Source organism: Globicephala melas, chromosome 10 (genome assembly GCF_963455315.2).
Source record: "Globicephala melas chromosome 10, mGloMel1.2, whole genome shotgun sequence".
In the NCBI taxonomy this organism is placed as follows: domain Eukaryota; kingdom Metazoa; phylum Chordata; class Mammalia; order Artiodactyla; family Delphinidae; genus Globicephala; species Globicephala melas.
The window spans coordinates 29,735,241-29,807,329 of record NC_083323.1 but is presented as its reverse complement, the minus strand read 5'-3'; positions in this window follow the sequence as shown (position 1 = coordinate 29,807,329).

Sequence of the window (72,089 nt, the reverse complement as noted above, 5' to 3'; positions counted from 1 at the left end):
CATGTGACTAGATCTGATCGATGAGATAATGAATCATTGCATGGAACCTCTGATAAGTATCCTTAAAAGAGAGGTAGCATTTCTTTCTTATTCTCTTCATTTACCTATTTGCTTGGGATGTTAGTGTGATGTTTGGAGATATAATAATCGTGTTGAGCCCTAGAAGCCTGGGGCCACATCCTAGGCAGCCACATCTTAGGTGTTATAGGGAGCTTGAAGAGGTCCTGCATCTTTTCCCTATTTTCTCCATCCTGAGTGAAGGAGTTTGCTGTGGATAGAAGAGACGGTGGAATCTTTGAGATGTGGGTAATGGTGAAATACTGTGGAAGATAATGACAACCGTTCCTCCATTTTTCTGACCAACTAATGATGACACTTTCTGTTTTCCTTGATTTCAGGAAAGATAATAGAGGTCATAAAAAAATACCTTTAGTCTTGCTCTGCAGCTTACTATTAAGTTTTTGAAAGTAAGTTTTCCCCTTTTCTCATCTCTTTATTTCTCCATGGTGTCTAGCAGAGGTCATATCAGATGGTATAAACTCATGTCTATTCCACATGACCATGACTCCTGGGGCTGAACAGACCATGTTGCGGTGTGGGGGGACACCTGACCTAAGTTGGTGCAATCTTACTGGCTCTTTCAGAACCTTGGAATTGGGATTCAGAGATGCCTGTTACTTGAATGAGTGTACTTGGGAGGTATAGGGCATCAACTGCCCTGTACACATGTAGACAAACAAAGACAGCAGATCTTGAGAGAGAGAATGATAAAGCAGCCATGCAGAAGAAAGACCATGTGTTCCTTGAGGTAGAGAGGGGGACAGAGATAGAGATAGATTGAGAAAGAGGGCGGGAGTGAGGGAGAGGGAGAGAGAAGGACAGAGAATGAGAATGGAAAACTGGCAAAGTAGCTGCTTTGCTTTCTGACAGCTTTTGCAATCTGGTTCCTCCAGGCCCTGAGAGCTTCCTGCACTTGCAGACACACTTACTCAAGATATTCTGAAGAGTGTCTGTAACTTGCACAACAAAAAATATCTTTATCCAGGATAATTATCCCCTGCCATTCCACAGAGATCTTCTAAGGGAAATCAATAAGCCCACTTAACCCAATCTCAGAATAGTCTGATTTTTGTTTTGTGACCGTTGATAATGGTCCAAAGGAGTGTTTTGAAGGTTCTAGGGGAGACATGGAGATGCAGAACTATGCACATAGATGGAAACAGAAGTCTGGCACTTGAGCATGTGCCTGGTGCTGGAGTTGCATGTGATGATGAAAGTGGTGAGAGTGGATAAGATGATCAATTCCTAATTTTTCCAAGTGCAAACACTCAAACAATCAAAGCATTGTGAAAAGAAAAAATAGGTGCATTTCTAACTTTCAAATAATTATAATCCAGGCAGAAAGAAGTAAAACACACACATGTACACCTAGGTTAAAATACAAGGCAGTAGTAACAGAAGAGCTAAGTGAGTGTTATAGATTATAAGCATTATAAGATCCAAGGGAGATAGCTATTAGTGCTGGGCTATGGTTTTCAGGTATTAAGGAGGGCAGGTTTGATTTAGGCTGGGGAGGACAAGTTGGCATTCATAATGGAAAGTGGAGCCGACTCAAGGTCAGCTTTTCCACTGAGTAGTTATGTGATCATGGGCAGTCACTTTACATTTCCACCTCCACTGCAGTTTCTTCCTCTATAAAATGAGGGCTTTGTATTGAATTTGTTAATTCATTCAGAACATCCTTTTGAAGTGTCTGCTATAATGCACAGAGCTAGGAATAGTAAATAAAAGACCTAGTCTTTATTCTCAAGGAATTTATAGCTTAGGAAGGGAGATTTAAGTGCAAATAAATAACAGTCTTCTAAAAAGATAATTGCTATAATGTAGCTATGAACGAAGAACTGTGGGAGGCACCTAAGTGGCCTACACGTAAGGAAACACTCCAGTGAGACCATGTTTGGATGAACAAGAGTTGATAGATGATTCAGGTAATGACGGAACCTTCCAGAGAGGAAGAATTGCCCCTATCTTTGCATCTCTGGTAGCAATAATATTTTATATTTTTTGTCTCTGCCTTGTTTGGAAGAGTAGGAAGGGAATGAAAAAGTGTAGGGTGGGAGTATGGGTATGAATTAATGAAGAGGAGATGGAAGGATGTAATTTCCTGGACTTCTTCAATCTCCTAATATGTATTCAAAGTTAATTCCATGAAGGAGAACACATGAGAACACAAGAGAAAGCAGGTAATTAAAACATTTGCCTCCTCTAAATTTCTGTCACGTAAGGTCTTAGAGATGATGTAAAAATGGTATATTCATGTCCTTTGTAGACATTTAGGAATCCCATTCAGAGGCAGTACGTGCAGTGTTTAAGAATTTGAGCTTTGAAGACAGATCACTCAAGTTTACGTCTCAACATTCCCACTTAGTAGTTGTATCATTCTAAAAAATTTCCACTGTTTGGGGACTTAGATTTTTTTAATCTACAAAATGGAAATAATAAAAACAGGTACTTCCTATTGTGATAATTAAATGGGTGAAACATATAAAGTGCTTCGAACCAGCTCAGCACATAAAAGCATCAAAGTATTCGCTATTATGACCTGGTATTACATAGGGTCCACTGAGGATGAAGTAAGGCACTGGTGATATGCCTTCTTGGTGAGTAACCTGATGATAATGATCAGTTTCCCTGCCTGTGGCCTTCAATGAGGACAGCTTAGAATCCATTTATTTAGTCATGAGACAAAGTGTGTTAAATGAGACCCTAATCTAGGCACTGTGGATCATATAAAAGGAAGAATAAGCAATACAGTTCAATATTTCTAAAACCGGGCAGTACATGTTAAATATCAAATGATGCTTAGGAGTTCAGAGGAGGCAGATGTTACTTCTGCCTGGGACATCCAGGGACTATTTCCTGGGTGGCATCGGAAGTGTATGATGACAGACATCACTACAGGGATGAAAGTTAGGATGTGCCTCAGCCTTTTTGTGTACTCCCTTTGCATTCACAAGCCTTTCCTCCTCCTCCTCTGTGCTTTTAGAGCAAAATCTGAGCCAACTGACCCAGGATGTTGGAGGAGAGTCAAGGCTGGGAAAGTACCGTGGACTGTGTTAGCAATCAACAGAAAAGATATTTTTAAACAAAAGTGGTTTTCCAAGCTTCCATGAAAAGAAACAAAAGACTTTTCTAAAATGAATCCCAGTTAGAAACTGTTCTTATTCTGTTACTTTTATGTCACTGAGACTAGTCAGCACTTAGAAATGGTTATTTTCCTGTCTAAATCCCCGCATAGATACTTCTCCTTAGAATGACATAACAGCATTAGTGTTCAATCCCATGCACTGCTCCCCCTCCAATGGCAGTGACTTGCAAAAACAATAAAGATATCTCCACTCTGTCTCCCTCTCTCTTGATTATACTGCAGGCACAACCTGTGTGGGGAAACAATCTCCTGGATCATACTGAAGGTTTGCACAGATGGAAGATTAGTGGGAGGAGTTGCCAGCTACTTCCCTGCCAACTTGTTAGTGCTGGAGACATTATCCTCTTGTTTTGCCAGTTTAATAGAGGATCAGTCGTAAAGATTCTCTGTAGGCTCAGCAACATAATTATTATCTATGGTCTCTGCATTAATTGTGAGAAAACATCATGGTCTGAATCTGCCCAATTTCAAATGCCAAACTGTGCCCACATTCAGCCCACAACTGAACCTGGAAACTCAATATGCCCTTAGCATTGCTACTGCTGTCATCATGGCGGGTGTTAAGTATACCTTTGCCTAAGCCACGATGTTTAACCCTTGCTGTACTGCTTCTGTGCGTTAGGCGTTACTTCCTCTGTTTCCTGGACCCTTTACAACACCAGTGTCCTTGCAGTTCAAAATTATTAAAAAGGTAAAAATTTATGTCACACTTAGTTCTAATACTTGGTCCAGAAGTGCCAAGCCCCTGCAAATTTGGAAAACAAACTACTTAACAGATGGGCCACATACAGTTTACAACATGTGCAGTGTGGGAGGCAGTACGGCTCCGGGGGAGAAACAGAAGACTGGAAATTTGGGAGCTCAGGGTTTTTGAATTTGCTCTTGCTTTTTTCTCGTAGGCATATCACATAAGCTTATAGTTTTCGTTTCTCTCACATTACCTGATATCTTAACCTTTTAAGTGAGTAATAAAAAAATCAGGAAAATTTTCTCCTAATATGACACAGCATCAAAATGTTTATTGCTACTACTAGGATTATGTGCAACTAGTATCAAATTGTTAATAAAATATGGCTGCAGGATCTAGAAAAATCCACCATGTTATTTTAGATCTGAGATACAATTTTCTGTCACTGAGGACAGGCATATAACTGGTGAGCTATTGTCACTGAAGAAAAGGATGTTGCCAGCCTTGGACAAATCACTGGCAAATGACTGGATTATGACTTCAAAAGCTGAATTTCCAACATGCCCCTTAAGTGGCCTCTGGAAACTTAAGAGATGGTAGAAGATTTCTATAACAAAGTTATTAAGATATGAATTTGATAACAGTCTAATAACAAAGTTTCTCAAACATGGATGATCATCAGTTTTGTTCAGGGGAACCATTAAAAATATAAAGGTCTAAGACCACCATATGCCTGCTGATTGGGAGTTTCTGGAGGTAAAGCTAAGAAATCTATATTTTGAAAAAGTTTCCTAAATAATTCCAGTGACCAGTCATACTTCAAATCTGTCACAATTCACAGAAGTATATGAATCAACAAAAAAGTTTTGACTACATTGAGGCTGACTGAAATTCCAAGACAGGAGAGAAGTACAGGTGTTGTTAAGGACAGAGGATTGGCTTGGGAGAAGATGGAAGAGACACAGGAATGTCAAGAAGAGGAATCCATGGCTCAGCCACAGAGGAGGTAGAAAGGAAGTCATTGAGAGTAATAGTCCTGAAGGTGAAGGCAGAAAGAGAAATTCAGCAGTATAAGTAGAGAAAGATGTCTTCAGAGAGTTTAAATATATGTGCCACTTCTCTTATAGAACTTATTACATTTTGCTTCCATTTTTACAATGTCTCCTCTTTCTAATCCATTTTCCAACCTGAATTTAGAGTGCTTTTTTAAGAATTCAAATTGGAATCATGATCCTGCCCTGTTTAAAGCACTACAGCAGCACTCCATTTCTTTCAGGATCAAACACTAAGTGTTGTCCTGTCTACAAGCTGATTTTGGCATACCACTTCAGCCAGTTTGCTTCTTCTGTCTGATTGCTGATTACTTTGCAGGCATACTGACCTTCTGTCATTCTTGAGATGCATCAAATTCCTTACCACTTTGGGGCCCTCATACATATTATCCTTTTCCTGGAAAAATTTTCCCCTTTCTCCTACCAGCACTATTCACCTGGTAGATTTCTGGTCATCCCTTATATCACAGATGACAGTTACTTAATCAGAGAGGAATCCTCTGATAATTCAGTTTAAATTAGGTCCCTTAATTATACTGACATGGTACCCTATATTTTCTTGATAGCACTAATCATAATTTACAACTTTATATTTACTTGCTTGACTACTTAATTCTACAATATATAGAGAGAGGTTCATATGGGCAGTCTTTTGTATATGGTGTCAACCACACTGCCTAAAACATAATATGTGCTCAATAAATAATTGTTGAAATAATAAATGAGTACATCACAAATGTTAAGAAGTCAAAAAAAAAATCAAAGGAAGAAAGATGGTTTTCTTTATTCTTTCAGTGTGCCATATATACAATGCCACACAACTGTCTAAGGGGACACAAAGATGAATCACATGGTTGGAAAAGATAGATAAGCAAAAGTGTACAATAAGAATGAATGAAGCGAATTGTATGACAGAGGTACAACATCCAGGAGTGACTAAATTTGGTTCATAGATCCGGGCAAGATTGGCCAGTGGAGGGCATTTAAACTGGGCCTGAAAGCTATATAAGATTTCAGTAGTAGAATGTAGCAAACATTGAAGTTTTTGACTTAGATCATAGTCTCTCTCTGTTAAACTAATTTCCGCTCTTTTCTGTTAGGCGAGACACTTATTAGGGGAGAGCAAAACAAAATAGATCTCTGCTTCAGCCCACCAATCACAATTGATTCGATTTGAATTGATATCCTGATTCAAGATGGTCAATCAGTTTCTCTCTCCCTGAGATTTGTAGTTGAGACTTTAAACTTCCTGGCCGTTAGCAGCAGGTGTTGGACCTGTTAGGACAGGTTAACTTAGAGTTTAAGGTGACTATATTATTATTTTGTCATGTTCATAGAGAGGCAGAAAAGGTTGGCCTAGGTGTAAAGAAAGAGTGAAAATTTTATAAGAGGCAGAGATGAAAGGAAAGGTAAGGAGGGCGGAGGGGAGAGAGAAAGAGAAAGAGAAAGAGAGAGAGAGAGAGAGAGAGAGAGAGCGCGAGCTGCTATTTGCTATGGTTCTTTATGATTTTCCAGATTCCATTTTCAGTGCCTTGCAAGACCCCACTTCATCTCCTTTAATTAAGCTAGAGTTAATATGTCTCTATTATTCCAACAATAGAGAGCCTTAATGAAGACAGATGAAAAGGTGGGGAAGGAAATTACAAAACAGAGAAAAAGTGACGAGCCAGTCTGTAAAAGAGATCACAGCATACGTGGAGACATGATCTACATGTTTTCCTATTTCATTGATCCCATTTTGGGGATCAATGAATAAGTTGAATAAGAAGATAAGTTACTGACAGAAATCTGGTGACTAAACTACCACTTATGGAAAAATAAAAATTTAATGCAAAATAATGCGTGAATTATATTTCCTAGCAGGAATTCGTATGAAAGGGTGGAGAAAGCACTAAAATTGAAGTCATACGCATCAGCTGGGTGGTAGTCTTTGCTTTGCCACTGACAAGCTACATAATGCTTGATGAGTTACTTGATCTCTCCAGGCCTTGGCTGATAAAGAACAAAAGTATGTGGGAACTCTGCGCCCATCTAACTTAAAAGAAGTAATGGATAGCAACCAAAAGCATTTTCACTCTCTGGCAACTTCTAGCTTCTCTACTCTCTTTTGTACTCTGAAGTTGAGGTCTCTTTTGTACTCTAATTTCAGGTCTTATTTTAGGGGCTATGACACCAAGATGCATAAGTCATGGTTCCTACTCTTGAAGTTATCACAGAAATAAATAAGTGGTTTATGAGAGTCATAGAAATAAATGATACAGAAAGATGTTTTTAATAATGATATGGACAACATTCCAAAGAATTAATTTTGCTTGGGATTAGGATGTGATGGTGGGAAAAGGCTTTAGAGAGGAGGCAACATTTGAACTGGCCCATAAGAGAGGGGCTTTCCATGCTGAGGAAAAAGTATGGCATGTGCCAGTTATCAAGTATGCCTTGTGGGTCCAAACTCACCCTTCCTTCATTGGAGATGGGCTCTTTAAAAATTTTTCTTTTCTAAGCTTTAGGATGCTAAGCTTTATCAGCAGTGGGTGCTGGGGAGACACTGCAAGAGGAAAAGGGTTTGGCTTCCTCATTCCAGGGTGCTTGTTCAACAGGTGCTCTTGTGGCTTTTCCAGCTTTCAGCTCCTGCAGTATGGGCAGCTCCTCCAGCACGCAGATCCTGCAGTGAACAGCAGCCAGCAGACCCTAGAAGCCAGCAGCTGCCCCATGAAACCCCCTAGGGTCATTTCATAGTGAAGTGCCTCTGATGAGACACCTCGCCATGAATAGTTTCCATGGTAAGTTCCAGAGAATGAATTTCCAGCAAATTCCTCCACTGATTTATCTACCTTCAGTGAGCCATGGCCATGCCCTCCCCAGTGGGGTCTAGATCTTAGCCTTGGGAGGAGGTGAGTGTTGCTCATATGTGCTATCTCAGCCCTGGAGGGGACAATTACTTTTTATAGCTACTATTCCTATGTAATTTTGAGTTCACTTTACTTCTTTTTAGCCAATCTTTCATCACTGAAACCCCCTGTTATAGTTGATAATTCTTTATATTAAACTTCCCCTGTTCAAATTTCTCTTTCTTGATGGGACCTTTCCTGATGCAAGGAAGAAGCAGAGAGGCATCAGAACATGCATCACATTCAGGAAAGGGTGTATACAGCAGTCCTGGGAAGTGCATTTGGTGAGTAGAAAAGCAGGATCCACTACAGGGTAGGTAGCCTGGAGCTGGAGAATGAAGAGGTGTGATTGCCATGATAAGAATTTCAAGCTGGGAGTGAGAGGTTTGCTTCTGTTTGTCAGAAGAAGTGACTGAAAGCAATGTAGAGGATGAATTATTGCACAGAGCAGAGACGGGAGCAAGGTGATCCTTTTTTGGAGGGTGGGGGTGTTATTACAATCCAGCAAACATGAGAGGGGCCTGAATGAATGCTCTGACAGTGACAGATGGAGAGGGAGTGAAGCACCCAGTGAGGGTGGAATTGACAAATCCTGATGGCCATTCTGATAGGGAGATGGAGAATAATTCTTTTCTTTTTTTTGCTGACTTTCTAGATTTAAGATTTCCAATTTGGATGACAGAAGGGATGTAGATTCTATAACTGAGATAGTAAGTTAATAGGACCAACACGTTTGGGAGAACACAAAAGAAATACCTTTTTGCTTGTTTGTTTGGGGGTATGTTGATTTTAAAGAAACTGCTGTATTTGAGACAAGAACAAAACAATGAGTATTACTCTGTCTTCTTCAAAGACACGGAACAATAAGTTCTCTGTTCAGCTAGGCTGAGTAGTTATTCATCCAATTTCTAGAAGTTTAAAAGATTTAAGTGAGGTGTTTGCCCCTGAAGTATGTTCTCTGAACATATTTCCCGCATACATTCTCTACTTTGTATTGCTTATTGGTTTTGGAATTTCTTTTTGAAACATCTTGTAGATGACACCCGTAAAATACAGAAGGCAGTGAATATTTTTCTATGTTTTAACATTTGTATTTTAGTAGTGCAGATTAAAAATGAGAGGCCCAATGAATAAAGGGTCGGGACTAATACCCCTTTTCAGTTAAATACTCAGGCTTTGGATTTTGTCTCATGTCACTTCAATAAGCAGTTCTCTGGGGTGTGTTAATTCTGCTAGATATCTGCAGTTCCAGAAGGTTGTGTTCATTCCCTGAGTACTTTGTCTGGTAATGATCAGAACCACGGTAGCCTTCAAGGGATCGAAGACCCAGAGCAAAGCACTCAGAAAGAGCAGTGTGGGTGCACAGACTGTGGCACTGGAATGAGACACTTGCTGGAGCTGACAAATTCACCTATGCTGCCAGGGTGCTGGACACAGGCCTTTCCCTGAGGTGGGCAGCTCACAAGCAAGCAAAGAAGCCTTTAAAGACTGGTTTAGGATATTAACATCAGGCAGTTATAGAACTGCAAGGCAGCAGCTGCCTGTGGAACATACCAAAGTGGGGTGCGTGGAGCTTCATTTGAATGCCATTTTCTCTGATGCGTCCGGAACTTATAAGCAAGCATGTGGCTTGTGGTACATTAACTTGAGAAAAGTAACCAGTAATAAGTTTTATGAGAATGGTTTAACTGTGTTCTCTTCCCTTTTTCTCTATTATTTATTTAACCGCTTAACTGCTTAGCTATTTAATTCTTATAAAAGGCATACATGTGCACGCACACACACACACTCCAAATTGGAAAAAAAACCCAAATTTTAAAGTGTTAATTGTTAAAGACAGGAGGATTCACTCTCCTGTAATGAGGTGAGCACAATCCTGATGCGTGCTATCTTCTTTCTGCAAAACAGAATAAAAACAAATGATTTACAACGCGTTTGAGTACACTGTTTATTAAGATGGGAGTGGTATGTGTATTACCAGTCTGATTACTTTTTTGTTCAATGCTGTGTGTGTAATCAATTCTGCCTATTTGTGTGTGTGTGTGTGTGTGTGTATGTGAGAGAGAGAGAGAGAGACTAAAAATAGTGTTCAATAAAATTTGCCACCAGTCAAACAAAAACATTTTAAGATGGTTTTAAAAAAACAGTGCATAGGGTAGTTTGAGTTAAGCTTTGCTTTTGCCATTCCTCTCCCTTTAGTCTTGAATTGATGAATGCCACACCTAGAATTCCAGTGAAAGGAATTTGAGGAAGAATTCAAAGCAGGCCCATCTAATGTGGGTTGTCAGTTCACTGAGAGCTACTTCTTTATTTTGACAGTTTGGATTTTTTCATCTATCATGATACCAACTCATTTTTGTTATGTCTTCAAACACTTTCTTTTAGAAGATATGTATATGTTGCATTGAGGGTCCCTGAAATCTTTGCCCCATGGCAATATACCTCAGTTTCTTTGGAAGTAACTATCCTACCCCCAATTTGATTAGCTTTTACATAATTGTAAAGCCAGATACAATCCACTCAGTCCCCTTAGAAATCCAAAGCCCAACAATTTTTCTCTAATTCCCTGATACAGCCAGTGGTGGGGGCATGATTTAATCTTGCCCACTGGAAGCTTTCTTCTTCCAGGATTGTGAATGCAGAGCAAATGATGCAGGGACACAAAAAGAGTCTGATATAAATTCATCTCGGTGGCAATGTACAGGTCAGACTATTCTTGCTATGAGGTGTTTTATGTGTTTCCTGCTGCCCTGTCTCTCAGAACTGCCCAGATCTCACCAATTCCCAAGTCTAACCTTCTTAAAATGGTCACATATTTATATAGTGTACAGTTATCGTTGTGTACAGTTCATGTGTAACGTGTACAGTTACCGTTGCTGCATAGCAAATTACCCAAAAGCTCAGCAGCTTAAGATAGCAACGCTTTATTATCTCCATATCTGTGGGTCAGAACTCAGAGCAAGTGTATTTGTTTCCCAGGGCTGCTATAACAAAATACCATAAGCTGGGTGGCATAAAACAACAGAAGTGTGTTCCCTCACAATTCTGGAGGCTAGGAGTCCAAGATCAAGGTGTTGGTAGGGGCATGCTTTCTCTAAAACCTAAAGAGGAATCCTTCCTTCCTTCTCCCTGGCTTTTGGTGGTTTGCTGGCAATCTTTGGTGCTCTTTGGCTTACAGCTGCATAACTCCAGCCTCTGACTTCACCACCACATCGTGTTCTCTGTTTCCTCTGTTTTCACATTACCATCCTTTTATAAGAACACCAGTCATATTGGAGTAGGGGCTCACCCTACTCCAGTATGACCTCATCTTAACTAATTACATCTGCAATGACCCTATTTCCGAAAGAGGCCACATTCTAAGATACTGGGGATGAGGACTTCTTCAGTGTTTTTACAGACAAGACAATGCAACCCATAACAGCAAGCAGGTGAGAAAATGTAACAGAGAGCCCAAGACAGAAGCCATAGTTTTTACAAAACTTAGGCTCAGGACTGAAATCCTATCACCTCAGCTACATTCTATTTACTAGACGCATGTCAGTAAATTCAGCCCACACTCACCAGAGGAGATTACAGGACCATGAACACCAGGAGGTGAAGCTCACTGGAGGCTATCTCAGAGCCTGCCTCCACATATTTGATTGTAATTGTTTTCAAGTTTTATAAAAATGGTATTTTAGGGGCTTCCCTGGTGGTGCAGTGGTTGAGAGTCTGCCTGCCAATGCAGGTAACACGGGTTTGTGCCCCGGTCTGGGAAGATCCCACATGCTGCGGAGCTGCCGGGCCCGTGAGCCATGGCTGCTGAGCCTGCGCATCTGGAGGCTGTGCTCCGCAACAGGAGAGGCCACACAGTGAGAGGCCCGCGTACCGCGGGAAAAAAAAAAAAGGCATTTTATTGTCTTCATCTTTTGAGACTTGAGTTTCTATTCATTCAATATTGTGTTTCTAAGAGTCATCCATATTTTATGAATTATAATAAACTAATTAGAAATAAATTGCATTTATTTATATTTATAATAAATAAATTGCATTTATTTATAATATTTATTTATAATTAATAAATTATTATTTATTTATTCAGTCAGTTCTCTATTGATGGACATTTGAATTGTTTTCAATATTCTGAAAATCTTTGTTCTTAACAACATTTCTAACAGTATAATCACTTATTAACTTGATGTTACTACATATAAAACTACAACGAAACTAGTGAAGATTTTTTTTACAGTTCTATTTGTTCATAGAATTGATTCTATCAAGGATCTGCAATCAAAATACTGTGTTCCCAAGTCACAGAAAATAACAATTCTCTCTGTGTGGTTATGACATCAACTTGATAGATGGTTAAGTTCATTTATTTCTATTTTCAGTTTTCAGAGTTTGCTTTTTTCCTTTTTTTTCATATTATTTTTGGAAGATGTCAACATTTTCTAAATTCCAAAACAGAATTATATAGCAAGGTATACTAAAAGAAGTCTTCATTACTATTCTTCGCCTTTATTACCTCTTGTCCTTAGATGTAACCGTTTCAGTTTTGGGTTTTCCTAGTAGGAAATCCCTTTGCAAATATAAGCAACACAAACATATGCACACGGAAAATTGTGTTTCCTCATTTTCTTTCATAAAAGGTAGCATACTATATACACTGTTCTACATTTGGATGTTTGCTTTTTTCACTTAATAATACACCCTGAGGTTCATGTCTTATCAGGGAATAAAGAATGACCTCATTACTTTTTACTGTAGTATAGAATATTATTGCATGGATGCACTGTAGTTTATTCAGCCAGTTCTCCACTGATGGACATTTGGATTGTTTCCAATATTCTGCTATTACAAATAATGCCACAATCAATAATTTTATGTAAAAGTTTTTTCTTTCTTTTTTTGTTCAGGATTGTTGAATGAAGCTGCACAAATACTACCAACTATGAAACCTAAATATTATCAAATTCTCCTTCACAAGGGTTTTAGCATTTTATATTTTTATTAGAAATGGATGCCAACGACTGTTTTCCCATGGCCAACTCAGATATTGTTAAACTTGGATTTCTGCTGATCTGATGGTGACAAATAGGAACTTAGAAACAGTTTAATTTGTATTTTGTTATGAATTAACCACCTTTTCAGATGTTTAAGAATCATTTTCATTTTTTTCTTCTTTGAACTTTTTTGTAGATTATGTAAGCCGTGTGGCATGGCCAAAGAAAATGCATAATAACATTTCAACATAACTACTAAAAGACAGAAATATTATGTACATATTTACACACACATATTTGGAGAGGCAAGTAGGGTTAGATGAGGTCATGAGGGTGGGGTCCTGGTCTGATGAGATTAGTACCCTTATAAGAAAAGGGGTACGTGTGTGTGTGTGTGTGTGTGTGTGTGTGTGTGCGCGCGTGCGCATGTATTCTGACCTCTAAGGGAGAGGAATGATGTAATGACATCAAGAAAATTAATCAACCAGATAGTATTTGGAGGGGGAAAGAAAAATTTCAATCCATATTTCACTCTAAATGCTAAAATTAATTCTAAATGGATTAGAGTTATGAAAGTGGGAGGAAAAGAAAACATACAGGTTCCTTAAGAAAAAGATGAACAATTTCTTCTATAATCCAAGATTGAAGAAAATCTTCCTAACTATAATTCAAACCCAGAAGCAAAAAAGGATTAATTAAAAAAGCCAGCAATTTATTTTTATTGCCCATGAAAGAGAAAAAAAAACATAAACAAAGCAAAAACAAAATAATTAAGGAAAAGTTTTCTGTAACTTGTGCCACAAACAGAACACTAATAACCCATTTTAGTAAGCTCCTAAAAATGAAGAAGAGAGAAATAAATTACCTGATATAAATATGGGGGTTCAGTAGTTGTGGCGCATGGGCTTAGTTGTTCTGCGGCATGTGGGATCTTCCGGGACCAGGGCTCAAACCTGCGTCCCCTGCATTGGCAGGCAGATTCTTAGCCACTGCACCACCAGGGAAGTCCCCCTATGCATTTTTAAAATAACAAATTACATTAGAGTAAAACCCACATACAGAAAATTGCACAAATCAGGGACTTCCCTGGTGGTGCAGTGGTTAAGAATCCGCCTGCCAGTGCAGGAGACACTGGTTCGAGCCCTGGTCTGGGAAGATCCCACATGCCGCAGAGCAACTAAGCCCGTGTGCCACAACTACTGAGCCTGCGCTCTAGAGCCCGCGAGCCACAACTACTGAGCCTACATGCCACAACTACTGAAGCCTGTGCACCTAGAGCCCATGCTCCGCAACAAGAGAAGCCACTACAATGAGAAGCCCATACACCACAATGAAGAGTGGCTCCTGCTTGCCACAACTAGAGAAAGCCCGCACACAGCAATGAAGACCCAAAACAGCAAAAATAAATAAATTTATTAAAAACAAACAAAAAACAGAAAGAAAATTTCACAAATCAAAAGATTGTAGAAGTTTTCTAATTGCTCCAAATCATTGCCAACCATTAGTATTGTCACTCTTTTAAATTTTCACTATTTCTCTGGAGTTTAATATCTCTTTGTGATTTTAACTTATATTTCCTTGATGCCAAATGAGATGGATCAACCTTTCCCATGTTTACCGTTCTTTTGGAAATTGCTATTGTGTCTTTTGGGAAAGTCTTTGTCTTCCTGATTTGTAGGCATTTTTCTCTTTTAAAAGTTTGCAGATGACATGATATTATACACAGAAAATCCTAAAGATGCTACCAGAAGATTACTAGAGCTCATCAATGAATTTGGTAAAGTTGCAGTATACAAAATGAATACACAGAAATCTCTTGCATTCCTATATACTAACAATGAAAGATCAGAAAGAGAAATTAAAGAAATGATATCATTTACCATTGCACCGAAAAGAATAAAATACCTAGGATAAACCTACATAAGGAGGCAAAAGACCTGTGCTCAGAAAACTATAAGATACTGATGAAAGAAATCAAAGATGACACAAACAGATGGAGAGATATACTGTGTTCTTAGATTGGAAGAATCAATATTATCAAAGTGACTATACTACCCAAAGCAACCTACAGATTCAGTGCAATCCCTATCAAATTACCAATGGCATTTTTCACAGAATTAGAACAAAAAATTTTACAATTTGTATGGAAACACAAACAACCCCAAATAGATAAAGAGAAAGAAAAACAGAGCTGGAGGAATCAGGCTCCCTTACTTCAGGCTATACTACAAAGCTACAGTAATCAAAACAGTATGGTACTGGCACCAAAACACAAATATAGATCAATGGAACAAGATAGAAAGTCCAGAGATAAACCCACACATCTAAAAATAAACTTTGGATATTAGTTTACTGTTGGTCACATGTATTGAAAATGTTTTCTCACACATTCTGTTGTCTATGTTTTTATTCAGTGGTGTCTTTTGATAAAGCTTCTGATTATAATCAAATCAACTTTATTAATCTTATCATTTATGGTTAGTGCTTCTTGTGTTCTGTGTAAGGAATGTTTGTCTGCCCCAAAGTAGTGCAGGTATTACACCTTCAGGTGAATAAAAATGGAAAGGCTTCACTACCAACTCCTTGTCTTAAAATTTTTTTTAAAGAATATAAATTCAGAAAGAAGAGACAAAAGCCCAGAGTGACAGCCAGAAATGAAAGAATCATGACCAAATAAAACGGCCAATACGTAACTAAGCTTAACATACAATGCTAATGCTAATATAAAACATGAATAATCTCTAGTATGTAGGGTAAAAAGGAAAACTAAAATAATAAAAACAATATTATATAAATATACAGGGAGTTGATCAGCTTTAAAATATTCTAAGATCTTTATATTGTGTGGCATAGGGATTAAAATAGCATTTAACTTTTTACTTTGTTGAACTAAACATCCATGGTTAAAAAACAAAAGGCTGAGCAATAAAATGTAAGTCTCAACAATTTTTGAAGTCCTAAAATTAAACAAAGTATATGTTCTGACCACAGTGGAAGATTTAAAAATCAGGCAATATACTTTTAAAGAACCCATTGGGCAAAGAGGGAATCAGTGGAATACTTTGAGCTGAATTAAATGAAAATATGACATCGGAACATGAGAGATACAGCTGAGAGGAACTTATAGACCTAAATGCAGTTATAAGAGAAAAAGAAAGGCCCAAAATAAATTATCTAAGCATCCAGCCCAAGAAGTGAGGAAAAGAACAAAAACATAACTACCTTCCCCACAAAAAACAGAAGAAAGAAAATAATGATAAAGGAATAAATTGATGAAATAAAAAGCAATTGTACATTAGAGAGTACAAAAAAGCAAATATTCGTTTCTTTGAAAAGATTAACAAGTTTCTAAAATCCAAGCAAGACTCAAAAAGAAGAAAGAGCAGGCAAAAATAACCATTTTCAGTTATAAAATAGGAACACCAGTAGAGATTCTATAGGCATATAAAATATCTTTTTATATTTTAAAATGTTTTAATATGCACACTGTAGGACAACATATGCCATTCTGTACTGAAAGCCATTTTGGAATTAAATCTATTTAAGAAAATGCTTCAATGAGGAGAAAGTAAGAAAATAAAGATTTCCTTGAAAAGATTCTCTATTTAATAAAGAACAGCTTTACTTACCCAGCAATAAAGGAAAAGGAGTTACTCTACTTATTGAATTTTCAGAGATGTAAAATGTCTGCCTTAAGTGCCAAAATTAATATTTTATTTCTATTTTTATTTGAAATATTTAAAAATGTATTATTCCATTTCCTGTCCTCCTTGTTTCCCAAAAGTTAATATGAAAAATTTGAAATCTACAGCAATGTTGAAAGAATTTTGTATGAATTCAGTACCCATCCATATACACACCACATAGATTCTATTATTAATGTTTTATGATAGGAACTATAGCATGTGTTGATCCATCTATTCCTCCTTCACCCAAGCCACTAAGGCATCTTATATCTGGTTCACTTCAAAGTAAATTGCAGACATCAGTATACTTTCTATCAAATACTTTAGCTTATATAACATTATCTACTGTACAGTTTATTTTTCTTTCATGGTAAAATTTATGTACAATAAAATGCACAAATCTCAAGTGTACATTTGCTGAGTTTTGACTAATGTATGTACCTATGTAACTCAAACACCTATTAAGTTCTAGAATACTACCATTTCCCTGAAAGTTTCCTCATGTCCTTTCCTTTTCATTTTCTACCTTCACCCACCCAAAGGCAAATTTTCTAATTGTTCTCCACCATATATGAGTTACATTTATCATTAAGCATGTTACACTACATTATATTATTTACATTTTTAAGGTTGCTTTGGAAATTTTAGGCCTTCTATATTTGTATCGTACAATCAGTTCATCAATTTCTACAGAAAAATCTGCTGGGGACTTCACCAAATAATGGTCAAGAAACACATGAAAAAGTGCTCTACATTATTCATTGAGGAAAAATAAATTAAAACTACAACATGACCCAAGAGGTCCACTCACAAAAAAATGAAATGAAAACATATGTTCACAAAAAGATGTGTCCAAAGTTTGCATTGACTTTATTCACAATAGCTAGCAATCTAGAAATAGCTAGTGCATCCATTAATAGGATAATGGATAAACAATTGGTAGGTATTCATTTGATGAAACACTTCTCCACAATAAAAAGGAACAAATTATGGATACACACATCAACATATATGAATCTCAAAACATTATGTAAATCACAGAAGCCTTACACCAAGAATACATACCATATGGTTCTATTTCTATGCAAAACTTTATATGGTGCCATTAAATTTTTTTCTAATCTTTATGACTTTATCGCCATATTGCAGTTATTAGGACTTCTCGTATGATGTCAAATATAAGTGATGAGGGCATTACTACCAAATTTGCATTACTACCAAATTTAAGAAGAAAACATTCAATCTTTTACCATTAAGTATGAGGTTAGCAGTAAGGTTTTTTCTTTCTAAAAAAAAATGAGTTTGAGGAATCTCTCTTCCTTGCCTGGAGAGTTTTTATCATGGATGTATGTTCAATTTTGTCATTCTTTTTGCATTATTGAGATAATTATGTCTTTTTTCTCTTCTTAATATATTAACATGGTAAATTAAATTAGTGAATGTTAAAACATTATCTTCCTGGAATAAACTGTGGTCATGATGTATCCTTTCGTATGTTGCTACATTCAATTGCTACTATTTTGCTAAGTGTTTTTGTATCTATTCATGAGGGGGTACTGGTTAAAGAAAGAACTTTCTTTTTTATAATGTCTTTGTTGAGAAGTATAAACTTTTCTACTATTTGATAGTATTTTGTGTAAAATTGGTAATATTTCTTTCTTCAATGTTTGACAGAATTCAACACTTAAAGCACCTAAGACTGGAATTTTCTTTGTAGGAGAATTTTTGATAAAAATTCAATCTCTTTAATAGTTACAGGGATAATCAGATTTTCTGCTTCATGTTTGTCAGCTGTATTTTTCAGGTAATTTGCTTGTTTCATCTAAGTTGTCAAATTTGTTGGCATAAAGGTGTTTATACTATTATTTTTCTTCTAATTTCTGTAGAATTTGCAGTGATAGTCCTTGTTTCATTCTTTATATGGGAATGCATTTTCCGTCTTTTTATTTGGATTCGTTTAGGTAGGAGTGTGTCAATTTTGTACATCTTCTCAAATAATCTAATTTTGGATTTGTGTTTTTTTCTTTCTATTGTTAGTTATAAATTTCACTAATCACTGTTTTAGCTGCATCCCTCGATTTTTGATAGGTTGCATTTTTGTTGTTATCCTTACGTCCAAAATATTTTATAATTTTCTTTGATTACTTCTATGACCAATAGATTATTTGGAAGTGTTTTAATTTTATCTATTTATTTATTTATTTTGTGGCACTGCATCTACTTTCTCACTGCTTCTGTGGATCAGGAATCTGAGCGTAGCTTAACTGGATCCATTTCTTACTGTCTCATGAAGCTGCATTCTTGGTGTTGACTAGAGTTGGTTTCTCACCAGAAGTTCAGGGACCTCTTCCAAACTCCAATGGCTATTTGGAATAATCAATTCTTTGTGGGTATCAGACAGAGAACTTCTGTTTTTTGCCCAATGACTAGAGGCCACCTGCGGTTCTCAGAGGTCATCCACGGTTCCTTGCCATGTGGGTCTCCCCATCATGGCAGCATACTCATTAAGCTACCTAGGGGCATCTCTCTGGTCTCTCTACTGAGTCTATTAGTAAGATGGAGGGGTTTTTAAAAAATATATTTATTTTTTATTTTAGGACATTTCTTTTGCAAATCAAGATATTTTTATACAGACATTTCATTTACATTGAGGAAATGAGAACTAATTTAAATGAAGTTCACATATTTTCTTTAACATAATAGGATAACTGTTATTCTTGTTTTTTTCTTAAATTAAACTTTAGCAAAAATAAAACATAATATTATCAAATAGCAACGAAATAAGAGGTTTTAGAAGAAACATATTTATGAAATATTTGTTTGTGACAAATGACATAATTGTTGGATTTTCCTTTTTTTAAAAATGTAAACTTCTAGGAAGGAGCCATGAAGATCTATGATGATTTTACTTTAAAACATATGTACATAAAGATTGGATGAATAGATCTTTAGGAATAGAGATCACTACATTACTTTTATCACTGTCAACTTCACTCACATGAAGAGTGAAAGCCATCCTTCCTTCTTTCTCTTTGTTCCCTCATCCACTCAATCTCTTATGCCATTATTAGCTCCTTGGCCAGGTCCCAGCCCTACTGCCCATTAGAATCATGTGAAGAAGTTTTAAAAAACTCTGATACCAGGGTCCAACCGCCAAAGTAGATTTTCTTTTAAATTTCAAAATATTTGAGGTAATTCTTGATTTTAATATTAATTTTGCATTTAATTCCATTGTGGTGAAAAAACATACTCTATAAATTAAATGATTTTGTATCTATTGAGACTCGCTTTAATGATTCAACATATTTCTATCTCAATGAATGAACTATGTGTGTTTGAAAAGAAGGTATATTCTGCAATTCTAGTGTATGTACAGTGTTCTATAAATAACAATTAGGTCAAGCTGGTTAATGGCCTCATTCAGATTCCTCTATGTGTTTTCTGATTTTGGTTGTTTTATCAATTGCTGAGAGAGGGTTGTTAAAATCTCCAGCAGTGCTGAATTATTTATTTTGCATTTTCTTTCTGTTCACTTTATAATCTGTACATTTTGAAGCTCTATTTATAGGTACTTACACATTTATAATGGTTATCTCCTTGATGAACCGACCATTTTATTATTATGAGGAGGCCTCTTTTTCTTTTTTTTCCCCCTCAGATAATACTCTTTATCTTGAAGCTTATATTGTCTGGTATCATTTCAGCCAACACAGCCATCTTACGCTTACTGTTTTCAGGGTATATCTTTTTCCAATTATTAAATTTCATTTTATCTGTCTTTATATTTAAAGTGCATCTCTTATTGACAGCAGTTACTTGGCTCTTTCTATTTTGATCTATTCCAACAATTTCTGCTTTTTAATTGATGTGTTTATTCCATAATCATTTAATGCAATTATTGATATGATTTGATTTAGGTCTATATATTTTAAGTCCATCTGTACTTTTGCCTCCTTCTTTGTTATTTGTAATTTTTTTAAACTACATTTTAATATATCTATTGTCTTGTTTAGCTGTAACTTTTCATGTTATTTTTTTTAGTGGTTGCTTTAAGGATTGCAATATACAAAGTTTTTTCAATCTACTGAAAGTTGATATTGTAACACTTCAGGAAGAAGTATAGAAAACTTGCAGTTTTAAGAGTTCATCTTCTCCCATCCTTGTTTATGTTATAGTTGCCCTGCATGCATTATGAACACAAAATAATTTTATGTTTTTGATTTAAATAGTTCTATATATTTTAAAGACGTTAAAAGAAAAATGTTCTTTTACATTTTGCAGACATTTAACACTTCTGCTGTTAATTACTTCTTACTGATGATCCAAATTTCCATCTGGGATCATTTTATTTTAGCTTGAAATCTTTATTTTCTATAGTATAAGTCTGCTGGTGACAAATTTTCTTTGCTTTCTTTCATATGAAAATGTCTTTATTATCATTCTTGAAGAATATTATTACTTGATAAATAATTTTGGATTGCCTTTTCCACCCCATTTATTACTTTAAAGATATTTATTTCACTTTCTTCTGGCCTCTACAGTTTTTCATAAGAAGTCAGAAAATTTTCATAGTTGCTTCTCTGCATGTAGAGTGTTATTTACCTCTGGTTATTTTCAAGATATTCTGTTTATCTTTAGTTATCAGCAAGTTGATAATCTCATGCTTGGTCATGATTTTCTTTGTATTTTTCCTGCTTGTGATTTATTGAATTTCTTAATCTGTAAATTGATGTCTTTCTCTAAATTTGAAAACCTTTACTTATTTTACCTTCAAATATTTGTTTTGTCACATTCTTTTACTTCTACTGCAACTCCAATTACACATATGTTAGATCTTCTGTTATTGTCCCACAAGCCACTGAGTTTCTCTAATTTTCTTTTTTTTTTTAATGTTTCTTATTGTATTCTTCAGGTGAACATTTTCTATGGATCTATCTTCATAGTTACTAACTCTTTTCTCTGTCATCTTTATTCCGCTATTAACTCCCTCCAGTTAATATTTTATTTCAGATGTTGTTTTTCAGTTCTAGAATTTGCACTTTAATGTGATTTCTATTTCTCCTCAGAGATTTCTTCATTACAAGCATATTTTCCTTTACCTCACTGAACATAGTTATAAGAGCTGCTTAATATACCTTGCCTTATAATTCTAAAACCTGAGTCATCTCAGGGTTGGTCTTGATTGTCTTTCCTTTAGAAAACAGATCACATTTTCCTGGATCATCTGATGTCAAATAATTTTGGATTGGAACAAACAGTCATATTACAGGGACTTTGGATTTTGTTATTTATTTTTCCACAGAGTGTTAAGGTTTTTGTCTTAGTGGGCAATTAACTTGTTAGGTCTCAATCTACAAACTTTATTTTGTAGATAACTCAAATTTCAATTCATAAAAAAAAAAAAATCTTTACTTGGACTGCTTTGAAGCTGTTTTGTGCATGCATAGCTCATAGGTCAGTCAGATAATTAAGTAAGTTTAGAAACAAAATTTGAAACTCTGCCTGTCCAGAGCTCTCCTTTCTGGGATTTTCTCCTTATTTTCCAAGATTTTTTTTGCCTCAAACTCTATGGTCTGAAACTTCAGGCCAGAAAGACTGCAGGTTTATCATTGGCATTTAAAAGCTAAATACCATAACAATAGGCAACTCACTTCCTGTGATCCATTCTTCCAAGTTTCAAATTCCCTCTAGAATTCGCCTGTTTGGTAACCGTCTTCAATGCTTCCAGGCTATTTTAAAAAAATATTTCTTGTCTAGAGTTTGAAGTGTTACCTTCAGGAGGGTCAAGTATTATGGGAACTTATTCAGCCATCTCAGGATATCACCTCATGTACTCTTCAACAGGATATATTTAGCACAATTTTTTGACAGTTTTCTGATACCATATTATACAATTCAACCCAAGGTCAATATTCTCATGAACTGAGAATGTCCACAATAATTGGGTCATTAGTTGCTTTTTTTTTTTTTTTTAGTTTGGGATTCATTTTTATAGTTTTTCTCTTTTTTACTACCCTGACAACAGGAAAGCTGCCACTTAGCACCCTTTGAATTCTCCACAGCCTGTATAACATGAAAATCAATATGATTTAACCTGAGTTTGAAAATAGAGTACAGAACATTATGATCAAAGTACTAAAATGATCCCCTTTGAATGCAATATGTGGAATTAAATAAAAGAATTTTGTGACATCTAAGATACTTAATTTTTTCTCTTACAAATTCCAAGTATATTCTGGACTTTTGTGTTATCAGATAAAAGAACTCTGGATAAGTCAAGGATCTTTTAAATTAACAAAGTTTGACTTTATTGACAAGTATATGTTTTTCTTCTAGGTTCTACATCAACCTTCTCTCCCAGAGAGAAGCTTTTTCAATGATTAAGGCCTATTTACTGAATCTAACAACTGCATTAATCTGTTAGTTTTTTTTTTTTTTTCCAGAAAGAAAGACAAAAGAAATACAAAAAGAAAGATAGGAAGGAAATATTTGTCACACACTTCCTTAATTTATTTTTATTGAAATGTGTTCTTAAATAAATTTTGTTCAAAATCTAAGTTGATAAGAGTTTATTGAACTTCATAGTGACACATAAAAATTAGCAAACAAAAACTCTTTGCTACTAGCAGTACTGTTGTCAAAATTGTTCTATAATATCAGCAAGTTTTTAGGGGAAAACTTATTCCCAGTAGTGGGCTAGTATTTTCCACAGGAAACAGTGGTTCAGAACTCATACTAATTTTGTCCATGGGAATTTAAAACAAGACACATTTTCGTGGTTTAGGTTGCACATAGTCATTTTGGGAGCCAAAGACACTATTTTAATATTCCCCAAAGAGCTGTGATTTGAAAGTATCTTTTTCTCAGGGCAGATACAGCTGTGAAAAAAGTATTACTTTTTTTAAAGAAATGAAAATTCTAATGAACACCAATACACTGAATTCCTTTAGAATTGTTCTAAAGAGAAACATTATATTCTAATTAATCTTTCATATAAATTCTTTTACTGTTGCTCTTTGGTTCAGCCTAGCATTTTGTAATTTTGGAATAATAAGTACCCATGATAAATGTGAGTCGTTATATGTTATTTTCTTAAGAAGTTGAATGTCTTTGAATAGTACACTTTTAAAATGTAGGTTTCTAAAACAATTACAAGCTTTTATCTTTTTGGAATCCTGTCCATAATTTTCTTGATAATTGTAATAAAAATATCATTAATATTTCACTTTAATGATATAGTGCTCTGGAACAAAATTACAATAGAACAAAATTCCATGTGAAGAGCTGAACTGCACCCCACAATCATACTAAATGAATTCACTGTGATTAGTTTTATGAGCCTCAGACATGAAATTAGAGTTTGGGTCATTCTAGAAAAGGAAAGCATTTTTTCCTTTAAAAAAAATTTTTTTTGGCCTTACCACATCGCTAGCAGGATCGTAGTTCCCCAACCAGGGATCGAACACAGCCCCATGGAAATGAAAGCACGGGCTCCTAATCACTCAACAGCCAGGGAATTCCCTCCTTTCTACTACTGTTATTACTCTAGGTTTATTTGGAAAATTTTAGATTGTTATCACATTGAGAGTGTTAACATGTTTTCTCATTCTTTCACTGGGAAGGTGTTAGAATAAAAAGCTTTGGGGTTAATCTTGTAAATAATTTCTTAGAGTCTTGTGACACTTGCTATTCTAATGAAACTACAAAATCCAGATAGATCGTATCTCAATTCTATTTCCCATATTATGCTTTACTTCTCTTGATCCCTTCTATTGTAGTGCATATCAGGAGAATAAAATCAGAATAAAAGGATCTACTCCACTGAGAATTTAAGACACAATTAGCCATGAATAAATATTCATGGAAACCTAAATCATGGGCCAGCACATCTGGAACGTTTTGCCTGTATCCAAGGCAATGATTTGACTCAGTGGAGACCAACTACCACCCACTATCCTTACCCAACAGACAGGGAATTTTCTGGATAATTCCAGAAGCTGAGGAGAAGGTAAGATGGTCGTGAAGCAGCAGAAGAGACAGAAGTACAGATACAGAAATTGAAAGAAGACTGGTTGACTTCTTGATAAAACCCAGCCTTGCATAAGCCTCGGGCACTCGTCTAAACTTTCACACCTACCTGCTGGCTCTGGCAGAAGAGAGTATTTATTTATTTATTGGTTTATTTATTTATTCTTTTTATGCCAAATTGGCTTTTTACCCCCTTGGGTCTGAGTTTATTTACAGGGTTGTCTAAAATATAGACAGAGTTTCCACAACCTCTCCAATGACTTAAAAACATTGATCGAGTGCCTAGTGTAGTCAAGCATAGTGCTGGCTGTGAAGAGGAAGGAGTCAAATATATGTATATATATGACAGACACTATTCTAAGTGCCTCCAAAAAATACCTTCCTGTGGCACAGTGTGACTGTCAGCATCCCCTTTTAATAGATGAGAAAACCAAGCCACAACATACCCAAAACATGGCAGTAACTGCTCAGTTATAGCTCACATATGCTCTCTCTCTCTCTAAAGTAGGTGTGCTAAACCACTACCTCTCTTGCAGCATAATCTCTGCTGTTAAGGATCTCAAATAGGAGAGACATTCAAGATGGCGGAGGAGTAAGATGTGGAGATCACCTTCCTCCCCACAAATACATCAAAAATACATCTACATGTGGAACAACTCCTACAGAACACCTACTGAATGCTGGCAGAAGACCTCACACTTCCCCAAAGGCAAGAAAATCCCCACAAACCTGGGCAGGGCAAAAGAAAAAAGAAAAAACAGAGACAAAAGAATAGGGATGGGACCTGCACCTCCACCTGTGAAGGAGGAAAAGTTTCCACACTCTAGGAAGCCCCTTCACTAGTGGAGATGGGGGGTGGCGGGGGTGGGGAAGCTTTGGAGCCACAGAGGAGAGTGCAGCAACAGGGGTGCAGAGGGAAAAACAGAGAGATTCCCGCACAGAGGATCGGTGCCGACCAGCACTCACCAACCTGAAAGGCTTGTCTGCTCACCTGCCAGAGTGGGTGGGGGCTGGGAGCTGAGGCTTGGGCTTTGGAGGTCAGATCTCTGGGAGAGGACTGGGGTTGGCTGTGTGAACACAACCTGAAGGGGGCTAGTATGCCACAGCTAGCCGGAAGGGAGTCCAGGAAAAAGTTGGAACCTGCTGGAGAAGCAAGAGACCACTGTTTCAGGATGCAGGAGGAGAGGGGCTTCCTGCTTCATGTGCCCACAGATGGCAGAGCACTGCCTAAGTGAGCTCCAGAGACCAGTGCAAGCCATGGCTTTCATCTCGGACCCCAGAGGCAGGCACGGACTTCTATTGCTGCCGCTGCTGTCACCAAGGGTTCTGTGTGCAAGTGCAGTCACTACCCCACCCTCCCAGGAGCCTGTGCAGCATGCCACTGCCAGGGTACCCTGATCCAGGGACAACTTCCCTGAGAGAACACACGGCATGCCTCAGGCTGTTGCAACGTCACACTGGCCTTTGCCTCTGCAGGCTTGCCCTGCATTCCAATTATGACTACCACATCCCTCCCTCTCCCTGGCCTGAGTGAGCAAGAGGGCCCTAATCAGCTGCTGCTTTAACCTCAGACACGTGAGGGCGGCCTACATGCACAGGCGGGGCCAAAACCAAAGTTGAATGCCAGGAGCTGTGTGAAAAAAGAAAAGAGAAGGAAATTTCTCCGTGCAGCCTCAAGAACAGTGGATTAAATCCCCACCATCAACTTGATGAACCCTGCATCTGTGGAATACCTGAATAGACAAAAAATGTTCCCAAAATTGAGGCGGTGGACTTTGGCAGCAAATGCTGACTTGGGGTTTGAATTCTGCTTCTGATTTGTTTTCGGTTATATCTTTATCTGAGTTTAGTTTTTAGTGCTTGTTATCATTGGTGGATTTGTTTATTGGTTTTGTTGTGCTCTTCCTTTATTTTTTTCTTTTTGCTCTTTTTGTGACTGTGTGTGTATGTTTGTGTGATTCTGTCTGTTGAGGTTTGCTTTTACCATTTGTCTTAGGGTTCTGTGGGTTCGTTTTGTTTGTTTGTTTTTGTTTTCTTGGTTTTTTTGTTTTTCTTTTTTGAGTGTGTGTGTGTGTGGGTATGTTTCCTTGTGTGATTTTTATCTGTTTAGTTTGCTTTAACATTTGTTTTGGGGTTCTGTCAGTTTTTGTTTTTTCCTTCCTTTTCTTCTGAGCCACATGGCTGGCAGGGTTTTCATGCTCTGGCTGGGTGTCAGGCCAGAGCCTCTGAGGTGGCAGAGCCGAGTCCAAGACTTTGGACCACCAGAGACTTCCCAGCCCCACGTAATATTAATCGGCAAGAGCTCTCCCAGAGATCTCCGTCTCAACACTAAGACCCAACTCCACCCAACGGCCTGCAAGCTCCAGTGCTGGACGCCCCATGACAAACAACTAGCAAGACAGGAGCACAACCCCACCCATTAGCAGAGAGGCTGACTAAAGTCATACTAAGTTCACAAAAACCCCAAAACACACCACTGGACACGGTCCTGCCCACCAGAGGACAAGATCCAGCCCCACCCACCACAACACAGGCACCAGTCTCCCCCACCAGGAAGCCTAAACAGGCCACTGAACCAACCCCACCCACTGGGGGCAGACACCAAAAATAACAGGAACTACGAACCGGCAGCCTGTGAAAAAGAGACCCTAAACACATTAAGGTAAACAAAATAAGAAGACAGAGAAATATGCAGCAGATGAAGGAGCAAGGTAAAAAAAAGTACCAGATGAAACAAATGAAGAGGAAATAGGCAGTCTACCTGAAATAGAATTTAGTAAAGATGATCCAAAATCTCAGAAGCAGAATGGAGAAAATACAAGAAACGTTTAACAAGGATCTAGAAGAACTAAAGAGTAAACAAACAATGATGATCAACACAATAAATGAAATTAAAAATTCTCTAGAAGGAATCAATATCAGAATAACTGAGGCAGAAAAACAGATAAGTGACCTGGAAGATAGAATAGTGGAAATAACTCCCACAGAGCAGAATAATGAAAAAAGAATGAAAAGAATTGAGGACAGTCTCAGAGACCACTGGGACAACATTAAACACACCAACACTCAAAATATAGGGGTCCCAGAAGAAGAAGAAAAAAAGAAAGGGTCTGAGAAAATATTTGAAAGGATTATAAGTCGAAAACTTCCCTAACATGGGAAAGGAAATAGTCAATCAAGTCCAGGAAGCGCAGAGTCCCATACAGGATAAATCCAAGGAGAAACATATTAAACTATCAAAAATTAAAAACAAAGGAAAAATATTAAAAGCAGCAAGGGAAAAGCAGCAAATAACATACAAGGGAATCCCCATAAGGTTAAAGCTGATCCTTCAGTAGAGATCCTGCAAGCCAGAAGGGACTGGCAAGACATATTTAAAGGGATGAAAGGGAAAAACCTACAACCAAGATTACTCTACCAAGCAAGGATCTCATTCAGATTCAATGGAAAATTAAACCTTTACAGACAAGCAAAAGTTAAGAGAATTCAGCACCACCAAACCAGCTTTACAACAAATGCTAAAGGAACTTCTCTAGGCAGGAAACACAAGAGAAAGAAAAGACCCACAAAAAAAAACCCCAAAACAATTATGAAAATGGGAACAGGGACATACATATTGATAACTGCCTTAAGTGTAAATGGATTAAATGCTCCAACCAAAAGACACAGGCTAGCTGAATAGATACAAAAACAAGACCCGTATATATGCTGTCTACAAGAGACCCACTTCAGACCTAGGGGCACATACAGCCTGAAAGTGAGGGGATGGAAAAAGATATTCCACTCAAATGGAAATCAAAAGAAAGCTGGAGTAGCAATACTCATATCGGACAAAATACACTTGAAAATGCAGACTATTACAAGAGACAAAGAAGGACACCACATAATGATCAAGGGATCCATCCAAGAAGAAGATAAAACACTTGTAAATATTTATGCACCCAACACAGGAGCACCTCAATACATAAGACAAATGCTAACAGCCATAAAAGAGGAAATCAACAGTAACATAATAATAGTAGGGGATTTTCACACCCCACTTTCACCAATGGGCAGATCATCCAAAATGAAAATAAATAAGGAAACACAAGATTTAAAAGACACATTAGGGCTCCCCTGCTGGTGCAGGGGTTAAGGATCCTCCTGCCAATGCAGGGGACACGGGTTTGAGCCCTGCTCTGGGAAGATTCCACATGCTGTGGAGCAACTAAGCCTGTGCACCACAACTACTGAGCCTGCGCTCTAGAGCCTGCATGCCACAACTACTGAGCCCGAGTGCCACGACTACCAAAGCCTGTGTGCCTAGAGCCCGTGCTCTGCAACAAGAGAAGCAACCCAATGCGAAGCCCACACACCGCAATGAAGAGTAGCCCCTGCTCGCTGCAATTATTTAAAAGGCCGCACACAGCAACAAAGAACCAACGCAGCCAAAAATAAATAATCAATAAATGAAAAAAAAATAATAAAAGACACATTAAACCAGATGGACTTAATTGATATTTATAGGACATTCCATCCAAAAACAACAGAATACACTTTCTTCTCAAGTGCTCATGGAACATTCTCCAGGATAGACCATATCTTGGGTCAAAATCAAGCCTTGGTAAATTAAGAAAACTGAAATCGTATCAAGTGTCTTTTCCAACCACAACACTATGAGACTAGATATCAATTACGGGAAAAAAAATCTGTAAAAACTACAAACACATGGAAGCTAAAAAATACGCTACTAAATAACCAAGAGATCACTAAAGAAATCAAAGAAGAAATCAAAAGAACCTAGAAACCAACGACAATGAAATCACGATGACCCAAAACCTACAGGATGCAGCAAAAGCAGTTCTAAGAGGGGAGTTTATAGCAATACAATCTTACCTCAAGAAAAAAGAAAAATCTCAAATATACAACTTAACCTTACACCTAAGGCAACTAGAGAAAGAAGAACAAGAAAAGCCCAAAGTTAGTAGAAGGAAGGAATCATAAAGATCAGATGAGAAATAAATGAAAGAGAAATGAAGGAAACAATAGCAAAGATCAATAAAACTAAAAGCTGGTTCTTTGAGAAGATAAACAAAATTGATAAACCATTAGCCACACTCATCAAGAAAAAAAGGGGGGAAGACTAAAATCAACAGAATTAGAAATGAAGAAAGAGAAGGAACAATTGACACTACAGAAACACAAAGGATCATGAGAGATTACTACAAGCAACTATATGACAATAAAATGGACAACCTGGAAGAAGTGGACAAATTCTTAGAAAAGCACAACCTCCTGAGACTGAACCAGGAAGAAACAGAAATTATGAACAACCCAATCACAAGCACTGAAATTGAAACTGTGATTTAAAATCTTCCAACAAACAAAAGCCCAGGACCAGATGGATTCACAGGTGAATTCTAGCAAACATTTAGAGAAGAGCTAACACCTATCCTTCTCAAATGCTTCCAAAATATAGCAGAGAGAGGAACACTCCCAAACTCATTCTATGAGGCCACCAAAACCCTGATACCAAAACCAGAAAAAAATGTCATAAAAAAAAGAAAACTACAGGCTAATATCACTGATGAACACAGATGCGAAATTCCTCAACAAAATACTAGCAAACAGAATCCAACAGCACATTAAAAGGATCATACACCATGATCAAGTGGGGTTTATCCCTGGAATGCAAGGATTCTTCAATATATGCAAATCAATCAATGTGATACACCATATTAACAAACTGAAGGATAAAAACCATATGAAAATCTCAATAGATGCAGAAAAAGCTTTCAACAAAATTCAACACCCATTTATGATAAAACCTCTACAGAAAGTGGGCATAGAGGGAACCAACCTCAACATAATAAAGACCATATATGACAAACCCACAGTCAGCATCATCCTCAATGGTGAAAAAACTGAAACCATTTCCTCTAAGATCAGGAACAAGAGAATGTTGCCCACTCTCACCGCTATTATTCAACACAGTTTTGGGAGTTATAGCCACAGAAGTCAGAGAAGAAAAATAAAAGGAATCCAAATTGGAAAATTAGAAGTGAAACTGTCACTATTTGCAGATGACATGATACTATACATAGAGTATCCTAAAGATGCTACCAGAAAACTACTAGAGCTAATCAATGAATTTGGTAAAGTAGCAGGATACAAAATTAATGCACAGAAATCGCTCACATTCCTATACACTAATGATGAAAAATCTGAAAGAGAAATAAAGGAAACACTCCCATTTACCACTGCAACAAAAAGAATAAAATACCTAGGAATAAACCTACCTAAGGAGACAAAAGACCTGAATGCAGAAAATTATAAGACACTGATGAAAGAAATTAAAGATGATACAAATAGATGGAGAGATATACCATGTTCTTGGGGTGGAAGAGTCAACATTGTGAAAATGACTATTCTACCCAAAGCAATCTACAGATTCAATGCAATCCCTATCAAACTACCAATGCCATTTTTCACAGAACAAGAACAAAATTTTTACAATTTGCATAGAAACACAAAAGACCCCGAAAAACCAAAGCAATCTTGAGAAGGAAAGACAGAGCTGGAGGAATCAGGCTCCCTGACTTCAGACTATACTCCAAGGCTACAGTAATCAAGACAGTATGGTACTAGCACAAAAACAGAACTAGAGATCAATGGCACAGGATAGAAAGCCCAGAGATAAATCCACACACATATGGTCACCTTATCTTTGAGAAGGAGGCAAGCATATACAATGGAGAAAAGACTGCCTCTTCAATAAGTGGTGCTGGGAAAACTGGACAGCTACATGTAAAAGAATGAAATTAGAATATGTCCTAACACCATACACAAAAATAAACTCAAAATAGATTAAAGACCTAAATGTACGGCCAGATGCTATAAAGCTCTTAGAGGAAAACATAGGAAGAACACTCTATGACATAAATCACAGAAAGATCCTTTTTGACCTACTTCCTAGAGGAATGGAAATAAAAACAAAAATATACAAATGGGACCTAGTGATACTTAAAAGCATTTGCACAGCAAAAGAAACAATAAACAAGATAAAAAGACAACCCTCAGAATGGGAGGAAATATTTGCAAATGAAGCAACTGACAAAGAATTAATCTCCAAAATATGCAAGCAGCTCATGCAGCTCAATATCAACAAAAACAAACAACTCAATCAAAAAATGGGCAGAAGATGTCAATAGACATTGCTCCAAAAATGATATACAGATTGCCATCAAACACATGAAAGGATGCTCAACATCACTAATCATTACAGAAATGCAAATCAATACCACAATGAGGTATCACCTCACATCTGTCAGAATGGCCATCATCAAAAAATCTACAAACAATAAACGCTGGAGAGGGTGTGGACAAAAGGCAACCCTCTTGCACTGTTGGTGGGAATGTAAATTGATACAGCTACTATGGAGAACAGTATGGAGGTTCCTTAAAAAACTACAAATAGAACTACCATATGACCCGGCAATCCCACTACTGGGCATATACCCTGAGAAAACCATAATACAAAAGAGACATGTGCCACAATGTTCATTGCAGCACTATCTACAATAGACAGGACATAGAAGCAACGTAAGTGTCCATCGACAGATGAATGGATAAAGAAGATGTGGCACATATATACAATGGCATATTACTCAGCCATAAGAAGAAACGGAATTGAGTTATTTGTAGTGAGGTGGATGGACCCAGAGTCTGTCATACAGAGTGAAATGTCAGAAAGAGAAAAACAAATACCGTATGCTAACACATATATATGGAATCTAAAAAAAAAAAAAAAAAGTGGTTGTGAAGAACCTAGGGGCAGGACAGGAATAAAGATGCAGATGTAGAGACTTGAGGACATGGTGGGTGGGGGAAGGGTAACCTGGGATGAAGTGAGAGAGTAGCATTGACATATATACACTACCAAATGTAGAATAGATAGCTAGTGGGAAGCAGCTGCATAGCACCAGGAGATCAGCTAGGTGCTTTGTGACCACTTAGAGGGGTGGGATAGCGAGGGTGGGAGGGAGGCGCAAGAGGGAGGGGATATGGATATATTTATACATATACCTCATTCACTTTGTTATACAACAGAATTTAACACAACATTGTAAAGCAATTATACTCCAATAAATATGTAAAAAAAAAAAAAAAAAGAGGATCTCACATATCTGAACCAAGTGGGAAAATGTGCTTTGATGTGAGCCATGAATACTGAATAATTGTCTCTGTGTTAGAGCTTCGACCCCTGTTATCCCACAGACCTGCACTTCACTTACCCTATCTGTATTCCTCACTGGACTCTCAGCTCATTGAGTGCAGGGATTATATCTAATGCACTATTACCTCTAGTGCCTGCACGAGGAGTAAGTTTCAAATGTTGATCTGGAGTTAGAGAGACCTGGCATCCAACCGTTTGTCCTAGCTGTGTGCCTTTGGACATGCTATAGAATTTCGTGTTTTACTTTATCTTTCTAAACTGAAAGTGATGCAAAGCTATCTTATTGGTTTGTAGTGAACAGTAAACAAGATGAGATATATAGAATGCATGTCATATACACAATGTTAATAAAAATACAGTTTTGTTGCCTTATAAGGATAAATTTATTCAACAAATACTTATTTACTCATTTTTGTGTGTGGTCTCCAGAGATAACTGTGGGTAAGATAATGACATTTTATTTCCCCCTTTTTTTGTCTCCCCTAGAGATCAGAGTAGGTCTCGACAATAATGAAATTCTCTTAAATTCAAAACCACCACTTTGGTGACCTCTTTACACGTATGAAGAGGTAGTGACTTGGTAATAGTCATCATACATTGCAGAGACATTATAAAGCTGTAGGAAAAGCCAAGGTGCTCTATGCTTCCATCTGCTTCCTTGACTTTGCACATCACCATCATTCCCTTATCCATGTACAGGAAATCCTTTTCTCTATTTTCTCGTTTTGTTCTCCCAGTTTAGGAGGACCTGGACTTTTATGTTTTACTGCTCCATGACAGGTGGTTTGCCTTCTCTGTCGTATATAGGCTCAGAGGACACCACAGCCCTAAAAACAATAGCTACCATTTATTGAGAACTTATGTGGTAGGTCCTACGCTAAGCATTTTAAATACATTATCTCACTTAACCCTCACCATATATATGAGTTCATTACTAGTACTATTTCTGCTTTAGAGATGGAGCAAGCTAAGTTGCAGAGGTTGTACAAGGTCAAAAAGCTACTGAGTGGTGGAGCTTCTATTTTTCCTATCTTCCATATGCTCCATTATCATTACTGTCAAAGGTGAGAACATTATCTTCTTTCTTCAGGTGCTTAGATGATGGGAAATGGGTCAATTGAAAAGATGCATTTCGAAGATAGAGAAAGGAAGCATAATAATACCTTAATTAAGCATTCAGGATGGTCACTTGTACTCATGTAAATCAATATATAAAAGGAAGAATCAGAAACTTCAGGAATAAATAATTAAAAATGATTTTAAGTGTTCTCCTTTCAACTCCAAATGAAGCCAGTCCTAATATTTAGATAACCTGACCTTAAATAATCTCATCAATCTGTTCAGGAAAAAAGGGGAGATCTTTATATATCTTTCAAAGAAACGAGGGAGTTGAATTTAACCGAAGAAATAAAAAGGAGGTTTGAAAAGTTATGGCAAGGAGCATAATTTCTGGAATAAAGTAGAATATATGGCCATTGTCCTAACTGCTTATTTTAAAATAGATTTTAATTTAAAGACAGTTTCAGATTTACAGAATTATTGCAAAGCTAGTACAGAGAGCTTCTATATACCCTACATCCAGTTTTCCTCTAATTAACATTTTATATTAGTATAGTACATTTGTCACAATTAATGGGCCAATATTGATAATTATTATTTAACTGAAGTCCATCGTTTATTCACATTTCCTCATTTTTTCCCTAATGTCCTTTTTCTGTTTCAGAATCCCATCTGGGATACCACAATGCATCTAACTGTCATGTCTCCTTAGGATCCTCTTGGTTGTGACCAGTTTCTGAGATTTCTCCTTATTTTTAATGATCTTGACAGTTTTGAGAAGTACTGGTTAAGTATTTTTAAAAATGTCTCTTAATTGGGATTTGTTTGATTTTTTTTCTTATGGTTACATGGAGATGCTGATTATTTTACAGTATATAAACATAAACTAGTCAGCAATAACAAAGTCTGTGGTAACTAAAAGTCACAAAACGTCCAGGAAATGGAATGGGTTCTTGGTTAAAGGGAAAGGGATTGGACCTACTTTAGAACTTTATTCCCCAAAGCTACCAGGTTAATAAAATGGATTGAGAGGTATTGCTGTTTAAAATGCTGGGAGTCACAGGTAGGTCATGGGGAGAGGGAATTATGGGCTTGCTTACAGGTATCTGGGGCTGCATAAAGAGACTGATTTGGGGTTGAAGAGTACAAAGTAACCAGAGTATCCAAACGGTGAATAGATATATGCAATCGGGGATAGCACTGTGATTTCACAGTGGTTTTTGAAGAAAGTCTTCTGAAAAAAATGAGGATACTCATGTGTAGAATCTGTAGCCCTTTGAGAGGAAGGTCAGGGGCCAGACTCTTTCCTTGCTACCTGGAGTTTGCAATACTTCTATCTCAGTAGGAGAAGCAAATGTAGTTGGGAAATCTAGACAGAGATCTTACTTTAGGGCCTACACAAACATGACGGGGATTAGAAATGAGTCTGAAACTCCACAGACACAAGAGTGCAAAGTTTGCCTCAGGAAACCCAGACTCTCAGTTTAATGGCAGTCAGGTACATGGTACACGTCACCTACGTTTAATAACCTGCTAGGCTAGGTCAGGATTATGTGGTTGTCTCGGTGGAGCAGACCTGCCAGTCTATGGTCTTCAGGTGTTCTGGGCAAGAGATGGTAATGTCCTATTTATAAGAAGTTGCCTGTAGGATGGCTATGGGATTAGGGATATGCTATACCATTTGCCTGTATATTCTCATTTTCTCTACCCCTTTCTAAGAGGTAGATTTGACTTGTGAATGAGAAACCTTTTCTTTTAAATAGCAATGAGCTGCCATTGTTCTTAGTCCAGACTCCTTATCAAGGCTTGGGTAAGGTTTGGATGCATGCTGATGAATTTCTCAGCCTCCCCAAATAGTCGCTCACCAACTTGCACCCAATAATTTAGTAATTCTTTAGGACTTGTACCTCCTTCAGGTCCCCATGCTTTCTATCAACTTTTTGCCTTTTTCTGTGGCATTTCTTCTGCCTGAAATGTGCATCTTCTTTTTGCCTCTTCCTGACTAATTTCATTGATGTCCCTACTTCCAATTTTTCTCTATTCAATCCATTTACTCACAGCAGTCAGTATAATCTTTTTAAAAATAGATATCATGCACGATACTCCCTGTGTAAACTCACTGATGATTTCCCATTACACTTAGAATAAAATCAAACTCTTACCAATGACTTTCAAAGCCCTCCATAATCGGTGACTTCCCAACTCTCCAACTTGTCCGCCACCCCTATGGCATGCTTCCATGCTCCAGACACACCTCCTGCCTTCAGTGCCCAAAGCACACTAGATTGTTCTGTTTAAGGCCTTTTCTACTTCCCTCAGCCTGGAACTTTCCTCTTCCATATCTTCTCAGTCTCAGTTTCTTCCTGTTATTCATATCTTAGCTAAAAGTCACATCCTCAGAGAGCCATTCCCGAACCACTGTCTATAATGTTGCTTATTTCTTCTTGTTATATTTTCTTCATGGCTTCCATCACTTTCTGAATGGCCATACATCCATGGAGCTTATTTATAGTTCAGGCCCTTGAGCCCTACTGCTTGGCCTTATACCATGGCTCAATCTCTTATCAGCTGGATGATCGTTGGGAGCCACTTAACCTCTTTGTGCCTAATTTACTTTTCTGGGGAGGCTGTAAAGATGAGATTCCTTAACATATGCAGAAGGTCTGTAGCCAACAAAACATTGTGTTGTTAAGAGCTGAGCTGGCCATGTATCCAGGTGGTTAAGACAAGCCAAAATGAAAGTCACAATCAAAACTCTAGTCACTTAATTATGAGAGTATAAGCAAGAGACTAAAAATGCTAGCCCCCGTTATGTTCTATTGTTCCACATGGAACAGTGTCAAGCAAGGGTCAGATGTATTAGAACAGAAAAAGATGGGGAGTGGGGAAGGATCCCTTCATTGTAGAGGGAGCCCTGAAAAAAGGCTCTTGTTACTTTATGGTCCCAGGGAGCTAGCTGGGGTGGAGTAGAGACAGTGGGAAGGGCTAGGAGTGGCAAAGTACTTAATACTGAGTCAGAGTGGAGAAGTGTTTTAAACCCACCCTGCCACCACCCGTCTGCCATAACGTGGTCTCAGCAAAGATGCCTAAGAAAGGCCATGGCTGATGGTCCCTCAATAAGCAGGCTTTGGAATGGAGGCTCCTGGGCTAAGAACACAGATATAAGGAAGAGCGTGGCCACAACCAGGGGAGACTGTGTCCTTGAATGCAACTCCCTCTAGAGACTGCAATGCAGTGTCTTTGCACCAAGTCTGATGTGGGGAGGACAGCTTTCCCCCATGAAGCCTGCTGGGTAAGATCTTTGGAATTGCCTATGGTTGGGCTTGAAAGATCACATTGAGGATTTTGGGCTAGAGCTGAACTCCTCAACCATGTAGGTGTTGGTTTTAATTATTCTAGGTTTTATTTTTTCTTGATTATCTCATGCCACTCTTTGGTATTGATTCCATGAAAGCTGGAACTATGTCTATAACATTCACCCCTCTAACCCGAGGATCTAGTTTAGTGTCTGAAGCTAGGTGTTCCACCTGGCGCTTGATAACTATTCATTGAAAATGTGAGTATATGTATGTACATTCATAAGAAATATTTACTGTTTTAATGTAAGAACATCTATGAAAGTAAAATCTACAAGAGTTGAGCGGTAAGGACACTTCCATTCCTCAACAGCTGAAATATATGATAAAATACCTAGTTATTGTGATCATGGTTGGTTAAATACCAGCATATTTGTTTTATTATGCTTTGTTTTATTGTGCTTTGCAGATAGAGTGTTTTTTACAAGTTAAATTTTGTGGCAACCCTGCATCAAGCAAGTCTATTGGCGCCATTTTTTCCCACAGCATTTGCTCACTTCATGTCTCTGTGTCACATTTTGGTAATTCTTATAATAATTCAAACTATTATTATTATTATATTTGTTATGGTAATCTGTGATCAGTAATCTTTGATGTTACTCGCTAAGGGCTCTGATGATGGTTAGTAATTTTTAGCAATAAAGTAGTTTTAAATTAAGATATGTACATTGTTTTTTTAGGCATAATGCTATTGCACACTTAAGAGACTAGAGTATAGTATAAACATAACTTTTATCTTCCCTGGGAAGCAAAAAAAAATTCATGAGACATTCACTTTATTGTGGTGGTCTGGAATATTGTGGACATGCAATATCGCTGAGGCCTGCCTATAATGAATATTATATGATTTATGTATTATTTTAATACAGTAAATTAGGCTAAGTATTGAATATACACAGTGAAAATGATTGTCAAAAATAACTTTTTACCTTGTAGTTTAGTTACCTTAACTTTCTCAGTAGACAGGAGAAACTGATTTTAATGTTGAGCAGAAAGATTTACTGATGGTGATTTGGCAAGGAATTTAGAAGGAACTTTTGCAGGAGATAGAGCAGGTTATTTTGATGTTGATTCAAGAGTGGTTTATTAACTCTTCTGGAAATCTGGGCAGGGATACTGAATATATGCCTTTACTTCTTGATATGGAGAATCAGTGATATGCTGTTATTTCTATTAAATTTCTGTGAACCTGTGAACGCCTTTCTTTTTGCTTTGTATAATAGAAACAGTTTAATGTTGATCACTATACTTAGGTAGTAGCTCTGCATTTTCTTTATTGTGATCCTTCAATTTCTGGACCTTATCTGCTTATCCTCCTACATGAGAGTTCATGTTTCAGCTACTATTTTTGATGTTATATATCCAGCATTGTTAATTTGTTTTTAAATTTGTTATTTTCTTTTAATGTTAGCACAGAGTGAACTAATATATAGCATATGAATGTCAGATTCATGCTAAATGTTAGTGAGTTGATATGCTTCATCATTTTAGTCTTTCACTCAATTGTGTTATCACTGATATCAGTACTTTTAATTTCTCACTATAAGTTAAAAAAATATTCAAAGAAATATTTTAAAAGTATGGTACTAATAGAGCTGGTGGACTTTATACACACACACACACACACACACACACACACACACACACACAAATTTCGCTGAGTGGGTAACTTTCCTTTAAGACAACATAGCATTGTGAGCTTAAATTTATGGTAATTTTTATTACATATTATTAAAATTGTTTACTTCTCTGATTAGCATTATCCCTGGACTCTGAGTGCTCCCTGAGTACCAGGATGTTTGTTTTGTCTGTGCATTCATCACTAAATACCAATGACTGGTAATGTAATTCTTAAGTAAATTTTTAAAGTAACACTAATGACAGCCATTATCATTTATAAGATACCTAATATGTGCCAGGCATTGTGTTGGGTAAATACATTATACATATATCATGTGTTTTTGTAAATCAGTTCTAGCTAACACTCACAAAATCCCAGTGTTGGTATTATATGTTTCAGATAAGAAAAAGTTCTCTCCATCTGCCATACTGCTCAATGACAGACAGCTTGAATAAACGGTGTAGAACATGTTTGGCCCCTCAGGGATTTTAGGTCCTAGCTCTCTCTTCCTACTCACAATTTAAGAATTTAAGATATGCCTTTTCAAATGAAATCCATACTTTCTACATTTAGAACAAAATTTATGACTTATTAATTTGAAGCTGCTTTTGTTTTTCTAGGTGGTTAAAACCCTTGTTTCATCTCACTGGCTAATTCTTGATTTGGAGTGTGTATATATATATATATATATATATACACACACACACACATATATATATACACACATATATATGCGCATATATATATACACATATATATACATATATATATACGCATATATATATATATATATATATATAGAGAGAGAGAGAGAGAGAGAGAGAGAGAGGGAACGAGAGAGAGAGAAAGGGAGAGAGAGAACACATAGATGAGCAGTCTCCATTTCCCCTTTTCTTTTGGTAATAGAATCTTTCAAGTTATTACAGACATATGACCACTGTGCTACAGACATTTTTTAGTCAGTGTTGCAGCTAGGTGAGGCTTGTGCCTGCATTTGGTATGTGCATGCATAACTGATGTTTACAACTTCCAATGAATCTGCTTAAAGATATGGTGTTTTTCTCCTGAAACTTCTCTTTCTCTTCTCATAGGGTAGAACAGGAATGTGAAAGTTGTCAGCTTCCAGTTTGCACTTTGCTTCCACTTTGTAAAGACAATGTCCATGATGATGGAGCCACAAGATAGAGGGACGGTGTCCCTGAAAACCTTGTGGAACTAAACTACACTCTGCACATCTCTGAACTACCATATGAGATAAAAATAAATATCTATCATATTTAAGCCACTCTGTTTTGGGGTATCTTATATTACAGAAGTATAATATATATATAAAATTATATAATACATATACTTAAATATATTACATTTATATGTAACAGAAGTTTACATATACAGTATATACAGTATATGTGGTATGTACAGTTGTCCTCCCTTATCTGCAGTTTTGCTTTCTGTGTTTTCAGTTACCCTAGATCAACCACAGTCCAAAAATATTAAATGGAAAATTCCAGAAATAAACAATTCATACATTTTAAAATTCAAGCTGTTCTGAGTACTGGCATGTAATCTCCAATGTCACGTTCCATCCTTCCTGGGATGTGAATCATCCCTTTGTCCAGCTTATCCCATCTTAGTCACTTATCAGATCAACTGTCACAGTATCTCAGTGCTTGTGCTCAAGTTTACTTAATAATGGTCCCAAAGTGCAAGAGTAGTGATTCTGGCAATTTGGGTGCGCCAAAGAGAAGCCATAAGAGAAGCCTTTAAGTGAAGAGGTGAAAGTTCTCTATTAACAAGGAAAGAAAAATATCCAATACTGAGTTGCAAAGATCTACATTAAGAACAAATCTTCTGTATGTGAAACTGTGAAAAAGAAAAAGAAATCTGTGCTAGTTTTGTGGTTGCACCTCAAACTACAAAAGTTACAGCCACAGTGCATAACAAGTGCTGAGTTAAGATGGAAAAAAAGCATTAAACTTGTGAGTGGAGGACATGAACGAAAATCAGAGTTTAGTACTATCTGCAGTTTCAGGCATCCACTGGGTCTCTTGGAATGTATCCCCCACCAATAAGGGGGGACTATTGTATATAATATCTATTTAATATATAATAAATATAATACATGTATAAGTCTCAATCATTAAAATAAGAGTTTTGTTTATTGGCTGTCTGAAATGAAATGCAGATTTTCTTTACCTTTGCAACCAGAAACAAAAAGAAATATCTGGTTTGATTTATATCTGCAGTAGAGACCAAGATCCTCTGTTTTCATCCCTACCTATTTGTCTCAGCTCAAGTAAATATTTGCTATAATAGGTTTCGACTTTTGTCTACCAAGACAGAATTTGTAAGTTTGGCTTTACTATTCATGATAATAAAGTATATTGTAATATGGATATTTATGTGCAAAGGGACAATTCTAATGGAGACTTGCTGTAACAGCTGAAGTTAGGAGAATAAATTTTAATTTAGGGAGTATATGAAGATTTTGTAATTATGTTCTACTGTGAGCCTTGCTTTTTTCCATTCATCTTCTTCCCCCAAGTTACCTCTTTATAATTCATGTTTGTAGTTTATAATGCATTAGAATCATAGAGTAAACTACAGAAAATTATAAAGTCTATATAGCATGCACCAGAGGTCATAAATTCATTTTTAATTCTAAATAATTAAAAGATCATGGAAGTATTGACTAATTGTCATTTATTTCAGAATCAGCTAATCAAAGAGATTTTGATTGCAGAAAACATATGAGAAATAATATCATTTAAATGTCCATCAGCAGTTGCAAAATGTTTTTGAGGTCTGAAGAATACTTGCTATTTTTCTAGAAATTTTCTCAAATGTTCTTCATTCTGCATATTTTTTCTCATCATTTTAAATCATAGAAAAAGCTACATTATATCTAAAAAGAAAAAAATTATCCTGGTCACATTTGTTATGGTTACAAAATTGTGAAACTGTGAGTTTTTATCTTTTTAAGTATACTGGATACAAATATATGCTATGCTGCAAATTATTTATCATATATTTTTCTACCTGTTGATAAATCATTTTGAACTAAATTTAAATTCCTTCTACTATAATGTGAGAAATAAAGAATGGATTTTATGAGATTCCAAAAGACCTATTTTTGTGTTCTCACTGGACAAACCTATAAGCAATGAATTAAAGATGTTAGAAATTGAGTGATTAAGAATTACAGAATTGGGAACTTTACGATAAATACTAAGAAATAAAAATATGAGCTTAACTGACAACATTTCTGTTTTTATTCATTTACTTTAACCACAGGCTTGTAATCGTTGAAGCAAAATAGCCAGCCTTTCCTGAAATATAGTCTGTGACAACTGAAATGTAAGTATATATTATGTCCTGTGTGTGTATATGTGTGTGTGTGTTTGTGTGCTTGGGTATGTGGGTTTTAGGGAACAAAGTCAGGACTCAATTTATTGTTCACTTACTATGTTTCAGTCATTTGTTTTCTCAATTATTCTTATGAAAACTTTGAAAAATAATATCTTTAAAAGTGTGGAGAGATTAAAGGGGGTAATCTGAAAGTCACTGATGAGTATTTAAAATTTTATGTTTACACATTGATATTAAAAATTAACTAAGCATATTCTATAATATATACATATCTTATATTCAAATACATTGCAATTATGATGAAGACATTATTTGCTTTATTTCAACTGTCTGAGGCTAATGAGTAAAGAACCGAGGTCAACTTACAACATAGAGGATGTATTCGCAATAACTGAAGGTCAAATTACCTCACAGACACCTGCATAGATAAGTTAACTTCAATTCAGAAGGAAAAATGAGCTAGCAGAACTGCGTCTTCACACATAAAACAAATGGGAATGTCTCCCCCACCAAAATTAGATGCATTCCTAATACCTAGTACCAAGTAAATAGTGGTGATTAATATGAAGGAAACAAAAGGTAGGAGCATAAGGCAGAAGAAAATAATGGTGTGTTATGTTTATATAAGATAAGTCATAGGCTTCTTTGAGAAGTGATATTTGCACAGAGCCCAAATGAGTTATGAGAATATGTAGGGAAAGAGATTTCTCAAACAAAGGGAGCAGCAAATGCATAGGACCTAAGATGGAGCACACTTGGAGTGTTCAAGTGAAAAACAGAAAGGTAAATGTAGATACAGCAGATTAAGCGAGGGGGAAAGGCGGAAGAAGATGATGGGAAGTTGTGCATTTGTGCTGGGTAAATGAGCATCAGTCCTAGAGGCAAGTGGGTGCTGAAATCCAACTCATGTGACACTAACCAACTCATGTTTCTTGGAGAGAGGCTAGGTCAGCCTGGAGAAAAGAGGAACCTTTTTCTTTGCACAAAAGCGTTTTCTGCTCCTAGGACTGAGCTGCCCAGTGGAGACATCTTTTTTCTAGTTGGTCCACCTAGAGGACCTTTCAAATCCCACAAATGTGCCATATCAACTAGCAAAAGCCCTGAGGGAAGGAGAGGTAAAAAGGGAGCATATCACTTAGACCTGTAGGATAGGATACAGCCTCAAAGAAAGATAGAAATTGTTGAATTTGTATATGCTTTTGATAGAATTCAGTTCAGCTGCAAGAGTACCCAAAGTAAGTGGTGAGAGCCAGCCAGAACTGGGCTGAGATCCTGGCTTAGTTTTGTGCAAGTTGGAGTGACCTTGGGCAAGTGAATCCATCTCTCTCTGGCTTTATTTCCTTATCTATACAATGGGGATGCTAATACTTGCTTCACAGGCTTGTAGGGACTGAGATGTTTGTGAAGTTCTTCCCCCAGTGCTCCCTTCACAGCAAGACCTTAATAAATGTAAGCTATTCATGTTATAATCATCAAGGCATTAAATTTCATCCTGGTGAAATACAGACTGAAACAGGCCAAAATAATAATGATGATTAGGTGAACAATTTTCAGCAAATATTTACTGAGAGGTTTTTCAATGTCAAGCATAGTTTTAGGTTCTAGGGATATAACAATAAACTAAACAGAAAAGTTCCTACCCTCTTAGATCTTTCACTTTAGAGTGAAGAGAAAGACAGATGAATAAACAAAATTATGCTATGGGTTGGGTACTGAATTCCCATATGAAGAAAAATAAAGCAGGTGAAGCAATAAAGAAAGATGGGATAGGCACAGAAATGGGGGGACTATTTTATACAGAATTACCAGGCAAGTGCTAAATGTAGAAGTGCCATTTACATACAGATCTGAAATTAGGAATGTTCCAGGCATCTTTAACAGCAGATACAAAGGCCCTGAGGTAGGAGCCTGCTAGGTGTATTTGGAAAGAGCAGAGAAGCTACTATGGCTGGCATTGATTAATTTCTGTTAGGAAAGGGAGCAGGCAATGACGCAGCAGTGGGGGCCAGATCAGAGAAGCAGTATGAGAATCTTTAATTTCTTAATTTCTAACAATCTGCATGAGAAATTTAGGATGTCAATCACATTATTAATTAATCTGTTGCTGACTTTACTGTTGATTTTTCTTCTAACAGCTTTCTTTCCAATCAGTCTTCTAATGGTGGGTTTTAATCCCTACAGCACTTGTCCCTGGAAAGACAGATTATATAATCAGAGATCACATTACTACCTTAAAAAAATCACCTCCTCTTCAATTAAGAAGACGATAAAGTGGATATAAATTTATAAGTTTCTACTTGCATGTGTCCAAAAGTTCTAGAGAATAGGAATTCATTTAACTCCAGGTAAATGTGACACCATCATATGCACATTTTAAAGTTTAATTTCTAGAATTAAAAGTAGGCTTTGCAAAGCTTTTTTTGTTTGTTTTTTTTAGTTTTGTGCTTCTATTACAGGTTAAGAATATAATTGAAAAAAACTGAATAAGTGGAAGTAATAAATGATGGTGCTCTTCCCTAGATATTACCCCATGTCTCTCAATTTCCTTCTCACATCTTCTCTGTCTGCTTTGATTGTTTTTTGGAAGTATATTAACCTCTGAAAATCACAATTTGTCTGAACTTCAAAAACTATTGCCCCTAACACACCATTGTAAAGCAATTATACCCCAATAAAGATGTTTAAAAAAAAAACAAAAAACTATTGCCCTAAACTGTTATATAAAGTAACAAAATTAAAGGCAATTTGTCATCCTCCAAAAAAGCGTTCTTCATTACTTCCTAATGAATTTGGGAACGAACATTGCTTTCTGCTTCTAGTGGCTTTTAATCTCTGTCACAACTTTTTATATTCCCTTTTAGTTTTGTGCAGATCAGAGGACATCCATCTCATCTGAATCTCTTACACAGAAACAGACAAACACATTACCCTTCTACCTTGAAGTCATATGGGAAATCTAAAGAAAGCATTCCAAATTATTTCCATTTTAACATGACAATTAGGGTTACTTTGGATCATTACAGCAATGCAAAGAAATAGTTAAAATACATCTAGATCAACAAAATCCCTGATCATGTTTGGGTAACAGTAATTCCCCCAATCACCTTGGTTCTTGTTCTAGCTCTCTGGATGTTCCTTTGACACTCTCCCTCCACACCCAGCTGCCCATAAACATCCTACTCTTCCTGTCCTGCATCCCCTCTCCAACTTGGCCAATACTGCTGATGTGCCCTTTAGTACCATCTGGGACAGTTATTAAACTATTAAATATTGCCTCTCAGCTTCAAGCCCACCCTACTATACCCAGCTGGGGTCATGACTTTGCAAGGCACATTTCGCTCTGCCAGTAGGAGGCACTAGGGAAGACTGGAAGGCTGATGTGAGGGGAAGGGACTTGCTTCTTTCCCTTGGATTCCTCTGCCTGTTTGCGTCCTGTTGCTGTTTACTTCCTGTTTTCTTGTTCTTCCCAGGGTCTCCCAGCAATACACCTTCTTCACTTAGAAGTGGTGGTTCCTCACAGAAGCAACAGTTGGCAGTTATTCTAACACTTTTGGTGTGGTTGGTAGAATTGTAAGTTGGCCTCTAAATTCCCAGCCCCTGATGTACCACACTTCCTCCCAATTATTCAAGCAAACATTAATCTAGGTACTGCTGTGAAGGGATTTTGCAAAAGTAATTAAGATCCCAAATCAGCTGCCCTTAAAATAGAGAGACTATTGTTGTTGGACCTGTTTTAATCAGGTGAATCTTTAAAAATATGACATGGTCCTCCCTGGCATGAAAGAGTAGAAGCTTAAGAAGGATTTAATGCAATGGTGTTTCTCTATTGATGGTCTTAAAGATAAAGGGGTCACATGGTAAAGAATAAAGGCAGTCCCTAGGATCTGAGAATGCCTCCCAGTTGACAGCCTGCAAGGCAACAGGCACCTCCATCCTAGGACTGCAAGAAACTGAATTCTGACAGCAACCAATGAACTTGAAAGGCAACCCTCAGACTCAGATGAGATAACAGCTCTGGCCAACACCTTGTAGCCTTCTGAGTAGATACTTTAATCTACAGAACTGTAAGTTAATATACAGGGGCTGGTTTAAGCTGCTCATTTTGTGGTAATTTGTTACACAGCAATAGAAATGAATACAATAATCCTATATATGCCCCTTTGGGATTCTAGCACCAACTCGTTGTTGCCCTCTCCTCAGAGGCCTAGAACTCTTCTTTGAGTTCAAGACACCAGCAGTAATCAAGCAGTGCACCCTTGTGCAGAAAAGGGTTGACTCAGTTCTCTGGGCTCTTGGCAGCCCCTTCAGGAACGGTGGCTCTGCCCTTTAAGTCATTCTTCTGTTTTCTTGAAGGATATCACATTTGCAGCCCAGGAGGATTATCAGTCTGTTTTCCCTGTAGAATTCCAGAAATTTGATAGACTTTCTTCATTTCATCTAATCTCTGTCTCCTTCATTCTGAGCTGAAACTGTTTTTGGTGATACAGCATTCTCAAAAACCATGGCTCTCCCATGTGTGTCAGGGGATCCACACCGTGAGACAAGAGGTTCTTCCACAGATCTTTCCTGGATAACTCCATCTCTGTGCCTGACTTCAGCTCAGCTGTATGATTGGATCCCTGAGCCCCACCCCTAATCTCCTTAGCAGAAATATGTCCAGCCATACCCTTGGTCCTGTCTCCAGAGCACACTTTAGCATCTTTTGCAATCTGGACAGGCTGAAAATTTTCCAAATCATCAAGTGCTGGTTCCTTTTTGCTTAAAAGTTCCTTTCTCAATTTATCTTTTTCCTCTTGCATTTTACTTTAAGCAATAAGGAGAAATCAGGCTGTGTCTTCAACACTTTGCTTGGAAATTTACTCAGCTATATACTCAAGTTCATTGCTTATCAGTTCTGCTTTCCACACAACAGCAGAATACAATTCAGCTACATTTTCTGCCACTTTGTTATAAGGATCACCTTTCCTCCAGTTTCCAGTACCATGTTCCTCATTTCCTTCTGAGATCTCACCAGAGACAGCTTTATATGCTCCTCACTTCTTCCTGAGCTCTCAGAGAAACACCTTTAATATATATATATCCACCAACTTTCTCTTTAAAGCAACACAGGCTTTTTAAATCATGTACCTCAAAATTCTTCCAGTCTTTACCCATTACCATATCCCAAAGCCACCTTCCACATTTTTAGGTATTTGCTATAGCAGCACCTCACTTCTTGGTGCCAAAATCTGTAAAAGCTTCCTTAGGCTGTTTAAAAAAAAATTACCAAAAATTGGGTGGCTTAAAACAACAGAAATTGATTCTCTCACAGTTCTGGAGGCCAGAAGTTTGAAATCAAGATGTTGGCAGGACCATGGTCCTTCCGAAGGCACCAGAGAAGAATCCTTCTTCAACTCTTCCACCTTCTGGTAGTTCCTGGCATTCCTTGGCTTGTGGTTTCCTAACTGCAAGCTCTGCCTCTGCCTTCACGTGGCCTTCTTCCCTGTGTCCCTGTTCCCTCTCCTTTTCTTGTAATGACACCAGTCATTGGTTTTAGGGCCTATCCTAAATCCAATATGGTATTATCTTGGAAGTCTTACTTATATCTGCAAGGACCTTATTTCCAAATAAGGTCACATTCACAAGTACCAAGGGTTAGGCCTTAGACATTAACTTTTTAGGGGGCATTATTAAACCTACTAAAGACTCCCAGTAACCAATAATCCAATAACCCCAAGGTAAGATGAGCTTCTCTGGTTGTCAACACCTCACAGATGTTGTTGAATATCATAGCAGAGAGAATTAGTGCATCTGTGTGATTCTATATAGAGAGAACACCTGGAAATTTATACTTGGTTTTTCAGGGATTTCTCCTCATGCACCTTTTCCCTTTATCGATTTTAATCTGTATTGCTTTGCTTTAATGAACCACAACTCTGAGTATAACAGCTCTTCTGAGTCCTGCAAGTCCTTCTAGTGAATTATGAAGGGTGAGGGTAGTTTTGGGGACACCAAACACACCCCTGCTCAGAGGCCTGAGAAGCAGTGCCTCAGGACCCCTTCTCTAAGCTTCTAAATTTTAATAACTCCCACTTATTCTCCTATCCTCACAGTCCTAGGGCTGGTAGATACTTTGGGCTTTTGCTACCTCCATATTACCATATTGTTCCACTTTGATATTTTCAGTTCTTCAATACTAATTTAAGAATCTTTACATTAATTTCTATTAAAAATAATAATAAACAAAACAACTGGTGTGATTTCTTTTTCCTGAGTAGAACCTGACAGATACATCATCCTTAATTTTATGTTTCTATCTGCTTTTCCTTAGGCAATGTTATTCTGTGTGATGTGAACACTCTAGCACAGGCCATTCTGCTAGTCTCCATATCAACTTCCAACTACACTGGGCATCTCCACTTGGTTTTTCCATGAGAACCTGCATTCATTTTATTGTCTGAATCACAAATCAAAGGCTCCTCTTTCATCCTCTCTCTAATGCGTCAGATTACTTTTTGCGTTATTTTGACCTCCTAGCTTCTCTTTCGCCTATATTAATTTCTTCATTCCCTCTGGCATTTAAGACAGTTCAGTGTGAAAAGACAGTAAGAGTTGAAATGAGGCAGACATGGGTTCTAATCCTGACTATCTTATTTTATGTCAATATGAGATAGTAATTTTATCTTTCCACAGTAATTTTGAGGAATAAAAGGTAAATGGGTTTGAAGTGCTGAGATCAGTCAACTCCATCACATATCAGATACTCAAATAATTTCATTCTTCCCACCCATGCCACTTGTCTTAGTTTGCTCAGGTTGCTATAACAAATACCATAGACTAGGTGGCTTAAACAACAGAAATTTATTTCTCAGAGTTCTGGAGGCTGGGAAGTCCAAGAGCAAGTTCCTAGTGAGAACTCTCTTCCTGGCTTGCAGACAGTTACCTTCTTGCTGTATCTTCACATGGCAGAGAGAGAGAACCCCTCTCTCATGTCTCTTCTTATAGGGGCTAATTCCATTCATGAAGGCTCTATCCTTATGATTTAATTATCTCCCAAAGACCCCACTCCCAAATATCATCATATTGGACATTAGGGCTCCAACATATGAATTTTGGGAGAATACATTCAGTCCATAGCACCACTGTTTTCTTTTACCTAGGTTACCACAATTATCTCCTAGTTGTTCTCATTTTTCTCCTATTGATTATCCACACAACTGTCAAAGACACTTTTTCAAGAGACTAGTTCATTATCTTTTTCTTTGGTTTAAATTCCTTCAATTGCTTCCTGCTGAATAAAAGCCAAATATATTAGCATAACAACCAAACTTTTCTTGACCTGGACCCAGTCCCATCCAGCCTTACTATCTTCTACTCTATCTAAGTTGTATCTCAGTTTTGCTGATGCTGTTTGCTCCACTCTCAAATGCTCTCCGTATGCTGCCTGTTCCAGCTACCTCCCACCCTCACCTCCTACCCCTTGCTTAGAAAATCCTCCTTATCATTTAAAACTCAGCTCAAGCTGTTTTGACAATGGAGTTTTGGGTGGTTTCATCCCTGAATCCAAACACCCACTTGTCCTCCTCCTTGACTTTCCCTATTAGAAAGTGAGAGAATAAGAAATTATAGCCAAATGGGGAAATATGATTATTTTGATTTCTGGGAAATTACCCTCTATTGTTCCACTATCCATTCATCTCTAGTGACTTGTGACTAGCACATAGTTTAAGTCTAGATAAAAGGGGCTTCTAATTTCATTTGTGGAATCTAGAATATCTGAAGTATCAGAGTAGCTGTCTAGATGAGAGGGGTCATGTTCCCATGCTGACCTCACAGGAGCAGGAAGTGAGAGGAAGGAAATGGAAGAAAGAGTAGGCTATGAGTATGGTCTTATGTCTTTTACAACTCAGGAACTGCCCCACTAGAAAGCAGGTTCCAGTGAATATTCTGGGATTTGATTAATAAGGTTAATAGCTCTTTCCTTAAAAAGTTGCCAAGACATGGGTAAAGAAAGACAGAAGATTGGGCATGATGTTTTTTCTTGCCTATGGAGAGAGGAGAAAATACAAAGGGCCAAAAACTCCCCTCCCACAAAAATAGTCAATTATTACTTCTTCTGAAAAAAATTTTTGTTTCCCCAGTGCTTCAAGAGTACTTTGCTCCAGTGTTCATACTTGTCCCTACTTGTCACAGTTTGTTTCTAGCTGTGATCTTGCACCTGTCTGCTGTAATTTTTTTGTGGTTCAACTTCACTACTAGATTAAGAGCTCATTTTTTTTTTTTAGTAAGAATGAATAGTTTTCCATTTTTCTAATTTTTATGATTCCAATTCTCTTGAAGTAAATGCTCAAGAAATATTTGTTGTATGCATCAATTAACTGTGATGCTTCAGGCAGGACTGTTTGAAATTACTCTCCCTTTTGTGTGTGTGTGTGTGTGTGTGTGTGTGTGTGCGTGCTTCCTTTTTCTTGGCAAGAGTAAAACGAACATTAAAAACTATTGTTTCAAATGCTGGAGAGGGTGTGAAGAAAAGGGAATTGTCCTACACTGTTGGAATGAATGTAAATTGGTACCACCACTATGGAGGACAGTATGAAGGTTCCTTAAAAATCTAAAAATAGAACTACCATATGATCCAGCAGTTCCACTCCTGGGCATGTATCTGGAGAAAACCATAATTTGAAAAGACACATGCACCTCAATGTTCATTACAGCACCGTTTACAATAGTGAAGACATGGAAGCTACCTAAATATTCATCAACAGAGGAATAGATAAAGAAGATGTGGTACAATGAAATATTACTCATCCATTAAAAAGAATGAAATATTGCCATTTGCAGCAACAAGGATGGACCTAGAGATTATCATACTAACTGAAGTCAGAGAGAGAAAGACAAATACCATATGATATCTCTCCTTTGTAAAATCTAATTTAGAAAATGATAAAAATGAACTTATTTACAAACAGAAACAGACTTACAGATCTCAAAAACAAACTTATGGTTACCCAAGGGGAAGTGGGGTGGGGGGGGATAAATCAGGAGCTTGGGATATAAGATAGATGGCCAACAAGGACCTACTGTATAGCACAGGGAACTCTATTCAGTGTTCTATGATCTATATGAGAAAATTGTCTAAGAAAGAATGAATGTATATATATGTATAACTGAATCTGTTTGCTGTACACCTGAAACTAGCACAACATTGTAAATCAACTATACTCCAAAAAAATTAAAATAAAAAAAAAACTAAAAATACCTATTGTTTCCAGGTCATTTGGGGACTAAATTTAAATGTTTCACATGTTCTTATTATATGTGTTACAGGACCTCATAATATTCACTCTGAAATTATCCAGAAACTAGGCTATACTTAACTACCCAGAAGAAAGCCTAATACTTCAGAAGGTAGATACTTCATATAATCTAGGTGTCTTGCAGTCAAAGTTTTTTATAGGTAATTTTTAAAACTTTAAAGGATCAAGATTTCTGCATTCAGAAATCTGTTCTTTCACATTCTAAGAGAAGGTTCTCAATAATTTGGAGAGGGGTATATTTTATCACAACTGCTAAATCTAGGAAGGTGTTGCCACTTCTTTTATAAGAATTATGGTTGAAAGGACTTACTACAAGGTTTGAGGCAGTCCACTTTTCTGAGCTGAGGGATATAGCAATGCTGATTGATTTCTCGAGTAGGCAAGTATTCAATCTTTCAAGGCAAGCATGCCTGAGGAGGAGCAGGGCTCAACAGGAAGCCTTGTAGCTGAGGAAATATTTATATACAGCTGGGGAGAGTGAAAGGGAATTTAGATAAGAGTTAGTCTGAATGACTAAGCATACATTTGGGAAGATATTTGAGAGGTGGGATGGAGTGTGATGTGGGTAGTTCTGTTTAGAAAAGGGTAAACTTGCTGAGCACTGTGTCAAGGAGGTAGGCTATTGATGGATTCTATGGAAAGGATCTACTGCCTATGTCTGTTTCTTTGTTCTTTTCCATTCTCCACTTATTTAAATCCTGATAATTTTCTAAGGCCCACTCTAATTACCTCTACTTCCCTAAAACTTTCCCATGACCTATCTAGGTGACAGTTCTCGAAGTACATTGTTCAAGCCTTAAATGATTCACGTCACTTTTTGTGCATTCTAATTATTTATGTCCAGGTCTCTCTATGAGACACGAACCCAACCACAACTAGGGAGGATCATTCAGTACAAGAGTTTTGTTTTTTTGTTCCTGATGCTTACATCATAATTTGTATTTTATGAGGTCTTAATTTTTGCCTTCTATACATCCCTCATATGTATTTTCTGAAAGCCTTCTCAAATTCTTTGTGGAACGAATATGGAGAAGAGGTGGTGGTGGGGGTGAAATAGCTGGCTTTACTATATGACCTTATGATAATCACAAAACAATAATAAAAATAGCAAACATTTTAAAAAACAGGTTGTGCCAGACACTGTTTTAAGTGCTTTATTTAATTCTTATAGAAGTCCTGTGCGTTATGGATGATTATCCTATTTGACACTCGAGAAAACTGAAACTTGGAGAGTTGGGTAGTTTTCAAATCACACAACTAGACGATGGCTGACCCAGCATTTAAATCTAGGTAATTTAACCTCAAAGGACACCCCCTTAACACTCTACTTTGTGTTAGCTTCATACTGCTGCTGTATCAAATTGTCACAAATTTCATGGCTTAAAAAAACACAAATTTATCACCTTATAGCTTGGAGGTCAGAAGTCCAACACGGGTCGTACTGGGCTACTATTCAGCCATAAAAAAGAATGAAATTTTGCCATTTACAACAACATGGATGGGCCTGGATGGTATTATGTTCAGTGAAATAAATCAGACAGACAAATACTTTGAGATAGCACTCATATGTGGAATCTAAAAAATAAACAAACTAGTAAATATAACAAAAAAGAAACAGATTCACAGGTCCAGAGAACAAACTAGTGGTTACCAGTGGTGAGAGGGAAGGTGGGAGGGGCAAGATAGTGTAGGGGATTAAGAGGTACAAACTTCTACGTATAAAATAAATAAGTTATAAGAATATATTGTACAGCACAGGGAGTATAGCCAATATTTTATAAGAACTATAAATGGAGTACACCTTTAAAAATCATAAATCGCTGTGCTGTACACCTGAAACTTACATAATACTGTAAATCAACCATACCTCAATTAAAAATTACAGAGAATTTATTTCCATTGCTTTTGTGAGTACCAGGTAAACATATATTTTTGTGTTTTGCATAGTTCTGTTGTCTCTCCAACAGAATGGCACTTTTTCATATTCTCGATATTGCCTGACAGAGTACTATACTCACAGAAGGTGCACTATAATGGTTTATTGAATATTAATTGCTATCAGATCTCCAGACTTCTCTCAAATCTGCATTCCCCATTTCTGCCACTGCAGAACCTAAAATGCCAGGATACAATTTTCTTGAAGGGAAGGACAAAAGAAAGATGGTTAGTCTGGCAAATGAGATGTCTTCAGAACTGGGCCTTGTGAAGACACATGGCAGTATGCTAGAGATAAAGTCTACAATGGCCAAACCAACAAGGGTCAAAAGCAATAATAAACACTGAGGGCATCTCCTAGGAACAGAGATTCAAGCATAAAGTAGTGGATTCAGAAATTAAAGTTAAGGTTGATTGTCATCGAATGCATGTTACACATACAACTGTTGGATTTGAGGTGCTTACTACCATTGTGCATGGAAATGCTGGCTACATTTAAAGGTCCAGGGCTACAGTTGATAGAGGGCAACTGTGAGATAATGGATATTGTGAGGAATAAATATTTGAGGGTTGAGTAAATAAGACTCCCTAGCTAGATGGCTTGAGAATATTCCTGGCAATCTTTGCACTTTTCTTGGTAGACCTAGCCAGGGTAAACTGGACTGAATTCATACTGATATTCATTCTCTCCCTCTAAAAATATTTAGCCATCTGGCCAAATTACTTTCTCCCTTTTCTCCAGGACAGTAGCTCTTATTCCTGTGAAATATTCAAAAATTTTATCTCCTATTAACTTTAGTGCAATAGTTTGTGTAACATATTTTGAAGTTTGATACGTCTGAAAATTTCCACCTCTGTCTAATGTATATTGGTAAGCCCTCCAGACAGCCACTAAACCTCCTTTAATTCTCTGAATTGGGCTAGGAGAACTCTCGATGGGTGCTCAGCGGGTAACAAGTTCATTGAGCTCTACAGGATAAAAATATGGCCTTCGAACAAGAAATTTCCATCACTTTCTCCAGCCAAATAATTTTATAGTACTTGATACATTGTCTTCTACTAGAAATATGTCTGTTCGGTTTAGGATATGCAGAATGACGAAGGAATAAAAACAGTATCAAGATTTATGGTTTACTTTCTTATGAGCTATGGTTTCTTTTTATGTTCAGTCAGGATGTGATGGAAGTAGTGTCTAGCCATCTCCCTCAATGAGAAAAACTAACAACTGCCCCTGTAATTGGCAACTTTGAAAAAACAAAAAAGTTAAAAAATGAACCATATGATTCATAACGTCTGAGTGTGCAAACTCTTAGTTGTTTCCTAATAATCTCTTCCCTCTTTCTTTGGGCACATGGCTGTCCTGTAAGGCTATTTACCAGCCTTCTAAGCAGTTATGTAGCTGCATAAATGAATTTTCCTTGGTGAAAAGTGAATGTAAGTGATGTATACAAATTCCACCTAATTTAAAAAATATATTGGTAATCTTTCCTCTTTTGCACTGGACATAAGACAGATTCACACTGATCTTCATGACAGAAAGAACCATGACTGAGGCAAGCCTGGAGGCCACTTGTTGGTGATAGCAGAACTACTGCACCAGCCTGAGTCCCTGAATAACATTATGAAAGAGTCTGCCTACCCTCTTGAACTGTTACAACATGGAAAAATAAATAGCTATATATCTGAACTACTGTATTTTGAAGTATTTTTGTTACAGCAGCTTAGATTTTATTTTAGTAACACACTGAGTGAAAATTAAGTGGGAACCATTCTTCCTAACTGCAAAATCTTGACTTCAACTAGAAATCTTGAAAGAGATGGAAATTAACTGAAGCCTTAAGATGCCAAACATTGAGAATTAGGACCAGGAGACTGATCTCTTTCTGAATGTGTAAAGACCAGAATTTCTGGAAATGTCAAGAGGAGCTCTAAGATGTCTCCACAACAAAATTCAATGTGTGTTTTGTGAAAATGGAAGAATGACAAAGCTGGGTTCTCTTTTATGAGCTGGGCTTTCATTTCAGAGAAGGATGGGAAAGACATCTTTAGAATTTAGTCTTTGTAGAATGTTCCAAGGCAGATATAAAGGGAAGAGACCAATTCCATATGTATTTTTGAAATGTGTTTTTGTATAAGCCGTACAGCTGCAGTCTAGAGGACCTCACAGTTGCTAGGTGTCACTGTTTATGAAGATGAGGTTGGTACAGCGTGTGGATTACTGAAAAGGATGCTAAGAAATACATAAAGACATTGCTTCTTAGGCTTTCATTTCCCATTTATTTGCACACAGTTTGAAAGTGGTAAAAGAGATCTAAGAAATTGTAAGAGAAGAAAAACCAATATGACTTTAAACAAATTCCGTTGATTCTGCTTTGTGGTGTTATTTGCCATTTGTGTTTAATTTTTCCTGATTAGACTATATATTTCTTGAGGTCAGGATATAAAGTATCACATCCTAAATATTTCTAAGAGTTGCAGTCTCCTCCTCTTCCCATGGAAAACAATATTCTAAATATCAAATTTCTTATAAATCATTGGACAAATATACTAGGTAAATGCTTAAAAATATTTTATGCTTTAAATATTAACATAGACATCTTTGGGGAGAATTGATTTGTCAAAATGGTCTACATAAAAGCATCAAGGAAAAGTTCTTAGGCTACAGCCCTGTTTCCTGAAATAAGTTCTTGAAAGAATTTATTACACAGTTGCATGTTCATTTTGACAGCCTCACTGTATTTTTTAACATGTAGATTTCTTTCTCTGTGTAGGTGCTGTAAAGTATTCTGGGAGCTGCTTTGCTAAAAATAAGCCATCTGTGTCAATAATGAGTGCTCAATGTACAATCTACTATCATTTGTACCTGCAAAGTTCAAGAAGGTAACTTTAGGTGAAATTAAAAACTTTTATGCAATTGAATGGCATATCTTCCAAAAATCTTACTTATTAAGCTAGTTTGGTTCTTCTTAATGAGTTGCTGCCCTCCAACTCATAGATTCTTCACATAATAGGCACACTGACAGGATGCAGAAATGAGATTAGGTAGAATACTGGGATTTAATAATAATTTTATCTTCCTCAATCTACATGTTCTCTACAGGACTCCTACTGGCCATGAGTTACCTACCTGTAATATTTTGGCATTTGTACGGTAACTTTGGAACCAATATCTTTTCTAATCCCCATTATCCCTTACCACATGCAAATGACCTTTCTGTGCCACTTTCTGCCAACCTTACTAGCCAAGGATTAGATTCGCCAGGGTTCTCCCAATCTTGTTAGATTCCCATTTCCCCTCAGTGGAATGATTGTATTTTAGCCTTGGGCTATAGATTTCATCTGAGAAAACCAAATGCAGATCATCCTAGAAAATCTAACTGCAAGTCATTTGGGAAGTATAGGTAGGCCAAGAAAAAAGTGAACTTGCAGGATGATGCTTAGGAGGGTTGTGTCTCTAGGGCCACATCCTTTCTACCCCACTATATGTGCTGGTAAAAAAAAAAACAAATAAAAAGCAGAGACAGGAACAATCAGTGATTAACTTTTTTCAGGTACAACAATTATAAAATGCATTTTTTGGCTATTGTTTTCCATAGTACAAGACCTGATGGAGATCTGCATGTTGGAATGTACCATAATATGTCAGTAAGATTTTAAGACATTCCTATTTAGTCTTAACTCGTTTTTGGTAACTGAGCACAAGGAAATGATAAATCAAATTTTAAAAATTGCAGATGATTTAGGATGCCACTGCCATGCACTAATTATTTTTTAGCCATCAGCTATAAAAAAAGGTTTAATAGATTGTATAAAACGTGGAGAATGGCTACCTTGGCTTATATCCTTTTAAGGTATCATCATAAGAAAAAGAAAGCAGATGTCACAGGAAGAGGTCAAGATACCAAGCATCACAAATATGTGATGACTAAGTTACTGAAAGGAGCCATTATTGACTCTAGAGGAAATCATACAATCATGCCTTTACCTTCTATTATGGTATGGGATGATCATTAATCAGAGTATGTGTTACAAAGGCAGTAAAATATATATTGATTTATGGGATAGTTTTACAATGATGGTGGTAGGGACCTTGGAGACCCTGCATTGGCTCATGTGTGTGAGATGACTGACTTGACAGGGGTATGACCCAGTCATAAACTGTGATCTGATTCTTCTTTGATAAGATAAGGAGCCTGCTCAGAGAATCAAATCCAAAACGATGTTCTACTCAATTGAGATCTCTTAGAGACTCACAACAGGACAGTTTTATAAACTGAAGATACAACAAATGTGCTGGAAAAATGCACAGAACTGAAAATATGAGGTACCTTCCTGATTTCTCTTTCTTGTCTTTGTACATCCTTGCTACTCTGTGGATCAAAATGAAGTAAATCATGAGAATAATAAGCTACAAAAAATCTTTCTAGTCTCTACTCCCAAAGCTACTTTGACTTCTTACCTTAACAGCATTGGATGGGAGACAACCACCCGGTGTGAAGAATATTACTTTCCCTAACAGGGAAATTGGGTTGGAACCACTGTGTTTTAAGCTATAGATGGCTCTATAGCTTAGCTGGGTTAAGACTGTGTCCACTATTTCAGGCACACCACAGCTTGGTTAGTATCATGGTCAGCTGAGGCCCTGGTCCCACTGCAAGCTCCCCCGCCCCATGACTTCATGAAGTAGTGCACACAATGGTGATAATGATTATTCATGATCATGATCATGACAACAAAGGAATCAGAGCTATTATATATTGAACACTGTCCTAGCTCAAATAAATTACCTTCTTTATTTTGTAAAGAAGGAAAATGAACCCTAGAGAAATTATATGTTGCTCATTATCACAGAATCAAATAAATGAGGGAGCTATACAGAATTTCTGCTCTTGATTTTCTCTATTTCATCATGACCTCATTTTAGCCTCCTAAGAATCTTTTTGCCTCACAAGGTCTTTATTTTTGAGTTAGTTTCCTAGGAATGCCACAAAATGAGTGGCTTGAAACAACAAAATTTTTTTTCTGTCACAAATCCAGAGGCTAGAAGTCTGTGATCAAGGAGTCAGCAAGCTTGGTTCCTTCTGGAGTCTCAAAGGGAGAATTTGTTTCATGACTCACTTCTAGCTTCTCCTGGTGATTGTTGGCAATCCTTGGTGTCCCCTGACTTGCAGCTGTATCACTACAGTTTTTACCTCCTTTTTCATATGGTGTTCTCCGTGTGTCTCTGTGTTCCTGTGTCTTTACATAGCCTTTTTCTAAGGACATTAGCCATTGGATTTAATGCCCATCCTAATCCAGTATGACCTCACCTTAACCTGATTACTGCAAAGATCCTATTTCTGAATTAGGTTACATTTACAGGTATTGGGAGTTAGGGTTTCAACATGTCTTTTAGGGAGACAAAATTCAATGAGTGCTTTTATTCCCTGTTGCTCTTTAAATTGCTCACTAGTAATTTTTCCAGAAACTCAGTTGTAGGAATAAAGTCTAGGCAACCTCAGCTATCATCCTGATAACATGAAGTTTCTTTGAAGCAAGCATGTGTATGGGGACCTGACTACTCTCTTAAAATGGGCAGGAGAGCAAAACACAAACCAATACCACCAAGAGTTACCCTGCCACTCCAATGGGACTGTATCTTGAGTGACTGCTTTACGCTGGCTTCACTGCAGCTCAGAGAGATGGTGCTTTCCTCTTAAGTCATGTAGCACAGACAACATAAAAGCTCATGCCAGATGTTTCTTCTGCTGCTTGTTGACAGAACCAAATTATTTATGGGCATATCACCTTTCCTTGGAGGATGGGTGCTGCTCAAACTCCCCATCTACAAATTTGTTCTCATATGATGAATGAAGAACAGAGTAGAGTTGCTTGGAATCAGGTGTCCTAATCAGCTCAGAGCAAAGACGGTTATAAGTAACAGGGTTAGAGGAATCAATTCAGAGAAAGAAAATAGAAATGCTAAGGTTATCAGTTTAAAAAAAAAAAAAGTACAGAAACATTACTTCTAATTGCTACCCATGCAGTAAAACATGGTCATTGATTAGGGAATCCAAGCAAGCAGTCTCTTTTGGGTCCAGATGGTGACAGTTAAGGCTATTATGTGTATTGCAATACCATTTGTATTTTTGAGAACACTGATACCAGATTCCAATATCCAAGTGGAACTTGTGTGGATTTCTGCTTGTTCTAATTTCTGCAGTACCTGAAACATATTCACAGCCTCTCCATCTGCATCACATTCCTGAAGCCTGCCATGCATCATTTGACAATCTACAGGCTCTGCTCTTTCCATGACCCCCCTCTTTCCCACTGCATCATTTAACTTGAATATGTTCCGCCACAGAGGTTCTCCAAATCATTCACTTAGTGACCAAGGGCAGAGTTACGGACTACCCATGAGGGAATGAGTCGTATCATGAAGGCCATGGAAAAAAAGAGACATTTTTCAACATATTCTGTGTGTTGTAGAAGATGAGTTCAAATGTAGGACACCACACAAATTTAGTGGTGCATAATAGATAAGTAAATTTTTTACAAGAAATGTCAAGCATATTCAGAATCTTTAACAAAAAGAAAATGAAAAGTTAAATGCTTGTTGTCAAATAGGCACTGTGGGATCACAGTTTAATAAGCAAGGTCCTTTCCTCTGCTAATACTACTCGCAGAAAAATAAGAAACTGGACAAGGCTCTCAAGTTATTGGGGCATACTCTGTTTTTTTTTCTAACACCTAATTTTGAATATGTGCCATACACATAGTGAGTCTGTCACTCTTTTGCTTGGAACAAGAATGGAGATAAAACAGAGGTAAATATAAGGTATCTCTGTTCTCAAGATGCTCTTTTGAAAAGAGGTTCTTGTGTCTCCATTCATTTGCTTAATATAGAATGACTATATAATAGTAATAAACCACCATTTGTTAAATGTTTACATGCTCTAAACTCTTTACATATATAATTTCTAATCTACCCAAACCATCTGTCTATTTGTTAGATGTGAAAACTGAGGCCCAGACATTCAGTAACTTCAGTCTCTAACCAAATCTGCCAGACATCGGAGGCCATGCTTCTTTACTACACGGTACTGCCTCTCATGAAAGTGTTTTAAATGCTGAGAAACTTGCTATAATTTAGACTTCTATGTTTTTGTTAATACTATTTTCTGAATTATAACACACTTATAGCGTTAGACAGATTTTACTGCAATAATGCTATATAACAAACAATCCCTAAATCTCAGTGGCTTACCATAACAAACATTTTTTCTTGCTTCTATGTCTGTGGGTCAACTGAAGTTTGGCTGGTCCTGGTTGAGCTTAACTGGGTTCAGTGAGTTCACCTGCGGGTCAGGTTGTATTTATTCCATATATTCCATTGTAGAACAAGTAGCTACACAGAGCATGCTCTTCTCATTGCAATGGCAGGAACACAAGAATCCAAGGCAAATCATACAACAGTATTTAAAATCTTTGCTCGTGTCACATTTGCTACTATTCCATTGGCATATGCAAGTCACATGGCCAAGCTCAAGAGCAACAGGCAAGGAGGGAAAATATATTGTCTACATTAAAGAGAGGTATGCCTACTTATCTTGGCAAAGGGCATGGATATACATTTCCATAATAGAAATGGAGATAAGAATGGACACAGTAATCCAATCTATCACCAACACCTCTCAGTTATCCATAAAATGTTGTAGGTTTTACAAATATATTTGGTAGAACTACTGGGAAATCAGTGTAGGTGGATTTTCATCTACTCAAACCAGAGAAGTTTTGTTTTTATCAATTTTATATATTGGGCTTCTGTAAATTTATATCAATTTACTTTGAACAAAGGGTAAATAAAACAGTGCTTAGAAACCACTGGCTTAGGTGATTATAGCTAACAAAAAAGTCATGTATGTAACTTTGGGACAGTCTACGTATTTTATAATTAATTTACTATTATCTTCTGCTTTAGGTGGATGAGATTAACCTGTGCTCATAAAAACAGATGTTATGGCAGAATGGTTAAAACTCTGATTTTGGCACTACCTAGCTATGTGATTTTGAGCAAGTTACTTAACTTCCTTCTATACACTGTTTGTTTGTTTTTTTCAACAGTCAAGTTGGAATAATAAAAAATATCTACCACAGGATTATTGTGAATAATAAGAGAATGAAAGCACATAAAATGTTTAGGACAATGCCTAGTACTGGGAAATACACAATTAGTGATGCTTACAAGAGACCCACCATTAAGTAGAATGGTAGGGCAAAGCAGATCTAACCTAGTAAGATACTGAAAGCAGATATTCAGGTGACAGCCTAATTATCATCAAATTCTATTCATTCAAAAATATTTACATACATTTTGAAAGCACAAAATAATATGTATAATATGTATGAATGTTAAGGTAGAAATATTAAAATGCATACCTATCACTCAGCATTGGACCAAAAACTTAAATGTTACCAATTCCTTTGTATCAACCTGTGCGCTCCTCCCCATCCCATCTCCCTGCTTTACACACACCTCCCAACTATCATATCTATGTAGTATAGCATAATCGTCAAGAATGCAGACTCTGAGTCAGACCAATTACTTCGGGCAAGTTACTTAACCCCTTTTTGCCACAGTTTCCAAATTACTACTTTGGGGATAATTATAATATCTATCTCATATAAGAATTATATTAATACATTTGTAGCATGCAGAAAGAGGCCTTGCATATAGTAAGCACTGTGCCAATTTTAATTTTTTATTATCATTATCGTCATTGTGATTAGTAACACACACATTACTAAATAATATTCTGTTTGGCTTTGCTTGGTTTTGAGCTTTACAAAAATTGAATCATTATGTCTAGTCCTCTCTTGCAGCTGACTTTTTAACCTAAGATTATACTTCTAAGTGTCATCGACATATTGTATAATTTTCCATTAAGTGAATACACTATGATTCATTTTCTTGTTGTTTTCATTTCACATTTCTATTATGAATGATGCTGTTATGATTTTTCGTAAAAAAATCTATTGGTATACAAACTCAAGAATTTTCTCAGACTGATACCTTGAATAAAACTGGCAATTGTTGGGATTTTATGATCAACCATCTAAAATAGGACCAAATTGTTTCCAATGTGCTTCTATAAATTTATATTTCAACATGCTGATCCTTGACCTTGGCAGACTTCTTAATTTGTGGCCAAAGTAAATTCACTGGAATTTAATTTGCATTTCTGGATCATAAGACTGAACCTAATTTTATATGGGTATTGTCTCTTCATGTTTTCTCTTTTGTGATATGTCTACTCTTTTTTTTTTTGCCATTTTCCCTGGATTATTTTATTTTTCTTATTGAGTTGTGTTACTTATTCTTTAGGTATCATTTCATTATTGGTTATGTATGTTAGAGATACTATCTACAACATAGAGTTAATTTGCACTTTCCTCATGGTACCTTTTTATAAATAGAATTTCTTAATTTTAAGATAGTTAAATTTATTAATCTTATCTTCTATGTTCAGTATTTTAAATCATTTCCTAACCCCAAATCAGAAATTGTTCTCATACAATTTCTACCAAAATTTTAAAGTTTTACCTCTTACATTTAAGGGCATAGCCATCTGGCATATATTTTTGTGTATGGTGTGTGGTAAAGGTCCAACTTAATTTTATCCAAATTGATAAAAGCATCGCTTATTAAATTGTTCCTTCTTTTCCTCATGGTCTGCAAGGCTATTTCTGTCATACACTGAGTTTGCATATATGTGTGGCTCTATTTTGGGGCTCTCTCTTTCCCTCTCCGAGTGTGTGTACGTGCACGGGCCGCGTGTTCCACAGGTCACTTTCCTGCAGAATTACACCACCACCTTAATTAAAACAGCATTATAATAAGACTTGATAAATGGTACAGCAAGCAGTCCCTTTTTATTCTTCATCTTGAGTAATGTCTTGGCTACTCTCAGGCTTTTGGTATTCTATATAAATTTTAAAATCAGCTTGGTATTCTGAGGTTTAACTACGATGGACCTAGGTGTGAATTTCTTTTTATTTATTCTATTAGGGATTAATTTCATCTCTTGCATTTGTAAAGTGCTATTTCTCATCAGATCTGAAAAAAAATTACAGATATTATCTCTTCAAATATAACTTATTCTTCATACTATCTATCCTTTTCCCTGAGACTCTGGTAGAGTATACATTATACTAACTCATTCTGTTTTCTCCATTGTTCAGGCCATTTAAAAAATATCTTTCATTTTCTTTTCTCTTTATGCAGGAGTCTGTGTGTTTTACTTTTATCTTCCAATGTACTAATTCTCTCTTTTAGGTACTCTTAGTTGTACCTAATCTGCTTTTTAACTCTTTCACTGATCCTCTGATTTTAACAATTTTCATGAAAAATTTATTTTTAAAAATATGGCTTGTTATTTTTTAGTGAGTTATTTTAAAAATAAAATCTCATTTTAAAATTTTTGTAATATTTAATTCACAGTTTATAAACCATTTTTGATAATTTCAATATCTAAGTGCTATGGGGGCATAACTCTGCTGTTTCTTATTTTTACAGACTCTCATTCATTTAATTTTTCCTTAAGCATTTATTTGCATTTGTTGTAATAAACCCAAATTTCACTGATTTTATTATGTATGAGTGCTGGAAGCCTAAATTGAGAAGGTTATCATCCAGAGATGATTTTGAAATATAAATTGGTACAAGCTCTTTGGTACCAATATGATGCTCCTTATGTAGTTAAACATCTGAAAGACTCACTAACCTCCTTCCTTATGTCCTTACAAGAAGCCATATAGTGTATGGACAGTTGGTGATCCTTTTATGCCCTTTTGAGTTATTAGCTAAATGAAGGAATCTCAAGTTCCACCCTTTTCCATTTCATTGTCCTTAGAATCCTGATCAATATTAGTCTTATGGTGGACAGACTTTCAGATGGCCACCATGATTCCCACCTCCTGGTGTACATGCCCTCTCCTTGAGTATGGGCAGGACCTGTAACTTGCTTCCAACCACTATGGCAAAGGTGATTAGATACTATTCCGATCATTATGTTACATTATATAAGACTCCATTATCTTAGCTGACTTGCTCTAAAATCTTGTTCTCTTTGCTGACTTTGAAGAAAGAAGCTATCATGAGTCTCAAACTGCAAGAAGATGAATTCTTCCAACAACATTAGTGAATTTGGAAACAAACCCTCTCCAACAGGTTTTCAGATGAGAACCCGGACCTTGCTGATAGCTTGATTCAGCCTTGCAGAGGACTCAGCTAATCTAAGACTACTAGTCCACAGAAACTGTGAGATAGTAAATGTATCTTGCTCTAAGTCACTAAGTTTATGGTAGTTTGTTACGCAGCATAAAAAAGAAACATAGCCTGATAGTACCATTTTCCTTCAGAGAGAGACCACCTTTTAATGTTTTACTTTTCATTGCTCCCTGCCCTTGTTTCAGCGGTCTTTTTTTTTTTTTTTTCTCTCTCAAAGGGGTAGGGGCTAGTAGGGGCTAGTAGTGTTTAAGATGGAGAATTTGAGAGCTGTTTAGAAATTTTCTTTTATTTACTGTATACCTCAAAGTGCACTGAAGTTTTGTTTCATCAAGGACTTGGTTGTTAAATAGAAGGATGGTCTTCCAGTATCTGGTCTGCCTTACTTTTTAAAGCAAAAGTCCCCAAATTCAATTCTTATCACTGGAGTGAGGAAAAAAAGATGTGTTTTATGACTGATACATAGAGTCTGAAGTGCGTATCATTTTTTGTTGGAAGAAAAGACTTCATTTGGAAGGATGCAGTTTTCAGATGAGATAAAGGTGTGTGGTGAGTTATATTGATCTTATGTTTTTACTATATTGACTTCATATTGATTCACTATCCAATGAGAGAAATGGAAATAAAAAAAGGAGAAGGACGTGAATTAAATGTTTAGCATTGTAGAAATAACATCTAATCAAATACTACCTGGAAAGAACTAAAAAGATGTGCCCAGAGTGACTGCCAAAAGAATTCAGACACTCTTCCCAGATTCTTTGCATTTCCCTTTTTTGGGGCCAATTTGGGCCAACAGAGAGGAAAAACAAACAAAAACAAAAAAATCTAATCTATTTTCTTTTTCCTCCTCTGCCTATCAGAAGCTAATGCCTACCTACTCCAGTAAGGCAAGGCTGTCACAACCAAGTCAAATGAATGATTCTTTTATAAGTTTGTCTCTAGGGATTTATTAAGCAACCAGTAATCACCTACTATCAGTCCTTTAAAATCCAACCATGGATCTTAATTTATCACTATTCTTCTACTTTCTAGTTGATATTCTCTATGAAAGTGATACTAATATGATTGCTACTAAAATCATCATCACCTTTTTCTCTTCAGTTATGTGAATAAGATTCAGTGGTTTCTGTCTATGTGCCAGAAACTATGTTAATTGATTTATATAAGTTGTCCCCAGTTAGTCTCAAAATAGGCCTCATCAAAATTACTTATGACATTATTCTGAAGAAAATTATCAAAATACTCATAGTAACATATGTTTTGCAAGTCGAACAGTACAGAAAGATATAGTGATAAACAGCAGGCCCGTTCATCACTCCTCCTTATCCTCAACATTCCACTCTGCAGAGGCAAACTCTTTATTTTTAACAGTTTTATCTAATATTTAACTCTATATTTTAAAATAACTCACTTAACAGTCTACTTATTGCCTTTAAAAATTTTACACATTATAGTCTGAATTCCTTCTTTGATGAAGGTTGCTTTCCCCTTAAAATCAGGAATAAGGCAAGGATGTCCCTTCCCAGCACTTCTATTCAGCATTGTACTAGAATGCAATAACACAGGAAAGGAAATAAAGGGCATATAGATTGGGAACTAAAATTAAATTGTATTTGTTTGATGATAACATGATTATACATTTAGAAATCTCAGAGTTGACCAAAAAAGTCCCTGGAATTAATAAGCTATTATAACAAGTTTGTAGAATACAAGGTTAATATACAAAAGTCAATTGCTTTCCTATATACTAGTAACAAAATATTGAAATCTGAAATTTAAAACATAATACCATTCACATTAGCATTATAAAATGAAATGTTTAGACATAAATCTAATGAAAATTGTGCAGGAACTATATTTGAGGAAAACTATAAAACTTTGATGAAAGAAATCAAAGATCAAAATAAATGGAGAGATGTTCCATGTTCATGAAAAAGAGGACTCAATATTGTTAAAATACCTGTTCTCAACTTGATCTACAGATTCAATGCAATCCCAATCAAAATGCCAACATGTTATTTTGAATATATCAACAAACTGATTATAAACTTTATTTAAAAAGATAAAGATCCAGAATAGCCAACACAAGACTAAAGAAGAACAAAATTGGAGGAATGACATCACTGAATTCAAAGACTTACTTTAAAGCTACAGTAATCAAGACAGCATGGCACTGGAGAAGGAATGCACAAATAGATCAACAGAAAAGAGACACCAGAAATAGACCCACACAAATAGAGTCAACTGATCTTTGACAAAGGAACAAAGCAATTAAATGAAGAAAAAATATATATTTTTTCAACAAATGGTGCTGGAACAACTGGATATCATTGTGGAAAAAGAAAGAAATTAGACAGATTTTACATCTTTAGCAAAAATTAAATCAAAGTGAATCAGTGACCTAAATGGAAACACAAACTATAAAACTTCTAGAATACAACAGGAAAAAATCTAAGTGAACTTGAGTTTTTAGATACAACACTGTAAGCATAATCCCTAAGGAAAAAAAATAGATGTTAGACTTTATTAAAATTAAAACTTCTGCTCTATAAAAACACCATTAAAAAAATTAAAATATGAGCAACAGACTGAGAAAAAATATTTGCAAAACACATAAAGGACTTGTCTCTAAAATACACAAAGAACTCTTAAAGTTCAACAATAAGAAAACAATCCAATTTAGGAATGGGGAAAAGATGTGAGGAGACACGTCACCAAAGAAGATGTACAGATAGCAACTAAGCATATGAAAAGATGCTCAACATCATGTCATAAGGGAACTGAAAATTAAAACATCAATTAGATATAATTACTCATATATTAGAATGGTTAAAATCCAAAATATGACAATGGCCAATGCTGATAGGGATGCAGAATACCTGGAGGTTTCATTTATTGCTGGTAGGAATGCAAATGGTCCAGCCACTTTGGAAGACAGTTTGGCAGTTTCTTACAAAGCTTAGCATAATCCTACCATATTATACAGCAGTCATTCTACTAGGTACTAATCCAAATGAGTTGAAAGCATTTTGTCCATATAAGAATCTGTACATAAATGTTTCTAGCAGCTTTACTCATAATTACCCCAAACGAGAAGCAACCAAAATGTCATTTCATAGGTAAATGAATAAATAAACTAAGGTACATACCTACAATGAAATATTAACTGGCAATAAAAAGAAATGAGCTATTAAGCAACAAAAAGGCATGGAGGAAACTTAAATGCATATTGCTAAGTGAAAGAAGCCAGTCTGAACAGGCTAACTATTGTATTATTCCAACTATTTGACATTCTGAAAAAAGACAAAAATATAAAGACGGTATAAAGAGAAGTGATTGCTGGAGGTTTGGGTAATAGGGAAAGAGATGAAAATGAAATACAGGGGAAATTTGGGGGTAGGGAAACTATTCTTATGATATTGTAATGGCAGATACATGACATTATGCATTTTATCCTCTTCCTTCACGCACAGGACTATATAACCAAAGTGTAAACTTTAATGTAAACTACGGACTTCAGGTAGTAATGATTATCAATATTGGTTCATTAATTATAACACATATAATATACTAATGCAAGATATGAATAATAGAGGAAACTGTATGTGTGTGGGAGGGGTTCGTGAGAATTCTGTAATATAAGCTCAATTTTTCTGTCAATGTAAAACTGTCCTAAAAATAATTAATTAAAAGAGCTTAGATGCTATATTCTGACTCCCTACCATGAATAAGGTTGTTTTAGTTTTCTAATACTACCTTTCCTCCTCTCTCCATATATTTCTTCTTAATTTTTATTGAATCGCCACTCAATGAAGAGATGATTATAATGATGTAAATACCATTAACAACTGAGCAGTGCAGAATGTTATGATTACACTTCGCTTCTTGTACATCTATTCTTTATTTTCCTGTAGTTTTAACTGCTTTCCAACAAGAACTCAAAAACACCTCTTATTGTAACCAAACACCTCAGTTAATCAGTTCACTTGAATTCACATTTTTCTTAAATCCATATTTCTTGGGGCCCTCTGTCCTCTTGCTCCAATATGGGTTGATTTCTTTCTAGGTATTTTGCTCAATTGTTTTTTCCTTGAACGTCCCTTTATTATCCTCAAAGTACTCTTACCTCATTCTTTTCTTGGCTCCCTTGTTTCCTGAATCTCAAATCTTTCTGTGGTTTTGCAGTGTGTCAACTTAGACAAACTGGAATTACATTTCCCAGGATGCCCCACCTGCTATGGTTCTCCATTAGCACTGGCTGCATGAGTCATTTTGCTCAAGGTTTGGAAGATGGAAGGGAAGCAGGAGCCATATTTCTTACACTTGGAAGGTTGGTGCAAGACACTAGCTGTTCTGAGTAGGAGAAGGAATCTGATACTTTATGCCCTAAATTTGTTTTCAGATTGTCTACAGTTTTGCGATACAAATCAACTTTCTTCTCTGTGGGTTCTTTTATTTAAGTTCCAAAAGGGCAGAGTTTTTGCCTTTTTAATTCACTGCTCTATTGCTTCTCTCTAAACAGGACCTGGGACATAGTAGGTGCTGAATAAATATTTAGTAAATGATAAATGCAAGTACTTAGTTTCAGCTTTCATCACTCTGCTAAGTCAGTTACTATTTCCATCACCTAAATTTTTATTACCAACTTTCTTCTATTTTCTCCTCTCCTATTCTTTTTGATTATGAGGGCAGTAGCCTGCTCTGTAAAAATATTTTACTTATTGATATATTTATTTGTACTCATATTAGTGGAGTTTTAGGACAGAGTGGAATAAATATGCATTTTCATTTCCCCATGCTTACCACAATATCAAGCATTATTTTTCAACTATTTTAATATTTTAAAAAACAATTTTGTTTTCACTCTTTATTGAATTCTCCCAGTAAAATTGTAAAGCCTAGAGATGGGAACATTTGTATTTTGTTTTGAGAATTTTGTGACTTCTCCAACTTCTACTGTCATCCATTATGCTATTATGTTTAGTATTATTTTTTAAATTCAGTAGTAGCAGTTATCTGACCAGATATAATTTTTCCATGAGGTAAGTACACTACAGTTCAGGAACTCCTGGGCTTTCTCTTTTCCCTGAACTTTAAATAAATTATGACACATTTATTTTACAGCAGAATTAGGTGCCAGGAAAGACAAAAAAATCTATCTTCCATTTCTCGGATAAAGGCTGATCATCCCAGCAGTCTTTGTGTAATGACTCACTCATTACTGATCAAGGGTCTAGAAAGTCTAGGGAATTTTGCATTTTGAGAATTTGGGAGTAATTTATGATAACAAGCAATAATAAGAAGAGAGTTATTCTGTATGTTTGTTGCTAAATGCAGCTGTCAAACCCAGATGCCAAGAGGTATAAATGTAAAGAATTTTGTCATAACACCTAGTGTTTCCTGAAGTAAAATAACTCAGTTGCATAGCACTGTATAGCTTAATGGCCTTTGGCTTATTTTCTCTTGGCTCTCTACAAATGTGAAAGTTATAAAATCTTATGTATTCAAGATTATGCTCTGTGTTTGTTATTAGCACCAAGATAGATGGCTTTCATATCAAATTCATTTTTCAATTTGTTAAGCATTTCACCAGAGCTATAAGGCTGCTATCCACCTGTCAAAATAAAATTTTATAGATTGACATCTTTGGATGAACCACTCTGATGACAGAGAATTGCTGAGTTTCTAGCATTTTCTCCCTCCTCCAAAAACAGTAATGGCATTATTGCTCTAAGGAGAGATAAAAATTATGTTACTTCAGTTTGAAATCTAAGTATTCTGTTGAATTCAATAAAGTATTAAGCAAAGACATAACCTGGTGTGGTAAAAAGCACCTGCCTGAAGAGTCACACCCAGGAGTGAAAATAAAAATATTTAGCAATTAGATGGCACAAGTCATACAATCAGAAAAGAAATGGCTAAAATACTAATTACCCCCTGCTACACCAGCCATTATCTATTCATTTCTAGCTGCTAAGGAAGTCCCCTGGGTCCTAAGCGAAGGGTCAGGGGCATACAGAGGACTCAAGGCAGTGGCTATTTACCAACCATTACAGAAATATTTCAATATTTCAACCACTAGTATTGATGTACTGCTGCCTTCTGGCCTGAGTCATACTAAATTTGAATTTCTCTCACAGAGTATCTTACAATGTGACCCAAGGACAGGTCCTTAACCTCTCTGAGCTAAATTTCTTCACCTGTTTTAACAGGCTACCTTGCCCAGGCTGTTGCTCCCATGTGTCATTTTGCAGCTCCTGTCCAGATTTTCTAGGTGTGTCTTGGGTGGACAAAGACTCCCTAAACCTGTGTTCTCTGGGAAGAAAGACTCTGTGGTAGAAATTATAAACTACAGAATCGGACCACTATGGGACCAGCAGCTCTGCCATGAGCAGGATGCTGCTGGTGCAGTTAAGACGTCACTTCTACAACTATCAGCTCCAGAGTCTCACTACCATTGCTAAGGTTCCTCTGTCAAATTTTTCAGTAATTGGTATTGTTACTGTGATGCCTTGTAATGGATGGATGCCTTACCTTTTGTTCCAAATAACTCAGTTCTGAATTCAATTCAAATCTTGTACCAGTGCATCTGAATATATAAAGTTATAAAGTTAAATCCCGTTTAGAGTGATGGCTACAAGGGAATTAGGAATTTTTTTTTTTTCCCACACCGTGCAGCTTGCGGGATCTCAGTTCCCAGACCAGGGATTGAACCTGGGTCCCAACACTGAAAGCCCAGAATCCTAACCACTACGCCACCAAGGAACTCCCTGGGAAACAGGAAAATTTTTAGCTTTCTAGTCTCTGCAATACAAGAAGGCAACTGAAAGGCATAAGTGAATTTTTACCCCAGAGGCAAAGCTCATATGTAAATACATCATCTTAAATGCCACTTCTAAAGATTTCATGGTTGATTATAAGGTATCTGAATTCAGATTTGCACAATAATGTTGCCCAAAGTTTTCATAAACACTTGCAAAGCATAACTACAATGTTTATGCTGACAATTTACAGATTATAAATTACTTTGACAGATGAAAAATATAAAAAGCACAGTATTAAAAGAAAAGTTCCCCCAAGACATACAGCTAAGATTTACATGCTTGTCCTTGAAGCCAAATGACTTATTGCTCAGATATCAAAATATCTGAATATATTTCACCTTAGTTTATCTACCATTTCAATAATGGGTAATTGAGTATTAACTTTAGTTAGTGAGGAAATTTCTTTTTTTTTTTTTTTTTTTGCTGTACGCGGGCCTCTCACTGCTGCGGCCTCTCCCGTTGCGGAGCACAGGCTCCAGACGCGCAGGCCCAGCGGCCATGGCCCACGGGCCCAGCCGCTCCGCGGCATGCGGGATCCTCCCAGACCGGGGCACGAACCCGTGTCCCCTGCATCGGCAGGCGGACCCTCAACCACTGCGCCACCAGGGAA